Here is a 72089-nt window from a genome sequence, read left to right as displayed (position 1 = left end):
ATACTGTGCTATGCTATACTATACTATGCCTACTTTTCCCTAGAATTGCAGTCTCACAAAACATGATCTTAAATCTTATCTTAGACAAATTTGTCTAGGTCATTGGCTCTTACTAAATACTAAATACTGAATACTAAACTAATCATTCTTCTTGTTGTCTCATTTCATACATTACACTTCAGACAACGTCTATAAACTAGTCTGAAAACAGGGACAGATAAGCCACAAAAATGGGAGCTAATCAGTTCTATTCTTGAATCAATGACTGGTTTTGAGGAGGAATCATTTGACTTCTCTGGGTATTTATTCAACATCAATAAGTTGGGAAAAGTACTTCTCTTTCAGGAAAATTATGCTCTGAAATATATTGTGTGTCTAAATTGTCTGAAACTACCACATCTGCACCCACAAAAAAATGTCCAAGGAAAACCAAAAACAAGAGGACAAACTCAGGAAGCAGTGATTAATTTCCTTGCATTTATAACCAAGGAAATTGCAAACACCCCTCTGCCCTCCCCCTTCAATTTTTACTGGGAAAAAAAAAAAAAAAAAAAAGGAAAGCATCAAGACAAAGTTTTATATGAAAAAAAAGGGGATGTGCAGAACAATTTTTATCATACAAAATATTGAAGGGAAGATCACGGAATCACAGAATCAACTAGACTGAAAGAGATCTCTGAGGTCATTGAGTCCAACCTATGACTGAACACCACCACGTCAATAGACCATAGCATTGGGTGCCACATCCATTCATTTCTGATCATCTCCAGGGACCATGACTCCACCACCGCCCTGGGCAGCCCATCCCAGTGCCCATCCCAGTGCCCAGTTACCCTTTTTGTGAAGAAATTCCTCCTGATGTCCAGCCTAAACCTACCCTGATGCAGTTTAAGACTATGTCCTCCCATCCTACTGCTGGGTGCCTGGGTGGTGAGACTGACCCTCACACCCTCCTTTCAGATGTTTGTCAGAGTGATAAAATCTTTCACAGAAGCACAGTATGGAAGATGTACAAGAAAACTTTTAGTAGGCAAGAGCTGATGTCAAAGGATCTTTGGTTTGTTATCAACTTTTTTGAACCATTGATAACTACTGATAACTCCAGTAAGTTTTAGCTGTTGGTGGGCAGCATGTACAGATTTAACGCCTTTTCTGCCTCTCACCCCACCCCATCAGGGAGCAGGCTGGGGATGCACAAGGAGTTGGGAGGGGACATTTGGATGGCTGATCAGAGAGACATTTCAAGATATATGGTACCATGTTCAACATATAAAAACTGCTGAGAAGCAGAAAGAATGAGAGAATGTTCAGAGTAATAGAAATTGTCTTCCCAAGTTACTATTACACATGACATAGTCCAGCTTTCCTTGGGATGGTTGAATACTAACGTGCGCATGGAAAGCACTAAAGGAATTTTTTATTTTGCTTTGTTTGTGTGCACAGCTTTTGCTTTATCTATAAAATTTTCTTTATCTCAAGCCATGAGTTTTCTCAGTTTTACTCTCCTGGTTGTCTCCCATATCCCATCCTAGAGGAGTGAGCAAATGGTTCTGAGAGGTTCAGTTGTCAGCTGGGGTTAAACCATGATATGTGCTTGCTCATTTTCCTGTGCCAATACACAGGACTTATGGTCAAGCCTTCTGAAATTCCCTCCTTCAAATTAAAGTTAAGTGCGAGGAAGAAGAAGCATTCAGTTTTGAAAGCCCTTGATTTTTTTCTTTAATGCTAACTAGAACTACAAAGTTGTTAGCAGCATAACATGGTGCTATTTTTGTTTATTTAATTCAAAGAATAATAAAATTAATATAATAAAAATAACAATAAAAATGTAAAAAATAATTAATGAGAAAAAGGATATTTCAGTATCAGGCAACATTAACTGGATTTCAGAACAGATGGAATTTCATATATTGGGAGAACCATGAAGTTCTCTTAATGAAATGCCTAAGCAGTATAAGCTGGTGATATACAGGCAAGTAGAATTGAAAAAAGCTTTATCCTAAAGGATTAGTTTCTTCCCTCCTCCATGTGTTTTTTACTACCTGGCAATTTTTGAAGCTAAATGCTAGATGTGAAGCAGGAACAATCTGCATAATTTGTGTGAGAAAGCAGCATAACATCATTTATATGAAACTTTTAGAACCAGAGGGAAAAATAAGGTGCAAAACACACTCAAAACATGAAATAGAAATCACATTTCTTCATGTAATGCTTCAGGCTTTGATATGCCTCATGTTTTAATAGAACCATTTATCCCAGTGCAAGACTCTGGAAACACATTTAATCATAATTTTCACTTCAGTCCATCATAGTTTCTAATGAGGGAGTAAAAACTGGCCTAGCACTTCTCTGCTTCTCAGTGCTAGAAAGTATCTAAATTTCTGTATACAGTTATATGCCATTTGGAAATTGCAAATGAAAGAATGTGAATTAATTTCTCTTATCCAAACAATGAATCGCTCCCAGTTCCAAGAAATTAAAACTGAGCACCAGTGGTACAATTTGAAAGTGAGGAAGCCATTTTGGTTATTTGCACTCACTGAAATCAAGGAGTCTAATAATTTCACCTTGTCAATGCATTGAGTCCATACATAAGTGTATGTGTAATATTAAAAGAAAATGTCAATTAAAAGAAAATGCTCCGTGCAAAGAATTTCATGTGTTACACTTTATATTGGGCCATCATGACCTGTCAGAACTCCTTGCAGGATATCTCCTTACTGTTACCTGTAATATCCACATATGCAACTACTGACTAAGTTGACAAACAAGTATTTTTAATTCTCAAAGCCTTTGCATTCCAATTTTACTACGAATATCTTTGAAACACAAAATGATGTCTCAGTTCCTTTGTAACTAAACTTCTGTATAGGACAACATGGATTTAACTGGGTATGCCCTTTGTGAAAACTGTCATTTTTAACCAAAACTCACTTTGCTGTTTTCAATTCCTCAGGAACAGAACACATAATTACAGATGTAGCAAAGGATTTGTATAATTTGTGAGACATTGATAACTTCTACAGTCATTAAATTCCTCCTATAATTTTAGCCTTAAATTAGACCTAAACAAAACAGGGGAACACATAAATACTGGAAATATTAAGAGAGCAAATGCTTTATTTGGAGAAACAAAATCAGTAATGATAAAATATTTATTTTCTACAGCATTTCCTGAATAGTAAAAGCCTTCACATCCTGCACAAAGAATAAAAGGAAAGGGTAATATACCTAATTCCAGAGACTCTATAATCTCTATATTTTTACCTTTCTGAAATATGTTAGAAGAGCTGGAGTCAAAACCTAAATAAAGATAGTTCTCATTCATTTTTGCCCATGTGCCCATTTGCTTCTTTTAGCTCTTAGAATCTTGCATATATTACTTGGATTAGATCTGCAAAGGCAATGAAAAAAATAGTATGGGCACAGAAGATCAAAGTTCAGGATACACATGACGGAATTTCCTGTTAAAATGGATTAAACTTTACTTTCAGCTGCTTTCAAAGGTTGAAAAGTAGTGCAACTGAAATCTTAGTGTATTGCATTGCTTTCACATTGTACAATGTTATCCATGTCCAGAAATATTTTTTTAGTCATAAAATATGTTTGTAAACACCTCAGTTGAAGGGAACACTGATTTTGCTCTATAATACACATTTGCAGGGAAAGTTTTTTAAGGTTTTTCAATCAGTTGATAATTTTACTAAAGGGAGATTGAGGACAAAAGATGCTTTTGAGAAGAGATTACTATGACAGCTAATTCATATTGTAGGGAGGAGGTTGGTTTCTTTGCAAAGAAAAGATTTAAGAAGGTGTGATAGGATTTCTTAGAGGAAAAGTGGCTTTTTAAAACTTTCTGGAGAGAGAAGAGGTCTTAAACCTATAGATTATAAATGAACTGCAGTTCTTTAGTTATCCAAGAAAAGTCAGTGACTAGTCATTATTCATCTTGGGCATGGTACTTGTATTACTTTCCACAAATTGCTTTTTATTCTTTAATTCTCATCTTCATTTGCCTAATAGCTGAAGGATGAGTAACAATATGAGTTTCATGTAAAACTTCTTATGCAAATCTTTAATTTTTGGAACTATTTTATAAAATGTTCATAAATCTAATTCCAGAGAGTCTTATATAATCTCCATGCACAGAAAACATGTCAAACAAAAGGAATAAAGTTCATACAACAAACAACAAAATTTCAAGCATATATGAGGTATCATCCAAATTAAAAGAAGGAATATGTAAAAAACATGAAAACAAATGTTTGCCTACAGCAAGACTAGCTTTGTCTCATGTCCCAGGAAAGCATTTATTTGCAATTTGGCAGTCCCATGAGCCAATGCTGTGACTGTACAAGTGCCTGAAAATATTTCTTTAGTGGTTCACATGCTGTTTAAGAAAGTGGCACTCTGTGGAAACATAGCCTGGAAATCACATTAAATACTTCCTTTTTTCTACCTTTCAAAATTAAATTATGCAGCTAAACAAAGCAAAATCCCAAACAACAGACTATAGTTGTAAAATAAAAACTGGCACTAAAGACAATATTATTCATCTTTGAACATTACAATTGTGATAGATTCATTAACTGCAGGGTAGCTGGGCAAGGAGAAGCATACTTTTTATATGTCTTAGTAGTATATTTAACTTTTTTTCCCAATAATGAAGACTTTTTACTGGACAAATTTTATTTTTCTCCCTTTGCAGAATCATGAAAACCTACTGATATAATTTATTCCACCAAAATTTGATTTGAGCTATTCAAGAAGTCTGATATATACAAATGTAGATGGGATTACAGACTTCAGCCTCAGATGGATATTGCCTAACTATCCAGGGATTTTTTTCCTTTTACTTTTCTCTTCCTCCTCTACATATTTTTCCAATTTTTTTCTACATAAATTAAAGAGAAAGAAAGAAATCTTTGACTGGAAGAGTCACAAGTTTTGCAACCAGTGGTTTAGAGCCTAAGTGAGTTCTGAAAATAATTTAATAGATATTTGTGATGACACTGGGACAAGTTTCATCCATATTTTCCTTTCTAAGGAATGTTTATTGTCCAAATGCCGTTGGGTTGGGGGCTTTGGTGATTTTTGTTTGTTTGTGGGAGTTTTTTGGGTTTTTTTTTTTTTTTGGTTTTTAGTTTTTGGTTTTTGTGTTTTGTTTTTGGATTGGTTTAATTTGGTTTTCCAAGAAACTAGCCCCACTAATTTCTTCAATAAGTACCCTAGCTAGCAGTAGGGTAGGGATTTTTCATGAACAAAAAAAAAGAATTATGTCTGGTGAGGGTGGCAGTGATGGAAACAGCAAATATATATCTAGTAATGAACAAATTAAACCTATAAACAGTATAAAAAGATAAATTGGTATCAAAAAGTAATTATTCCTTAGCAGCTTTCACAAAACCAGCAGTGTTTCAGTGATTCTGTTTCTAATTCAGTTTCTCTCCTTAGTGTCAAGGAGGAGGAGATTTTGCAAAATATAAAATTAGAAAACCTATTTTGCAATTTTTTTCCTGGAGAAACTCTGAAAAAAAAAATCTATTATTCTCTTCAGTTTACAATGTCAAACCTTCCTATCTGAAGAATAGATGTTGTTGCTGAGCATCCTGTCCCTTAAAGTCTCATTAATAGATTTTTATTCTTTCTCCTCATGGTTATAAAAACCAGCTCTCATGGAGTCCTCCCTCTATCTTCCAGAGCAGAAAGAGCCAATAACAATAGCCTGTGCATTCTCCCTTGTATAATAAGGGAATGATGTCTTATGTGTTTTTCTTAATAAGGTCTGTTATTGTCTGTATTGAACTGGCAACAAAATATATAAATGCAGGTTTGGAACCTTATGATGTGTTCTTAAGTATGAAGAAGAATAATGCAATCCTACCCAAAGAATTCAGTGTCAGTGTTTGAAGCTGAAGGTATGTAAATTCCAAATTGAAGAAATATACTTAGGAATTTCATTTCAGGTTTTCAGACATCAAGGCTATCTTTCATAGACTGGGGGCTTAATTTAAACATGCAGACAGGACTGAAATCTCTGGGGCTTATGAGCTACCTAATTAAGATTTTAATGAAAAGTCTAATACTGTGTTAGCATTCGGTATAAAGCTGATAAACTACTTCCAGTAGGTGTGGGGACACTTAAGAGCCTTTGCATACATAGAAAGGGAATGATCATCATATCATCTTGCTTAAAGATGCACAAATATTCCTGAATGCCAGTGATGCGGCAAGTTATAGAAATCAGAGGTAAAAATAAATTTTTCCACTGTATGAAAAAATTCAGTGTTTTAAGAACATTATTTCTTTCAGAAGAAGAAATAATTTCTGTCAGAATGGTAATTCATTAATACAATCTCCTGTATCCAGTAGTAGGACTGCCTCCATGTACCTGGATAGATAGATTAAACATTTTGCTGGTAGTGATAAATTCTTTCCTGTGTCTTGAGATCTGGAAAATTTCTTCCAATGAGTTATCATCAGATAGGCTTCACTCTCCAGTGAGTGACTAATGCACATACAGTTTTGTGTGTGATATGTGTGTGTGTATATATATATATGCAGATAGATGAGGAGGGGGAATTTTCCTTAGGTATCTGTAGCACAATAACAACAAAGAAGTACATTGCATTTTTAAAACAAACTGACTGATATCTTGTTATTTTTAGAGCCTGTCACTCCAAATTCACCTATTTCTCTCCCTTGAACCATTGCTCTATTATGAATACACCTTATACTGTTTTCCCTAAAAAGCTTTGCTGCTATCATAAAGCTGCTTTCACTGTGCCATTTAATTACTTGAAAAATTCATTTATTCCTGCATATAGAATTCTTAACTATGAATATTGTCCTTTAATTGAAGCCAACAGCATCCAGTGTGTCAGCTGGCATATATCACGCCTTAGATTCACCAAATTCAGTAGACTTGAAATTTAAATTTTCAGTACCATCTAAAAATACATTCATGTCCCTGAAATTCACTCTGTTGGTGACTAAAGTTTTTTCAGGCAAAACTTCCTCTAATGTTGCTAATCCTAGAATCAATCCTTATGTCCAATATGGTGATTACAGTTTAATCTCTCTCTGAGGGAAGAATCCAACTGCCTTCTGTTCCAGAATCAAGGCGGATTCGGAATTGCATGTAGGTGAGAAGAAGGTCACACTGAACTGTAAAAATGATCTGATTTTTGTCCTAAATCATAGCACCAAGTCCCTTTTTTTTTTTTTTCTTGTGTGTTTGTTTTTTTGTGGGCTTTTTTAATTGGCTTTTTATCTCCTGAAACATCATTTAGTAGTTGACCTCATAGGTTAGAAAACTCCACACTGAAAATTGAGCTGAACTGAGCATGTTTCTCAGTTGCAAAATACCATAGAGTTCCCCTCCTTGCAAGGATTTCAACAGAGCCTGGCTGTGGTGTTCCTGCTTTTCTCCACTCTCCATTCCATCCTCCTTAGCAAGTGCTATGGCTGCAGATTGTGGATCTGGGGAATCATTGTGGAACTGGTTTTGAGCGGCCAACTTGCATGCAGAGAGCAAAAATTGCATTTTTTTTACCCTATAATTTCCGTACTATTATAATCTCTATTCGTATGTGAATACAACTCCTCAGTTTCTTCTGATTTTACCCCCAGTCATCTTTCCACGTCCACCATACTGGTTCACAATATTTTGCCTCCAATAACAGTATTATCAATTTAAAATGTGAGCTGTGAAGTTATGTAGTGGCTGCAGGAGTTGCAACAGGGAACTCCTGGAACTAAAATTCTAGCAGCAAAGTTGGGTCAGTTTATTTTCAACTGCAGGAAGACTTTTTTATCCCAGACTGCAGCTATACACAGATAAATTTTCAGAGCAAGCAGACAAAACTGCAAAATCTTCACAAGGACAGAAGGCATTCAAAGTTTTTTTTCCTTTATTCAGTGCAGTATAACAACATCCAGATCAGCTGATTGCATAAGTTCACGCTGAAATTTCTTCAGAAATACACAAGTTGTGGCAAAATGCTCATCATTTTTCTTCTAAAAATGCTGGGTCTCTATAAATCATTGGTACAACCCTAAATACCAGAGATACAATTTAAGTCATACTAATTACTATATAATAACTACACAAAGATAATTAGCAGACAAATTTCTACTACTAACAGATTATGCATATTGTTTCCAGAACATACTGAATGCTGATGTTCATTATATTCATGATATTCATATACCTGAAAATGTATTTCTCCAGGTATTTAGAATCCATACATAGTATTCTCACAGCAAATTATTAGCAACCTTCTCCTTCTACTCACATTCTGATGTGCATTCCAATAATTTTTTTATATATCTAAATCTGATGTGATATTTTCCTTGTTGTAAGAAAATGCTCCTTATATTCATGCTAAAATTAGAGATTTATGTGTGATTTAAGGGTTCAAATCTTGCCTTTGGAGAAATTTATTATTAGACATTTATATTTGCATGTTTCTATTAATGTTTGCCCAGGAAATAATAGTAGTCATAAGAAGGAAAAGAGAAAAGATACAGGTTGTGTAAAGATGGTTATTTTTATTCAAAAGTATAATAATTGATTCACTGTTTTATTGCTTCATCTCAAAGATCATATTAAGCCTTATTCCTAATATGAATAGAGAGCTTTTCATGCCCCTTGAAGGAACTATAATTTTTACCATTAAAAAGTCACTGTTTCATTAGAGAGTTATGAGGATTCACCTAGAAATTACATATATGTTAATATATGTTATATGCAGTATAGTGTAATGAAACTGTTGGTAAAGTGCTAATGAGACTTCGAAGCATAATTCAAGGCAATAAGCCTGGCACATAAGGCAGAGTCAGGATCTCCATGTTATTCTGCCCATTCTCTGTGTCCTTTTATCTCTCTTTTTCCTAGACAGCATGTTTCTCTAAAATTGAATTACTTCTTCCAGCCTGAAAATACAACTTCCTGAAGTGATACTTATTGTTATACCATTGAAACTGGAGATTAGGAAGCGAATTTTCTCATGTATGTGCATTCCATCCTTCAGTCTCTGATTATAAACTGCTTAATATGACTTGGCCAGTGGAAAAGCTGGGGATGATTTTGTTCCTCTGTAACAGATGGGAAATTTTAGCAGTTTTGATTGACTGAGAACTATTGTGGTTTGTAACTATCCTTATATATTTACTCTCAAACTTCAGCAGTTCAACATCCATTTTTAGCAAATTTCAAATATAAATGAGTAGGGTCTTCTGAAAATATTGATGGACAAAGGCGTCACCAGACAAAGTAAACTCATAGTCTATTTAAACCCCAGTTTTCATCTGAAATATGTTGCTTCCTCTCCCTCAGTGTTAACAATTCCTTCTTTGTGAAATTTCAAGTGGAAGTTCTGATAACACGTATTGATTGTAGCCAGAAAGCTGACTTTCATTAAAAACAAACTGCCACACCATACAGTAGCATTTTACTGAGTTTGAAGTATCTGGCTTGTTAACTCTATTTAAGCAGCTGCTATCTCACTTCAGTCTGATCACAGGACCGTTTGAAATGAAAATAAAACCTGCTTTGTTTACAGGCTTCTTTTAACTGCTATGGATCAAGAATTGTTTGTTCTTTCTGACAGCTTTTACAGGCTTTTGTTATATTTTATTCTCACTGTGATAGATGCTGGTAATTTTCTACTGGTTTTTTCTAAGTCTTTTTTCTTCCAGCCACACCACAGGGAGCTTATCAGAAAAGACTGATCTTTCCTAATCTACTACCCCATACCATGTGCCCTTTGGAGCAGGTATGCTTTCATATCACAGTGTTCAATATCATATACTGTTTAATAAACAGCTTCTTTTTAGTTTGTGGGGTTTTTTACCTTTTTTTTTCTTCTTCAAAGTAAAATAAATCTTCTTTGCACATGTTTAGACAATTACATTTTCTATTACTGATGATGCCAGAAATACTGGTATCACCTCAAAGACTAATTTTAATTGGCCAAATAATCTTTTTTTGTGTAGTGTGACATTTTCTCAGACACTATGTCATCTTTTAACATTTCTGGTGTTGAATAAAGAAAATACAAACTATATTGACATTATGCTGAAGATTAATTAGGTTCTATTTCCTAATTTTAGGATTTTTATTTTGTTTTTGAGTGACACTTCAGATCAAATTTGCTGAAATAACTACCCATGAGAATATATCACTAAATCTAAGATTGAAATAAGGATACAATACAAACAAAGCTGATAAATTCATTAAATCTTAATTTTTATTTTAAAATACTGGGTTTTTTCTGCTTTATTAAAAATATAGCAATCAGATAAATGTTGATTTACTTAAAAAGATGAAATATTAGACTAACAAAAAATGAAAAGTGTCTGGGAAATACATCTTCCCTTAAAACAATCTATTTTCTTTCTTTTTCTCACAGACTTCTTCCAGATTCCTGCCAGAAGGTAAGATGAGGATTATGGACCATTTTTTTACTACTAGATTCATTATTTAACTACTATTTTACTAGGCATGCTACTAGGGCTATATGGCCCTAGTAAAATAGCTATTTGAAGTTCTTGTTCTTAAAAGAGTAAATTTCTTACCCTCATCAGAGTGCTTGCTTTTTTTTTTTTTGTCTTTGTCTTGCACCACACTTTATTTCAAAAAATTTGTCTCCACCATGACTGTATGTGGGCTACTGTAATGTGTTCAGATATTATACCTACAAGTACCATAGAAGACTCTGTGAGATAATCAATAAATCAGTGTTAAGTATAGCTTGAGTACTGTACAACAGATGAGGCATGGGTCAATACGTGAACTAAGAAAAGAGCATAAGCTGCTGAAGAAAAAGCACTCATGGAAATGAGAAAGACAATATTGTGCAAGATTGTTGTTTTTTGTTTTTTTTTTTTAAAGGAATGAAATGGATTTAGAAAGCAAGCTTAATTCTAGCATTCAGTGATTTTTGATAGCCTAACTTTGTAGCCCTCACCGTGTGCTTCAATACAGCATTTTGAGTGCAGCATATAATGTCTTTTGACATGTATAAACATTCTTATGATTAGTAGTCACAGGGTTTATTTATTGTCATGAATTGTGTCCAATCCAATTTGGTTTCATATTGTCCAATTTCCAAGTATCTTTCACTGCAAAGAGAATTTTGGAAATCTTTAAATGTTAGGGGCTCAGTTGAAATAGCCTGCCTTGGCAAACTCACTGAAACATATCTGTCAAGCACAGCAAAAGCCTTGTAAAATGCTCCACTGCTGTAGGCCATAGAAAGGAGCTATAATAAACTCTGACCCATAAAAAGTCATGTAAACATTATAACCTGTTTTTACTAGCCTTTTAAGTGCCAGGAGCAATTGATCTTATATGGCTTAGGTCTTTCCAGCTTCCCGGTCTCCATGAGCACCTAGGATCCTACATGGGTGTTCAAGTGCCTCTGGCTTTGGAAGCCTAAAATAGGATCAGATATCATGCTATCAGCTATTTAGTTATTCATTCCAGACAGATGTTTGATATCTCCAACAGAAAACATTTTAAAATGAAGCACCTATGGAAATCGACTGTTTCTATATTGTTAATCAAAATAAATGTCCATGCAATCTCTAGCTGTTTCCCTAGATTGCTGCATCTGTCATACTGGAAAGAATGACAGGAAGGAAAAAAAAAAAAAAAAGAAGGAAAAAGAGAAAAAAGAAAAAGGTTTTAAATTTAGATTAACAGTGTCCTTGCCTTAGGGCTCTCTGATCATGACAGCTTCCCTAAGGTTCTACGTTGCTGTTTGTTTTCATAAAAATGCTGCAAACCTTACTCCTCAGGGAAAACTGAAGTTCACTTCAATGCACTTGAATGGGATTTTTGCCTGAGTAATAGCTGAAGGATTTAGCTCACTGCTAGCTTCAGGAACAAACAACGTGAATTTTACAGCTTTTGATTTCTGCCAAATTCTTTCCGCATTAAATTGCTGTGGGAAATCAGCCATACAATTAAAACCTATTTTATGCCTTCAATAACGTTAATGAAGCAATTGTGGATTTCAGAATTTTATATACGTGCGTGTGTATATATGTGTGCATTTTGTCATCACTGCAGCAGCTGCTGTTGGCCTCAAACATCTCTTAAATACATAGACTTAGCAATGGAGGTGTACGTGACTCTGTTGGTTATTAAACCTCATTAAAAAAGCCTAAAAGCCCTTCTCTATACAGATGGTTGCCATAACATGTAAAAATTTGCTACTTATTAATATGTGCACTCTATTCCTTCCATTCTAGTTAAAGAGAATTAAAAATATAGATGTAATGAGGAGCTGGTGTTTGAAATTTGAAGCTGGTTCCCAGACAGTTTATCTTTCCCGACAGGGTATTTTTTGAGGCTACATCTGAAGGTAGCATAATTTTATATGCTAGTGTCTGGACCTTGATAGAAACATAAAACCTCAGACCTGTTATTTGTTTCAGTGCATTTTTCGCTTTTGAATCCTTATAGCAGAAGTCCCTCTAGATCATTAAATTTTCTTACTTCAGTAGCAACTCTTATGGGGATAGCTGGAAAAAACGTCTCCTCTAAAATTATAAAATTTCTCCCCTTCTGTAAAGTGTATGTCATAATGGAAAACTCTTTTTAATTCTAGTATTGATTCTTCACAGAATGATACAGTCAGGATTTTGGCCAAATATTTTGATTCTGCGAAGCAAGTACAGACAGGCGCAAAGTTCAGAATTATGTTCTGGGATGTAATACTCACTTTTCTGTGTATTTTCCTTGAAGACACAAGTATAGAAAGAATGGCCTGAACTTCAGAAGAAAGGAATATGCTTTTTTACCTAGAGCCAGAGTTTCAGTGCTCCCTCAGGGTCACAAGACTCATCTTTGGAGCATTTACACTTTCACTGCTGTGCCACTGGAAAGGGATCACAATCCTGAGTTGAGTGGCCATGAGGGAGAGTGCAAGGACATTTGAGATGAGAATTTGCAGTTAGTGGCATCCTGAACACAGAATGATATACGCCAGTAAATAGGAAATATATGAATAAGGAGTTACCTACCTACCTAGGATAGTCTCTCCACACAAGAAAAATGGGAAATAAACTTTCCTAAGAAGATCTGAAGGTCTTTCAAATTTTATGATTAATTAGATAAGTATTGCTCTTCAGTAAAAAAAAACAAAAAAACAAAAAAACCCAACAAAACCCCCACCAAAACAAACCATCCAAACAAACAAAAATAGAAAAACAAACAAACAAACAAAAATAAACAACAACAACAACAAAAAACCAAAAAAACCCCAAAAGCTCCTGGCATTATTCCTGGTCACATTTAGTAAGGGTTAAAATTTCGTTAGAGCCCAAATCCTAAGTCAGCTGCCCCCTCCCCAGGTAATTGATATAGAAGAATCATAATTTAGAGCATTTCAAAAAGCACTGGGCTTTCCAGCACTCCTGGTATTTCAGTGATTATGTGCATGACCTCCTCCAGTAACTTTGACCATAGAAATTTTCCACCAGAAATTTAGGAACAGGGGTGACTGTCAGCGGTATCTAAAAATATTTAGAGTAAGAGGAAACATTCATTCATGCAAATCTTACTCTCCAGTATCTAACTATTAGTTCTAAAACTTTATTTTGTATTTATAAACGCCTGTATTTCTATCAGATATATGTTGACAGGGTTCTCTCATTGCCTTTTTACAGAAGTGCAATTCTGCAATACTGCTTGCATATGGGAAGTATCAACACCGCAAAATAAATTATGATGTCCTTTTTTCCACCCTTTTAACCAGCTCATGTAGTATTTGCAGAGTCAGACAGTCTGAATAATTTTCTTCTCAGAGAGCATGTACAAAGTTGCTGTGTTTTCACTTTGTGGAAATAGTTTCCCTAGTGCAGATACAGAAGTGCTGCTACACTCCTGCTAATATTTAGCTGTTCTCAAAAACAGAGCTTGATATTAAAATCCAAACATTATGCTGGCTTCTTGGGCTGGCTGGTGTAAAATTTAATTTCTGCTGTTAAGCCTCAGAAGCCTGGGGAAAACATGAGATGAACAATAGCCATTGAACACCAGTTTTACAATATCCTTCAGAAATGAAACAAAGACTCCCAGCCTCATAGACTCAATGTCTCTTCAAGAGCCACAAATACAGGTGCTATGCCTGAATACTGGATTTGACCTTTGGATTTTTTTCACTGCCCGTGGCAGGGGGATTTGAACTAGATGACATTTAGAAAGCAAGCTTAATTCTAACATCTCTTTCAATGGATGGGCTTTAATTTTTTAATTTCTGAGCCTTCCAATAGACAGACACAGTGTTTAGCAACAGAACAGAGCAGTAAAGAACTTTATCTTGGCCTCAGCAGGTATGTTTGTAAACCTCCATATTTCTTTTTCTTCCACCAACCTCGTCCTTGTGATGTAAAAAAAAAACCACACAATTTTTTTTTTTTAATTCTCAGATTTCTTATCCTACACCTATATTTATAAAATTGCCCAAAACAAATAAATACTTTCCCCACAGTGAACATTGTAAAATTATTAATAAATACATACATTCAAGAAAATAGTTCTCAAGAGGCATTCATAATGTCAAACAAGTTTGAACTAATTAAAACAGCTTCTAAACAGAGACCTAGTCAAGTACCTCTGAAAAATTAGCACCAGAGGGAAGAATGGCATTCAACCAGTTTTTGCCAACAAATCTCTATGCCAGCACTTCTGAAGGCATCAGTTGTTTGTTCCTTTGTGCTAGCTCAGTGCAGCTCTCCAATGTGCCCTCAGCTTCAGAACATCAGAGAACTTGTAGAGCCAAAATAAACACATTTTTTCTGTCAACACACTTCAGTTTTCCCCCCATAGCAATGTAGTAACTTTCAAGTTAAAGATTCTGAAGTCTTGTGTGGGTGAGCTGAAAAGCAAGTTCATCATATGAAGAAATAAACTCACCATGGAATCTCCTGGGATTTTTTTTTACTTTCCTTGCTATTCAGTTAACATTAATCACCCCCAGCTGCTTAATTCAAATCAATAGGTCAGGGCTGGGAAAAGCCTGTCATTTCCTAGCTATTTTAGCTGCATGTACGTGATATTTTTACATTTGAATAAGGAGTTAACCTGAATGTCCTGAAAATTTTTGACAAAAGCATCATGATGCTGAACACTGATTTCAGTTCCAAAATCAGTTCACCTGCCAGACAGAAGACTGAATGGCTGTGACAAAACAACAAGGTTACTGGCAGTGTGACTAGACAGTATTGCCAGGAGGTCAAACAGTATCAGCCTGTTCCAGCTGAGAACAACAATTTGGGAGTGTGATGTGACAATATTGAGCTTTGTTTCCTACCCACACAGTATCCTATCTTATTTCAACCAGACCATTTCCCCAATAGCTAATCATTGTATTCATAATTTTATTTATTTATTTTAGAAATATCACACTGTTTCAGGCCTTGATTTACAAATTACTCTAGTTAGAACCACAGATGTTTATATCTTGTTTGTTATTTGGATTCATCATATTTTAATTATTTCTATAATTATCCTTCAGTCTGCATGCTCCTCTGCAGACTTACACTAGTACAGCAGAATACACCTCCATCCTTATACTTTATGCTGTGCATGAAATTTAATTCACAGGAATTTCACTTCTGTGAAATTTCCTGAACTCCTTGGACTTTCAGTGATCAACATTGTGTTCAGAATTCTCCCTTCCCTCACATTTTCCCCATTTTCTCTTAAAGCAAGTGCCTTTCCTAACAGCTATGTTGAAAATTCTGCTGGAATTCTGCCCCTGTCTTTGAACCAACTTGCTCTTCCATTATAAAGATATTCTAAGAAATCATTTATACTAAAGACTTTTGTAATAATGCAAGTTACAATCCCTATAGGTTTTTTTTTCTTATCAGAGATTGGTTTATACCCCTTATTACCTTTAATTTTGATGTCTGATTATTATCAGAAGAGCTTAAAGATTTTGTTCAGTTATCATATTTAATTTCAATTTTAGTACAAATAAAATATCTCCAGTCTGCTTTAGAAAGTTGTTGACAGAGAATTTTTGAAGTAAGCAAAACTCACAAATTTTTAAGGAACAAATCTTACATTTCAGAGAAGGATAAGTTTCATTCTAGTAAGTTTAGTACAACCTTCCTAGTCTGACTATGGAGGTGAGTCAGCAGAAATAACATTTCATCTCTGGAAATGGTCCCAGAACTTGGTAACTCCTCATAGATGTGTTAATCAGTGGTTGACTATAACAATCTTATTATTGGCAACACGTATGGAGAGAACTTATTTTTGGTTGTGACTGCAGTTATATTACTTTCCAATACTTTTCTAAGTAATAAAAGCCCTCAGGCAAACCACTTGATTTGGGTCCTACTAGATTCCACCTGTCCTTAAGCATGTGAAAATCTGCAATAATTTTGATGGTAGTTATGATTTTCAAGATAGAGAAGAAAACTTTCTTTCAGGGCACATAATTAGTATTTATGGTAATTAACAGCAGAGTATTTGTAGGCTTTGCAGGCAAATAAACTACTGTTTCTTTTAGCATAAAAATAGTAACTCTAATGGTGTGATTGGATACCACACGCTGATCTGATCGCTATTTTGAAATTTTCATTTGAAAAAAATATCATGATTTTTGTCTCTGTGGTTTCTTCTCATAGATAATTCTCAATAACTTTCCATAAAAAGATGCCCTGCGGTGTCTTTGCATAAAGCATTTTTATAGTTTTAAATTTTGCACTTCTCTTTTAGTTTAGTATAAACAGCACTAATACACAAAAAAATGGAACATCTTGTGGCAGAGCTATTTTAAACTAAGTACAACTAAATTATATTGCAACCAAGACACAATATGGTCAATGTCAAACAGTTCAAATATATGCCTTACTTCAAAAAAAAATCCAAGAAAATTCTTTTTTTAAATATAATTGCCCTAAATTTTCCAATAGCATGAATAGCCTCTTCATAGTCACCATTCCTACTTCCTCATTTCCATCTCTTTTTGAACAAACTTTCCATGTGAGTGTGCTGGGTAGGCCTACATTATAGATCTAACTGCACTCTGTTACTTATGTATGGATTAGAAACGTGAATTTATAACATTAGGTTTTGTTTACGCTGTCAGTATTGATTTTGTACAAGCAAATGCTCTATAGTTATATGCATATATAAAAATACTGCTGTGATATGAAATACACTGCATTATCAAACCAAATGCTTACCTGGGGAAGGCATGTATGCATGTGTATACACATGTATGTATACATTTATCTCTATCTGTGTATCTCTCTGTGTCTATACATCTATATACAACTGAAGTTCATGTGCTTAAACATTTCGGAAGCAAAATACTTCTTACACTTTATAAGGCTATAATGTGCTTTTTTTCTTTTAAGGAGTTCTGTAGCCAGACACAGTACTTGCATGTGGCCTGAAAATGCTCCATATAATGTTTGAAAATAACTTGAATTCTATTTCTGTTTACACATACTTTCACCTGAGGCTAGCTGAAGCTTTAGAGCCAGGCCATTCAAACTGCTTAGGGACATTTCTGTAATAAACAGAGCAGAGCAATAGAGAGCCATTAGTAATTTCCAAAGTACAGATTAAGTTGCCTTTCATGCAGACCACATTATACTGCATAAATAATGATACTGACAACCTAATTTAAAATTGTATTTTTGTACTAATTTTTCTTACAGTATACCTCACTAAATTTATAGCTTTCTTATGAATAAGGTCTTTACTATTTGATATATTCATGTTACTTAAATTATCAGGGTCATGACCTAAAAATGTTGGGCTAAAAATAGTAAGGGTGATTAATTAATGATTAATCTATATTTTTTGCAAAAATTCTTTTTTTTTATCATTGATCAGTCTCATACAATGCAAAAGCATAGGTTTCAGCCTTCAGTTGCCACATTTTTTCATCTGGAATTAAGTTATTCTCATTCAAGCCTATATGTAAGTGTTTCATTCATACACCTAATGCTCTAAAATCTGTTGTAATTTTAAATATCTAAAAAAGCGTGAACCTGAATCACTTCTTTTAGGGAAAGCTAAGTCACACTGAATTTCTATTTCTTATGTTGGCTCCCTACAGTACTGCACACACTGACACTCAGAGGCCATTCACAGGTTTTTGAATTATTTAACTATTCCTGCATGTGCATGCAAATTAATTTTTTCTATTGTTTACAGCTGAGCTCTCCAGCTGTCTGTACTGAAGGAGATCTGCACAGATGCCTTCCATCATCTTATCAAAATCAACAGACTAAAACATAGCATATTGTCTTAAATACCAGCTTTCTACTAATAGATAGTGTAGTCTTCAAGGGGCAGACTAAAATTAAGTACCATTCTCTCAAAAGCTACAGGCATTTTCAGAGGAAAACAATTCCTTCTAGGTACAATTTTTAGTTATTTTTTTGTTGTTTTACATGTTCTTCCTGGCATTTTTCTGTATCTGCCAAAATACAGGTTGCAATACTTCATGCTTTAATGAAGCTATAGTTTGTATGTACTAAAACTAGTATAGGTTTCTGGGTTTTTTTAATCTGATACTTTATTTCCAAGGAGTTGTTTTTGTTAGGTATTGTTAGTATAGTTGTTATTGTTAGGTATTCACATGTTGCTATGATACTTTAATGCAGTTTCTCTTAGAGTTTAAGATAAATACTTATTTAATGTGGATAGATGATCTGAAGTGAGCTGCTTGAATATTGATGATGCTGAGAACTGCATAATATGCTTACCTTTGGATGAAGTTCTATGCTGTAAGGTTTGTACTTTTTTTCCTTAAATACAGTGGATGTTAAATTTGCAATTGAGGTTTTGGCTGTTGTGATATCTGACTTTTCTGAAGAACAGACATTCTGTGGGGATTTGAGAATCCCTGAGAGCCCAGTTCACTTCCATTTAGTTAAATGAACAAAATTCTATTAATTTCAAAGTTGCAGTATCAACCCCCAGATAAACAGCAACGTTGAAGCAAGTCTTGCAATGCTAATTCCTGGTACTTAAAAATCCTGCTTTTAGTTTTTATTTTGAAAGAACACTAAGCCAGTTTATTCAGTACTGACAGCATTCTGTCTTCAAAACTCCTTTAAAAACAGCTCACTTGCAAATTGAGCTGAAAGGACCAATGTTCCTCTTTTTTTCTTACCCCCAAACTTAACTGCAGGTGGTCAGTGGAGCCCATAACTAAAAGTGTTCACTGAAGGACTCATCCTCTTACTGATCAGCAGAATGATATGGATTCCCTCTGAGTAATTTTTATTAGAAGATAGTCCAAAAGTCCCATTTTCAAAGTAAGAAAAGTGGGATTTCCCCCTCCTAGCCATATCACAGTACATATCTTTACTATAAAGCAAACTAGAAGCTAACTAGCTAAATTAGAGATAGCCATAACATGCTACAGCTTGATTCTAGTTGACGAATGCCATTTAGGTTCAGCCTCAAAACTGTACCCAGTATTTCTAACCCAACTCAGAAGTCTGAGGCTCTTGTTTCTAGAATGCAATTTGTATTCTTTCTAATCCCCTTTTTTGGTCTCTCTTTCTACCCACTCCACTACTCCATGGCCATTTTATTCTTTCTTTATTATAGCAGTTAAACTTCTGCATTTTAAGGGGAAAACAGTGGCACAAAACTCATCATTCATACTTACTACCTTCTGAATTTTCTGCCTCATTCAGACTTGTAACTCAGCTGCCTCATTTGCAATCTTTTAACAAATATTTGTGAATGGCAGCAAACTAAAATCACAGGAATATTCTTAACTTTGATTTTTATTAACTACTGGTAATAAACTTAAAAACCAATTGCTAGACTAGATTTTAGTCCTCATGCCTCACATCTCCAGTTCTCATGTCTGATGCCATGCTTACTGTTAGGCTCTCCTGGATACTGCATTACCAGGTACTTTATTATAGTTTTGAATGGAGACTTAACTGGGAATCATCACCCTGATAGTTATTGCCCAAGGGGGGAAAAAAGGGATCTTTAAAAGTAGGAAATTAATTTTCATGCATGAGAAATTAAAAAAATTAAGATTTGTTTTTAGTCTGCACTGAGGTAAAACTTTGACAGCGTGAAATGCAAAGCCATTAAAGTCACACTGCTCTTATTCACTTAAAAATGACCCATAGCAAAGGGCATTTGGCTGGTGTGTGGGCAACAAGTCTTCCTTTCCATTAATCCAGAGTAGAGATCTGAACAAGGATCCTTTGTATCTCAGACAACATCTCTCATGGATTGGCTGTTGAAGGGACATCCCCCTATTCTTCCTGATGGAACTATTTCACTATGCAAAAATGCAGGTCAAGCAGAGTGATTGCTTGGAAAGTTACTGCAAGACCTAAACTGTGGGTTTGATTTGGTCACCACATCTATGAGGAAGTATCTATGACTTTCCAGGCAGGTACTCTTCCTGCCCTATTATACTGGGGTATGTTAGTGTTTATTATTTTAACCAAGGAATCTATTCTTCTCAAAACCCATAGGTTCTTATGAGAATGCTTATATCATTTGATTTTTTTTTCCTTCCCCCAGAGAAAGAAGAAATGCATATTTGGCTATGCAGTGTGCAATCATTTTTAAGAATAGGTGTTAATCTGATCAGTGTGTGCCATTAGAGAAACACTATCATAAGTACCAGGCCGTCATTTATATGAGTCATTATACATCTTGCATCAGAAATGTTAGTCTCAAGTGTCTGGCATATTGACACTCAAGTTCTGAAAGCTATTTTATAATGAACCACAGCACACAAATGTAGAGCAAATTCCACCATTCTTTTTTTGCCTGGAATGATTAAATAGTTTCTTTAATTTCAGCAGTAGAGACTGAAATTTACCTACAACTGATCCCTACTGATGACCCCATAAGCTGTGTGTAAATAGCCATGATTTGTTACACTTGGCCTCTGACTAAAGGTGAAGTTTTTGGAATGTCTAAAAAAAATCCCTTGAGCTATATTTTAATTTAGTTCACATGGAAGGGGAAAAGTATAGACATTAAAATAAATATATAATCAATAAATGAGGGAACCATCTCTTTAAAATCCAGATCCTCCACAAACTGATTGGAAATACAGTTTTAAAAAGAAGCTTTGAAGATTTCACTTGCTCATAACATTCAGTGAATGTCAGTGGCATAATTTATATTGCCAGAAAACACAAAGCACGTGTGTAAAACCATTTCTAAAGGTGTACATATTAATTATGTATTTTTAGCACTCCATTCTTCAGTGACAAGTAAAAATTGGTTATGAGAATTGCATAGACAGCATCAAGGAACATCTGTTACAGGTTCTCCATCACCACCTGATCTAGAGCAATATTTTACAGAAAAAATGAAATTTTTGCTCTTCCTAAAAATTAAAGAACTGCAGTTCCTTCTATTTTTATTCATCAAAATAATTTTAAAAATTATTAATGTAATATGTAAAAATCATTCACTGATAGCACTACTGATAGCTCAGCTGTGTAGAGTTGAGATCCTTCTTCCTCTTTCACAAACATTGAGTCTGAAAAAAACCTGAGAGGGTTAAATCAGATATCTTAATTTAAACACCCTACTTGCCCAGGTACACTTGAGTCACCCATAAAGCAATATTTCAACTTCCCTCTAAAGGAAATGGGGATATATTTAGTGATTTTGAAGGCATCAAAATCTTATCTGCTTATATCTACATGCATATATAAGAGATTTAATATATCCTAATACATCCTAATACCTGCTGACAACTGTATAAGTGAAGTACCTGAGGAAGAGACCCTCAGTAGTCATTTGGTTAGATATCTGCATTTAGCACCCTGGTCTGAGATATATTTACCTGGATCTTGAAATTTCCTTTTTCCCATGACAGCAGCTTGAAATAATGAGAAACTAGTCAGCTCCCTACTGATATTGCCATTGTTTACCACAAGCAAAGGTGTATACTATCCATGTGAGAGAGGGGGATATATATTGCCTTTGAAAACATTGGTTTCATTTTGGTTTATGTTTTGGTTTTGCCTTTTTCCCCTACAAAGACTCCAGACTAGTTTATGCACTCATCTTAAAACTACAAAATCAGTTTAAATAGTAAAAAAGGAAGATGAGAACTACTTATAAAACCGCGAAGACCTTAAATATGGGCTAGGTGACTCCTTGTCAAAAGAACTTTGTGGAGGCTGAAAATTTGCCTTCAAACAATCATTGTAAAAGTTCACATCAGAAGAATTAATGTTTTCTAACTACTAAATCTCTAACTCAAAAGTTCGCTGTGTAGCAAATGTTGAAAGCTGGGAGACTATTCAAAAAGAGATCATTGCCTGCTTGCTCTGTCTATGACTTGCCCCTAAGAATCCACTTTTTGAGAATGGATGCTACAACATCTTGTCATCTTTGAAAAGTATTAATTAGTATACAGTATTATAAAGTTTCCCTAAATATCAAACTACACTGTTTTACTGTTGTGGCTTTACTGAAGTAAATAATAACTTTGTGCACAGAACTTCTGTATCATTCTGATTGCAACTGCTGCATCTGTAATCCTCATGCGTCTCTAGAGCAGTTTTTTATGCTTTCCCATAGAAGCGGTAGTTTGGAAAAGCATACCATTATCCTCTTCTTAGACTTGAAAAAAAAATCCTGTCTCTCCTGCACTCATTTTTGAGGAACTGATCTTCATGGAACACTATAAATCCTGTCCATGGCTGCAAATGTATGCTGTACTTGAATTTTCTATCAAAAAAAAAAAAAAAACCCAAACAAATATAAACACTAAAAAACACACCACAAAAAAACCTGGTTTTAGGAAGACAGGATAAAAATTGAAAGGAAAATTAAATTTAGTGAGATAATTCAATGTGCATATATAAAAGACATATTCATTCTCTTTTGTATAACCTTCCTTGCTTTTCTAAAATTTACCTAAAAGTTTTAGTCTAAAAAAGGCAATTTCTATTTACAGGAGTAGCTGAAGGAATTTAAATAAGTTGGGCTTAAAATAAATATGTGAGATTTCATATATCTCACTGGAACACATGTTAAAATACATCCTTTAAAGAGTGAGAGATGAACTTGCTTTAAAATTAATCCAAAACGTAAGAATTTCTCCATTTTATAGGTGTAGATTTTAAATGTTAAAGGTCTGAGCCTGCACCACTTGTATGTTTAAAGCTCCTCATGACCTCTGAGTACAGTAAAAATGATTTACTCAATTTTTTCTTGGTTACTTCATGTTGCCAAAGGATTTTATAATTACTGACCCATTTACAGGGAGGCAAACAGAATCCTTATAATCTTCAGTTCAAACCATGTCCTTTCTATATGGTCCTGTCTCCTTTTCAATAGGAAACCTCTAAGTAACCAGAAGACTAGACCACTTGGAAGGTACTCTACATTTTGCACTGCTAATAAAATTACATCTTTGACATTTTCTAAATATATCACAGGTAATCACTGCATCAAAGAAATACATTCTTCTTGATGTGTTTCGAAAGCTTCATCAGATTCACAAAATCCCTGTTCTTTGTACATCTGGAAACAACTGCAACCAGAAGCCACGTTACCCAAACAGCCACCTTAAGGAACCAGGACATATTTAAGGTCATCTGTTTAAAAATACCCAGTTATTAATCCTAGCAATATTAGTTCTTTATTTCTATTCCTCACTCAATTCATGAGTGACTAATAGATTGAAATGAAGCAGAATTTAAAATTCAGCTGATGTTGTCTGTGTTTTTATATGTAAGACTCTCTCTAATGCTTATTATACAATTATATATGCTTAGTTCTGGGAAAAACACTGCAAAAATATTTGTGATTCCCAAAGTACAGCTACAGGGAATGTGTAGGAGTGCTAATCGTGTGACATGAAGGGAAAAATTACGTAAATTCATGAAGTTCTCTATTTTGCACTGCTTACACTTTGAAGTCAAGGCAGATACACAAACATGAACAAATCTAGCACTTACTCTGACACTGGCAGAGTCCCAGCCAACTCCCTCACATATAAGAGCAGTTCATGTATCAGTAATGGCTGAATCAACAAGTGACAGATTTCTTCTTACAGCTAAGAGAAGGGTGTTTTCACCTCAAAGAGTACATTTACATTCACCTCATGTTCCACCATATCTCCTAAAACCAAACTGTCTTGAACTTGGAATGAAGAAAAAACATCTTTATGGCCACCATGATCTGTTTAGGGTTCTAGAAGTCCTACTATTTGTTTTGCCTTGCTGAGGTTGAAAGCCTTTGCCTAACATCCAGAATAATATTTTCTGAAATGAAAGAGGAGAAAAGGAAACAAACAAAACAAAACAAAACCCAAAAAAAACCAAAAAAAACCCAAGCAAAAAAAGTGTGGGTGCAGTATCAGAAGACTGCTTTAAAAAGTATATGAATTACACTGCACATCACAGTTAAACATATTCTGCTCAGAGTATCATGCAGTATAGAGGCAGGCTAAACTATGTGTCACAGGACAGGAGGAATATATTGGTCATTCTTAGTTTTGAGGGGGGAAAACAATGAAATTAGTCAGCAGATTGATCTTTAATCCAGTAGAGTTTCAATCACAAAAGAGATTGATCATTATTTACTGTTGCTGAGGACACTGTGTATTCATGATGTACATGTGTTTAAGGACAAGGGATTCTTTTGTACTGATTCAAATTCAGAAATACAGATCAGTGGTTTGTTGTACTGGTTTCAGTGCCTGCATTTGATTGAAAAGCTGTGTAACAAGTATTGTATAAAATGCACCAAAAAGCCTTCACAGTGAATTCTGTCTTTTTTCTTTATCAGTGACAGCTCATCTTGGTTGTCTCTGTTAAGCAATGTCCAACAGAGTGATGAAAACCTACCTGCATAATACTGAGATGATATGGTACGGTAAGCATTCATGTTACCCAAAATCTACATATTCTGAAAGTTTTTATTTTGGACTTTTTTATATTACTAACATGCGTATCTGGGCCTGATCATCTTTCATTTTTCCTGCTGTAATGAACCCACTTGTTAAGGAAAATCACTCCAGATTTGACACAGGTGGAGGTAGTTAACAAGATGTTGACCTAATTGTACATTTGAGTCAAAGCAACACAAAGGCAGGAAAATGTTTTGCTAATCAAAACATTATCTATAGCTAAGGGTCATTATAGCTGAGGTGGCTAATATCCTGAATTGTTTGTATAATCCTATTATTTCCTTTGTAATACAGACCATTGTGTCTTCTGATTAGCCAATAGAGTTACAGTAAAAGGGAATGTTGTTTTACTTTGGTTTAAGAGTATAGACACTTTAGCTTCTGAGTGTGGCTCTATAAAAGCATGTAGCATTGAGGGTTTGTATAAGCACGTTTATTAAGAAAAAAGAGGAAAACATTACCAATTCATCTACGCCTAGCATGATGGACCACTGATTTACACCTAATTGTATAATATAAAATAACCACTGATCTTTCATCATGGCACCTATATTCTGCAAGAGAGAGGGTACTTTGAGAATATTAGGCTGTATTATCTAAATCTGCTAGCTTTCCTCCAGGGCTTTTTTTATGAAATTTTGATACTACTGTATACCTCAATATTTCAGTCATAAAGATTTCTTTAAGACAGGTATTTGTAGGTACAGAGAGCCTTACTGTGACAAGATCTCTAAATCATCAGCACTGAAAAGGGACTTTTAAAATGTTTCAAAGGCAGATTAAGTATTTCCTGTTGGTAATAAAATAAACAGGCAGTCATCAAGATTCCACTACCACAGCAGTTGTCAGCATTTTTGTTTATTTATTTAGGACTCCAAGATTAAATTAAGGAAAATCATATCCTACATGAATTAAGGAAACTCAGGGAACTCACATATCTAAAGAATAGATGAAATTGAGATTACACTTACAAAACCACAATGTAATCAATTAAAAGGCTTTGTAAAACTTCCGAAACAAGATTGAGACCAAATACCTATTGTAACCAAGATGAAAAAGTTTCCAGGGGAGAATTTTCTTTCTTTTTCTCTTCTGCAATTTACCCTTTCCATTTGATACTCCAATCCCAATTTAAACTCTACTGGTTGTCTCTCTCCCATACCCACCATAACCTTATTCACAAAGGTCGGACTCAGATCACCCTTACTGGTTGTCTCTCTCCCATACCCACCATAACCTTATTCACAAAGGTCGGACTCAGATCACCCTTAGCCAACAACCTTCAACTTTGTACCAAAAAAAAAAGTATCTCAAAGGGAAACTCTTCCATCAGTATACTCCTTCCTTTGGCAGACACTTTGCAGTCCTGCATGAAGGATCTGTTTTGGAGCCCTTCAAATGATGTTCCAGGATTTGTCTTTTTTTCAAATTCATCTCTAAATGACAAGCTTTTGGCCTTGTTTGAGCCTTAGGAAGGGACCCTCACAAATGACATGGAGAAAATAGTTTTCATGAGAGAAACCTCTCAGTAGTACTCAGTACTAGCCACTGAGAGGTTTCTGTCTTTTCCTTTGTAGTCCCTCCTCATCTGGATCTTCACTCTTTTTCAACCCTAAGCCTGAATGTCACTTTAGCCCTCGAACTGATCACTAGCCAGGGACTCAGCCATGGCCCAGTTAAAAACCCTTTGGGGAGAAACCTATCTTCAGGGTAACTGTCTGCTTCTTTGACACCCACCTCCCACTGAAGGTCTGATTTTTATCTCTAACCATATTCCCAGTTTTAGTCTTGGCCTTGGATTTAGTCTCAGCTAAGGCCTCCCTGCAAGGGCACACTATTCAGGAAAGAAGAGGTCTTTTTGTCACCTTGCCTTGTTTTAGCAACTTCTTGACAGCACAAATAAAACTGGAACACACCTTAGTCATTAACATATATTTTGATTCTGTCTTTGCCAAGGACCTACAGACATGGCCCAGACTACAATGTGGCCCAGAAAAACATCACACAGCTCACCCTTTCCTTTGGTTCTCCCTATTCAACTGCACACTTTGTCTCTCCCCCACATCTAGCCCAAACTAAACTCATATTGCAAGCTGGGGCCCAGTTAAAGACCTGCAGCCATGACCCAAACTAGCAGCCTAATCCATCCCTTTAAATGATCTTTGCAATTGTTTATGGGTTCAGACAAAACCCGGACAGCTTCTGCCTTGGCAGAAAAGGAACTTTTCCTCAGAAAGGTTTCCATTAGCTTGCCCAAGGAAACCTATTTTCAAACTGAGCTCAATTTAGAATGAAAAGCTATTTTCCACCATGAGGAAACTAAATCTCCCTCTGGAATGTACCCCTAGCCAAAGGTAGGGCAAATGGATTATTTTTGTAATGATCCAAGAATCAGTGAAACATACACATGGGTGACTGAACATCAGACACACGTCTGAAAAAGCTGCATTTAATTTTGCACTAAAAAAGTCTCTTTCCTCAAATGTATTGCAGAATGTGCTTGCTCCCATTTTTCAGTGAGAAAAGTAAGAAAATAATTTTTTTCTTTTTTTTTTATTGTTAGGAAGGATCCAGAGGACCCTCCTGCCTAGACTCTCCAGGGTTCCTCCCTGCCCTGATCCCAAGGCTCCAATTCAAACTAGTGCCATTACCACTACTTCAGCAACGCCCTAGTGCCATTCAGCAATGCCAGCCTCCAGACTCCACATCTGTCTCTTCCTGAAGGGTCCTTGCTGCATGGACCCTGCCCTGGCTCATTGCCCTCTAAAAATGTCAGGGCTGTTGATGGTCTTGCTGCTGGCCCTTAGCTCTGTCCCCTGCGCTCAGACCCGGCAGGATGGTGGCTGTCTGGGTGGGCATCACCAGCCCTAGTGCCCTCCCAGCACCCAGCTTCCCAGACCAAAGTGGCCGCTGGCTCTCACTGCCTCCTGAGGATTAATTTTTTTATTGATATATTTCCTTTGCATGTAATCCTTACAGTCCTTCACGAGCACTTTGTGTAACATTGGACATCCTTATTTAACAGGAATTTTAGACAGACCGTGAAGTAAGAATCAAATTTTCTTTATGTAAGTTGTGAATTCCTGTCATTATATAACTTTAAATAGTAAATCAGTCTATGTAGTGAAATGCAAGATAACCAAACCAATAAAATAAATTATGAAATTGATTAGTCCTTGTTCAATGGGTTGCTAGCGGCTGCCTCACAGCTGAGCTCCGCACAGTAAATATGAGAATTATCCGAATATTTAGCTGTTTGTATAGATCAAAAGAAAACATGGTATAGCTTAATTTACAAGAAAAGGTGATGAAAGAAAAGATCAGAAACATCCAAGTGCAAGAAAATTGAGCAGTTTAACCAATTCTGTGGCTCTGCCACAGAAACATAGTGAACCTTCTGCCAAAAGAGGCAGACATACCTTCTTGTAATGATAATTAAGGCTACAAAATAATCATAATAACCGTTAATTAATAAAAAAAAAAAAAAAACAACTAAACTGACAAACTAAAGTCTTTATTCATTTAGAAATCTTGAATCCTATAAAATCTTCTAAAAAACAACAGCAAGGTAATTTCACACAACTATTTAACATGGAAGTGTATGCAAAATTGCATCACATCTACAATCTTACCCTGGAATTTAGTATCATTTGTCCAAATAACTGCATATTCTCATCTGCTTTTATCTTGGAAGGGACAGAAGATTTCTGCTTTTAACAGTGAATTAGTTTGCTTGAAATTGCATATACACACTATTGTATGTATGCACTCTGGCAGCAGCTTTTCCAACCACTCAGTCATTGATTTAAGAGAAGATTTGGGAAGTTAAGAGTGCTACAACCCCTGATCTTATACTGCATATTTTGTGATGCAGCTGTGGTTGATAGCACTTTTTTCAGTTAAGAGCTGTGCTTGGCTTAGGGGTTGATTTCAGAGACAGGAACAGAGTCCATAAGTAGATGACAGACTCAAAATTGTGCAGAAAATCCATTATAAGAAGTGAAAATCAATCTCTAGAGTGTTGTAGAACTAGCAGATTATTTTCCTATTCTGATAGATATTCAAGTTTGTACACCTTCATCCTCATTAGAAAGGATGGGAAAATAATTAATAATTTTTCCTAAGTATTAAAAGGTAAACTTATAGTGTTGATATCTCCAAAACTTCTTCCCATTTAACGCCACTAACTATGTAATATATCCAAATAAATCAGAGAAAGTCTTCAGTATGTTTTAGTGTCTGAAAACAAATTCTGTTTTAAACAGAAAATAAATACAGTGAAGAGAGAGATCATTTCCAAGTCAGTTCAGGCACTTCTGTGCCTGGAGCTCTGACACTTTGGAGATAAACAGGGAACAAGTAGTTCTGAGGAAGGACATTTAAATAAAATTATTTACTGCCCACAATAATAGATGTGATTTTACAAATGTGTTTTCTTTTCACTTCCTGAAAAACCTTTTCAGAAACCAGCTTCCAAAACAGCAACACAGGAAAAAGCACCAGCAATTTTTCATCTTGATGGAGTCTGCATTTTCATATGATCATTTTCTGATGATGTGATTTTTACACACGCTGACTACCCAGCAATTACAGTCACAGGACAGCATTAGCTGTATCATCCAGCCCTTTCTTCAATTCCCTGTGTTGTTCCTCTGACAGATAAAAGGGTGGCCTTACAGGCTCGGTGAGGGCACTCAAATGCTGTCAGCCAGAAGCAGGCCCTGCACACAACTTCCTGTGTCTATAGTTTACAAAAGTTTAAGCGTTGTCGATCCTGTGGATTAAAAATAAAGGGTGAGCTCAATTTTCCAAACCCACTCTCAAAAAAAACACTTATCACTTAATTTCCACAGTAGAAAAAAAATCAGCAAAACCAACATTTTCTTCATTTCTTCAGGGTTTTTTTTTAAAAACATTAACTCTTTAGCTCACTTTAACTGTCAAAAGTTTAGGTGGGTATAGTTTCCAAAATTTAGTGCAGAAACTAAGGTTCAGCTGGCAGTTGATTCTGCAAAAGCTGTTTTACCTTCTTTGAAATTCTCTAATGTTTTTTCCCTCTTGTACCTTTCCCATAATTCTAAAATGAGACTTAGCCCACCCTGCTAGAGCAGGTGGTAGGACTAACCTTATTAGATTCCTCACAACTGCAAGTGATATATTACATGGAAACCTCTAGCCCACTTTACAGCAAGGGGAGAAAAACTCCAATACATTTCTCCCTGACAAATTTTAAAATTATGTTTTACATTATTTGTGAGCTTTTGAATGTTGCAAATGATGCCTTACACAAATGTGACCAGTCAATGTGAGAGGATAGTGTTACTTGAGGGAACATTTTAGATAACTTTTTCAAGTACATTTGGATTTTGCATTTTTTTGAATTCTCCTAGTTTTGTAGACTTCAGCAACATCTCCTGTAACACCTCCTACTGTGGCATAGCGTAAAGAAATTTTAATAACAACTTTGAGGATGCAAAGCAGAGAACTAAGGATTGCTACCTTCAAGTACTGCTAGCACATTCCTCTATGTTCAATGAGTAAAAAATACAAGTTTATTCACTTTGCAGTCCTGAAAATCCTGAATTAAGAAATTTTGAATGTGTCTCAAGCTCCCCAAGAATCAAAAATTGTCTTTGCTAATTGGTGAGGAGGATTATGCACGCTAGGTTAAGTTGATGCTGGCCAACAGTCTCCTTTTTATATTTGCTCTGTAGATCTCCCATAGTTCATGACATTAATTGAAAACTGGGAGAAATATTCAAGCCGCTCTTTATGTTTTCCTGTGGTGCATCCATATTTGCATGCACGTGGTAGGTGGTGGGTTATCACACTGAGACACTTGGAAAGCCTGCTGTCAATCTTCATCTATTGACATTTCTGTGTGTTAAGGTCTTATTAAAAAAAAAATTAGTGATTTCCAAACAGTGACAGCAAATTAGGCATTTAAACAATTATCACATTCTACCCCAAGAACCATCACCTATCCACAAAGTTTGAGATTTCTTTGTTCTAGAAATACCAAAGCCCACAATCTACACAGCTTGATATTTATTTTGGCAACTTGCAGAACACATCAGTGTAACCACCCTTTCTTTGGCTGACGAGCAGAATGTCATTATACCAGTGTCTTTTGATGCTTTAACCATCTTCAAACACTCTCAGTTACAGTATGTAGACCTCTTAGCAGGAATTAATCCACTTTGCTTTGTAAATAGCCTTGCTACTTCCTCCACTGTAAATTTATCCTGGCTCCTTTAATCAATAGTGTAATTCTACAATACAGAGTCATACGTTCCTTAATGCGAGAGCCATTAAGATTTGTTCTTTTTGAAGAACAAGAAGCATAAGAAAAGGTATAACATGCTTACAGCTCTACGTTTACATATGAAAAGCAAAGGCAGCTGGCCAAATACACTTACAAAATGTTTAATTTTAAGAACTCCAGTCCAAAAAGTAATGATGGTATGAGATGTGAAGAAACAAAGTCAGATTCTAAAAGCATGTGCCTCACAATAACTGAAATTAAATCTAAAGTGCAACCCAGAAATGGTCATTGGAATACTGGAAATATGAGGTATGATGAGAAATACTGAAATTTATTTGCAGTACTAAAATAGTGTGCAGGAAATTGGAAGCCTTTCTTCTACTGTATTTTAAGTCAATGTACTTTAGTTAGAGAATGATTTATGCTGAAATCATTAATTACTCCATAGATTAAATATTTATTAACTTAACCCTTCTATTGTGTAAGTTAGTTGAGCTACACATTTATTTTCTTCTCAACAGTAATTTTATAGGCAAGGCCAAAATGAGAGAGTTGTTTGTTCCATAGTCTGCTGAAAATATATCTTTGTTTAAATTTATAACAAGCTTTAATATCAAAGCGTACTCACACAAGAAAAAAAAAAAAACTTCTTTTTTTATAGATGAGATCAGAGAAAACTGGCTGTGGATTTTTTGCTTTTGTTTGAGCCAAAGTAAACACAGAACAAAGCATACCCACTCCTGGAAAATGTTGTAAACCATGTATTTAGTGGTTCAGAGATTCAAACACATTTCAGTAATTAATATATGCAAAGTTACCTGAAACCTTACGTTTTCCTTTATATCCTCAGGCACTTAACCAGATGATCTTTATTCTAGTGTCTAATGGGTGGTATGTAACTGATGAGTGGTATGTAACTTAAATCCGTATTTACTTATTTTAGTGTAATGATAGGGTGGGGAAATTTTTCACTGAAATTGGAAAAGGTTTGGATATTTAAAGTATTATTCATAAGTGCTGGAGTGAATTTGATTCCCAGGGCTCTTTGCCTATCAGCATTAGGTTTTGATTACTCAGGGGAAAAAGGTTCTAACATCTATAGAGGACCATCCTTACATATCCTGGCAGAGGTGAATATTTTGTATGCCAGCTATAACAGTTCTCTGAACAATGTTTACTATGCTAGTAAAACTTCTAGCTGAAACTGATTATTTTAAAATGCTGATTTTTAGAAACTTAAATATATATCTTGGAAAGTCTTTGGGTTTCATTTTGTTTTTAAATAAGCCACTAAAAATGTTCACATTTTCTACAAATACTTTCTAGTGAAATAAAAATAGATCCCTTATGTTCGTCTTTATTAAGCTTATTTGTGCAGTCAAATTAAGGTAAATTACATTTAAATATAAAACTGTGGTAATATGAAAATGTATACTTTCAAAGTCTCCCAGTTTTGTTTTACAAATAATGTATACATGTTTACAACATGGCAGAAACTGCTGATTACTTGAAAAAAATTGTTAAAAAGAAAAAGAAACCCACTTGTTATCACTCTATCTTTAAGATTTTATGCCTATTCTAATCACCTGTTTAAGTGTGGGAAATTTCTGCTCCTAAGTTCTTCAGGCATCTTTGACACCTGCACTTGTTACATTTTTTTAAATAGCCCTTCTGCAATTATCTCCCAGAGGATAGGAGTTATGTGTGTTCCCTTTCCCCTACTGTTATTAGTCACCCACATATTAGAAAATTAGAAAAAATTAGGGTTTCTTCAGCAGTGAAGTAAAAATAAAATTAAAGGGAAGCTTTGACCTGGAGGTTTCTGCTTTCTCTAGATGTATCCCCTTTCTGCTTAGCCAGACCAAATCACCTACCATGGTGACTCCTTCAATGTTTTTTCATTACGCATTATAAATGATATATCTACCCTTTGCTTCCAAATTGGTATGCTAATTAGAGTAGACTGAGCTTACCAAGGCAGCAAACTCACTCAGGTCTCATTAACTTTGCGAAGGACACTGGAAATTTAGGCTTCTTTTTACTCAGGCCTATTTATAGACATATCATTGGCTTGAGTTAAACATGAAGACATAGGAAACCTGCCCAAGTGTTTATTTACAAAACCAGTAGCAGCAGATGTGGCGTTCAGAGTTGCAGGCCTACAGAGGAGCTAAAGACACAGGAGAAGCAGAAGGGAAGGAAATAAAAAAAAAAAAGTTAAAAAAAAGTAAAATAAAGGAAAAGATCTCCCTTGCCTCAATAAATAAAGCCCTCTCCAAGCTTCCAGCTTCAGAGTGGAATTTCATCGTCAGAACCTGAAGTGGTGACAAGTCAGTAAGTGAGCTCATTGCATGGGTAATAGACTGACACAGTTTTCCTTCTCATTGCATTTATTGAGCAGCTCTGGCAGCAGATCTAGAGGGAGATACTTACATTGCCCTCCCAGCTGGTGGCCATCTGCCTTAGTGACAACTGCCAGATGGAGGAAAAATGCATGAAATCAGGGATCAAACACTAAATAAAAGAAAATTACTTTGAAAGCAACTTTGTCATGTTATAAATAGACTGTTTTAAAATGTCTCACATGTTTTAATTAGAAGGGGAAAAGGGAGGTAATGAGGTAGATATAAACCTGTGAGAGAAAGATAGTGCAGCAATTTGCACAGTGCCTTACTCTGCTCTGAATGTGGATGACACTAATTTAGAGATACATTTTGATGTTCTTACATCAAAAAGTACCCATTAGATGAATGCAAGAATTACCAAATAAAGTTTCTTTCCCCTCATGGTTAGTGTGGTGGGAGCCTCCCACAAGTGCATTCCAGCTCCTGAGAGTGCTTTTCACAAGTGACTTGCTCTGACCCTCTGCACTGATTAATCTTCTGAAAGCAAACTCAGAGCAGGGATGGTGGGGACCGGTGTCACCAGACTGAAGCCTGCAACGATGAATCAGCCACTACAGACTGAAGAAAGACGAACAAGGAAATTGATGGTTCCCTTTTGCCCCTGCACACAAGCTTAATTATGTAAAGGATAAACAAACCCTCCTTAATTCACAAAGAGATTTAAACCAAAAAGCTAAAAGGCAAGAAAAAACAAAAAAAAAAAAAGCCCAACAACAACAACAACAAAAAAGTTCAAAAACCTCAAAGACCTTGCTTTTTCAAAGATAACTCATTAATTCCTGGGAAAGTAGGGTTAAACAATTTCTCCCACACACTACTAAAAGAGGATGTTGTGCATAGCTAGAAGGACGATGCAAAATACAAAGGCAGAAAGATTTACTGGGTGTGGAAGTTTATTGGCACTACTGTACCACTGGCAAACATTGTGTTAGTGAGCACTGGAAAACTCAATGCCTCCATTTATAAATATTAACATCTTTCACCTGTTTCTATTTCTAGTAAATTTGGATGAGGTAAATTTTTGTTTTTACCTGACAATAAAGGGACTTAAAAAAGAGTATATTTTTTCTCATCAATAAAATATATGGGAAAGACTTGTGAACAATTGCATAGCTGATTTTACTTGAATAAAGAGTTTTGAGTGAACAGTTTTGATTAGCCAAAATAATAGTCATTTGCAGAAGGCAAAGTGTTTTCTTTTCTTCCCTAGAATTTGAAGTGACCTTTTAGAAGACTCAGTTTATCACCTTTTCACTGTACTTCTAGATGTAAGTATGCATGGTAGTCACCATTTGTCTAAGACCAAAACCATTACTTCTCAAATGTAACCATCTCTTGTCATCCTGCACTCTGTGCTGAGAAAAGAAATGTGGAAATCCCTGCCAGGTCAGACAATACCATCAGACTAACACTGGTGTTCTTCAGGGGTAATACTTCCAATTCTTTAGTAATAGGAGGAGTGTATGTTGCCTGCATCTTTTTGTGAACCTCAAAGTGAGCCACCAAAGCAGTGCTGATGGCTCAAGTGACAGTTAGTCCTGCTTAGTCCTTGGATCAGGATTCTTGAAAAATATGGGATATATCAGGAAGACCATTGATCTTACTGAGCTCTCACCACTACAGAGTACGTACATGCACCTTGCGCCATATAAATGCATAAGGAGAGAACTACCATCATCTCCCTTAGCCATGCAATTATGTTTTCTATGTCAAACCTTAATATTGTAATATTTTTCTTTCCTAAATATTGATTTGACAATATATAAAAAAATAATTTAGCAGCAAACACCTATTATAAAGAAACTGTCAGTCAGATGTGTATATACTGTTCTGTCACTGAAATAAGAATGTTTACATGCCTCATGGTAGAAATACTCACCCTGTTATTGAAGATTTTGCAGCTTTATCCTAGAGATTCCTTCCAGTATCTGAAGGAAGCCTACAAGAAAATAGAAACTTTTTACAAGGTCATGTAGTGATAGGAAAAGGGGGAATAACTTCAAAATGAAAGAAGACAGGTTGAGATTAGATGTCAGAAAGAAGTTTTTTCTTGTGAGGATGGTGAGACACTGGAACAGGTTGGCCCAGAGAATCTGTGGATGTCCCATCCTTGGACATGGTCAAGATCAGGTTAGATGGGCTTTGAGCAACCTGGTCTAGAAGAAGGTGTCTCTGCAGGGGGATTGAAACTAGATAATCTTTAAGGTTCTTTCCATCCCGAGCCATTTTATGATTCTAAGACTCCCTAATTCCTTTCTGATCACCCAGGCAAGATGCATATATTTCAGAGTAAACAAGCAACACAGCAGGAAGATACAGACTTAGAAACAAAAGCAGCTCTTGACGAGTGTGAACTGTTTTGTGACCAGCCAAGTATTCCATGTGTATTACAGGATAAGGACTCCCAGGCCCTAACAATGAGGGAAAAAAGAAGAGAATACAAAATGAACAGTGTTATTCAGAGACCAACATAATGGAAATTTTTATTTTTATGCATAAATAAAAAAAATTATTTTCAATGCTTTTGCTTAGATCACAATTTATGTAGAAGGTGAGTAAATCATAATGAAGAAGACCAGGGTAGGATACATTCAAACCATTGCAAAAGTGATTATTGATGTATTCATGGAAATGTATAGTTACAGATACATACATTCCCTATGTCTGAGGATAACAGGATTTTACAGATACATTTCCAGTTGCAACTGTAATTTCTTGTTATCCTGTGGATTGGAAAGTGAGCTTGGTTCTAGGTGCCAAGTCATTAAGGTTCACATCTTTAGGTAATAACTGAGAATGATCTGAAAAGGTATCACTAAAGTTGTAGTATTGTACCTTTCCCTCTTCCGCATCTTTCTCCCACTGTGTCCATACTGTGCAGTTAAGGAAAGAGGGTGAAACAAAGTAATGTAGAAACACAATGGGCCAGCCTGGACCATCATCAAATTCCTAGTTTTTCCCTGTAACATGATTCTAGGCAGCACAACAATGTAAAACTTGTCATTATCTTTCACAATACCCATTATTTTGAAATATTGGACCTATCTGAACATGCACATAGGTGACAAAAATAACTTGTGAATGGATTGTACAGAGTCTCACAACTGCCTTTATGCAGCTCAGAGCTCAAGCACACCTTCAAGTGAGCAATAACTGTGAGCAATGAGGCATAAGACTGTTGAAAAAAAGTTCAAATATTTGGCCCCTGAACTTGCAAATTCAACATATTCCAGCCTTCCTCAACCATCTCTCTTTGACATCTTGCATTTCTAGAAAGCCTAACATAGACAGAGTTCTCATCAGAATGTACAAATACAAAAGAACTCCCTGTGATTCCTGAGCCATAGACCTCTGGTAGCTTGCAATTAAATGCATCTTCTCTCCACCCTTTAACTCCACACTGGGAAATAAATGGCAATCAGAGGATTTCAAACAAACAAAAAAAAATTCATGACCATCTATGTCTTTTTCTCCCTCTTGCCTGTTAGAAAAATCCATTTTTGACTAAAAATATAAACTAGAGGGAAATGTTTTTATATATTGCCTAAAGAAATTTGGAGAGAGACTTTCCCCAATTTTTGATAGATGGATGACAATTATAGACCTTTCCCTCAATTAAAGCTTGCTCATTAAATGTCCAATAGCAACACATGTAGCTTGCAGGAATAAACAGAACAATCTCTCCTAAATTACCAAGACTCCCCCAGCTTATGCACTTGTGTCCTACAACTTCATTCTCCAGAGTCTGATTGCTGTACAAGTCAGAGAAGTGGAGTTGATGACTGAATGCAAAAAGGGGGGGGGGGGGGGGGGCATGTAATACCTTATTAGGCATTCTGCAGACTACTCAAAAGGGGTTTATTTCTTGTAAGAATTTCAATTAGCTGCTAAAGAAGAGAAAGCCACTGAAGCTTCCATGAGAAAGCAGCTAAAGATGCAATTTTCATCTGGTCAACAGGTAAGAAGCAATTTTCATCCTATTATGATGTGTTCTGCAGGAGACAGATTGGACTAGTGTGCAAGAAAATGCTTTCCCCGCACTTTAGTAAAGACCCATCAGTGCCTAAAATTCAGGATTTTCTCTAAAAAGCTCAAAAGGAGATCTACAGTCCAGATAATGGGGATATCAGGCAGCTTAATCACAGTTGTATTGCCTGTTCAAGTCTGCAAATTTAAAAAAAAATTAAATATGAAATTGTATTAATTTAATTTAAAAATTAAATATTAAATAAATCAATTATGTACTGCTTGTGTGTTGGTTCTGAAGTCCAAAAAACTCCAAACCAGTGTGCTTTTGATGGTCAAGACTAGAAGATCTGTACACATATTTTATATATATATATTTATGGCAAGTATCAAAGACAGTATTCTGATATAATCAGTGCTGTCTTGCAAATATTTAATCCTTCATCCTGTAAAAAGAAATCTAGTTTTTGTCAAGAAACTTTTTGCCCATGCACTTCCATATATACTTGATCATAGCTTTCAATTCCCTGTATTCAGAGTCCACTGAAGAGGATCAGGAAACTGGTCTTTTCTTTCAATGGGAGAAAAACTATGTCCCAGAAATCTGTGTCTATTACTAGATATCCACATCAATTGAACGATGATAGCTCTGATTAACAGTGATGAGGGGCTGCTGGCTCTAACAGCAATGAAGATTTCTGACCTGAGATTGCCCATACAGCATGTAATCATTTTTGGCCTTTTATCTACTGATTTACAAAGTATTTTTAGAGAAAAGCATTCTACAGAGTGTTCCTGCCAATTTACTTCATCGCAATTTGTTTCTTCTTTACCTTGCTATTTTGTATTTTGCTTTTGAAAGCAGTCTATATTGTTTTTTTCCGCCCTCCCTATTCTAACCTACCATTGCTTGTCTTTGTAGTCCTACTCTTCATCCTGTCATTGTATCCCGTCTTGTCTCCTGAGGTAAAGCTCTCCTGACAGAGATTTTCCTTGCTGTTTTACCACTTAGAAAAGGTTCAAGCATAGCTTTTAGACATATCTTAGGTGTGGGTCATTTGATAGTTCCTGTGGGACTAGCCATCTATTTTTACAACATTGAACCAAGAACAATGGAATTAGGAAAAAAATCAGGAACTCACATCTTTCTCCTTCAACCACTGCCCTGAATGTGAGCAGTCCTCCAGTGTGAGCCCATTTGGTGTTGCTAAGAAACAGGGAACTCCTATTGTTTCAGAGAACATGTGCATAGCCAGTAAAAAATTAAGATCCTCCCCTGTTCTGACCTGGAGTTTTGTTGTCTATCCACACACATCAGTTTCCAGGTGACAGAACCGACTGCAATGCTGGCCTCCTGGAGCAGGGATGCTGAGTGTAGCCCAGGGACCAGACCTCACGTGTCACAAAAATTCATCCAAACTATGGCCCAGATTCCCCATTTTTCAGATAAAAGCAAGGAACAAAACAAAACTAAGGATGAACTTTGTAAAATTCACAAGTGTAATGTCTGTTTCTGAGAAGGGAAATGCATCCTATTATCTGAACTGTTTCTAAGCATCCCCTTTCATCTGGTAATGTGTATGTATGCATACATGTGTAGGTGTCTGCTGATGCAATCTGAGATCACTTTTTGTTTTTCATTTTCATCTTGCTCCTGCATCATATGATGAGAGAATGGTTTCAGTTTCATTTTAAAGGGATGCTTATTAACATGCATATCTTTCTGATCAGCCTGAGCTGGGTACATCAACATGTACTCTTACCATTTCATGGGGGATGCCTGAATTTGTGTCCTGTAGGGAATCCAGGCACACAATGAAGGAACAGATGATGTTAGGAATGATACCTAACTGAGAAGAGCCCCTAGAGTCTACCCAAAAAGCTGAGGGTGATCCACCCAGGGGCAGTCAAGCACTAGAAAACAAGGGAGAGAAGTGCAACTACTGAGTTCCCTCTCCCACTACATTGGCAGATCAGTGCAAGGCAGGGAGCCCTGCCTTTCACATGGTGATATCTGTCAGAGGCAGCCACAGGGGGAACTGCCAACTGAACTGGTTCCAAGTACCCTGAAAGGATCCTGTAAACCAAAAATTTTCAAGTCTACCACAATATGAGTGTCAGGCACTACACTTCAATAAAAAATAAACTTGAAAATATTTCTATAAGAACCATGGAGTAATCCAAATGTTTATATTATGACTGTCATAGACAGGAATTCATTTATTATTTTCATGTACATTCCTAAGTCTCACCTGCATTTTTCACTCTGTAAATATTGGATTAAATTACTTTAAAATGAAACCTCAAGTTTTAAACACATGTATAAGCTGTCCACTTACATTACTAAAGTAGAAGAGACACCATTTGAGTGGTTTAGCAGAGGAGAGTGAGTTCATTGGACAGATCTGTTCTTGAAGTTTTGCAGAGGGTTAGCAGGGCCAGCTGTGTTCCAAATAAATGTGCTGACCTAAGTGAACTTCCTATCAACAAAATTCTCACAGGCTCCCATTATTTTTCTTCAACAATTAATCAACAGCTGCTGAAAAGTTATGAGAGTGCTTGTAATTTTAAATGAAATTAATGGAAGTCCTATCTTCTGATATGTAGAAGGAGGTTTTTATTCCTAACCCTGGTGTGAATTTTCTGATTTATTTTTTTTAAATCAATTACCCTTCTGAACTCACATGTCTCCTCTGTTTGGAAGAAAGGATCACAGACTTTAACATGACAGGCATGAATAGCTTGCACAAATGCCTACAAATTCCATTTCCTACAGCAGTAAGACCTACTGTAAAAAGATGAGGGTGTTTGTTAGAATTCTGACATCATGGGGATACTCCTTTTGAATTCATGTAAACTTTTAGGTTTTCTGCTGGGATTTAGCATTATTTGGCATCTGTACTATTGGCAGTCAGGGATAGAGCCATGTTTGTGTAAGCACCCCTTACCCAGAGCAGGATAAGTTCTGTTGGGCAGAGCCCAGTGAGCAACATGGAGTCACCCTTGCTGGGCTCTCATTGCAGTGTTGGAGGCTAAATTCTATTGCCTCTTCTCTTCCTGTACCTATAGGAAGGTACTGTTTTATCCTCAAGGGTCAAACACAATGTAGTTACACACAAAAAAGCGATACCATATCAAAGCATGCTTGAGACCTGATGGCAATATTCATGAAACCATTTTTAGAACTTTAAAGCTTTGATGACCAGGACATTGCACCTTTTTATGTCACATCAAAGTGCTGGTTTTTGAGCAACTGAAGTAGGAAATAAAACATGCAGCAAGGAAATCACTGAGAACTCCACACATTTAGAATAAACCCTACCAGAAATTCTGGTTTGGGTTTTGGAGGAAGAGCAAGTTATTCTAGAGTTTCATGTGTGAAATAGAAAAAAAAAATAGAGTAATCACCAACAAATGGTGTCTCATTTGTCCAAACATTTGCAGGATCAGGCCCTGTGCAGTGTTTTTAATGCCTGAGGATTACATCATGTTCTTTTGATTTTCCTTCTGTTCAAAAAACGTGAAACACAATACATTTTTTGTGACTCAGGTCACCCTTTGTTTTCCCACGGAGCAAAAAAAAAACCTTCAACAAAATTGACTGATAAAAGATTTTTATCTTTCATGGGAAAGCAATGTTGTTTCTCTAAGTCATATGTAATGTATTAGTAATAATGGTATTCCACTTCAAACAAATTACAAACTAATGTTAGTGTTCTTAACAATGTTATACTAAATAATAACTCCCCACAGGCCAATTTGCATACAAAATGTAACATTTAAAGCCAAGTTACAATTAGCACTTTGTTATGGAAGTCTGTGGATTGCAATTTACTGAAACGAAGTTATAGTCGCTGCAAGGAATTTTAATTTATGAAAAATTACCCATTTAGAATTGCTGTCACAGTGGACCAACTTCTATTAAAATGATGGGTACCTAATAAATACATCTATTATTAATGTAATGAATGACAAAAATGAAACAAAGTAAATGCAGGATTAATGAATCCACTGCTTTGTAAATAAGAGATGCAAGCTGACAACTCTTTCCCACTTACTGATGCCACATAGAGCAGTATGAGTGTGAGAGGAGAAGGGAAAAAGAAGAATCTGAGGGAAAATAAAGATAAAGAAGGGAAAAAGTAAAAGGAAGGAGGAGTGCATAGACTAGAAAAAAACAGAGAAATGCATAGGATATTAATGAATTGAAAAAGAGTCAGAACAAACTTGAAAACTCTAGCTCAGCAAAGATAAATCACTCTAGTATTTCATTACCTTTGGATGAATGCTGTAAATCACCTGATAATGACAATGAAAGTTCTCAGTCCTGGAGACTTTATTTGAAGGGAAAAAACATTAGTTGTCAGACATGAGTACTTACAAAATTACAACATGTAAATACAAGTATTCTGATACCAAAAAAAAAAATTATTTTTTCCATTTACTCTCCTGAAATCATGCTTAAAAACTTAAGCCTTGCTGTTCATTTCAGTTAGAGGGGACTTGGCCTTCAGGAGTATCTGATGGATCTCCCATTTGAAAACAGAAGACCATAAGAGTATCTAAAATGTCAATCTGTTTGGCAAATACTGCTAAATACACTCTGTAAATACCAGCTGAATTTTTTTAGGGATTTCCTTTCATTTTATACATACATGCTTTTGCACTCCCTTCACAAACATCAGGCCTTTGTAATTTAGCAGATCCCAATGTACTGCCGCGTATCCCCAGAGCAGGAATTTGGTTTTTCTGTCAGCCAGACCTTGGGGAGGGTCACTGCTGGCTCCACATGGCTCACTGCAGAGGAATTGGACTCATTGCCTCTGTTTTCCTGGCAGGGGGAGGCCTTGCCAAGCCACCCTGCAGCTCTCCACCAGCTCCAGCTCTCCACACTGCCTGCAGTGCCACCACTGAGGATGGGAAGGAAAAGGGAGAGGCCAAATGTGCACAAATCATACAGGCTACAAGAGGCCACTTACAGATCCAGGATATTTACATGGCATATACTTCCAAGGAAGCTGTTTCAAAGCCCCTTGGGTAATCTGGTCTCTTCAGGCAACAGAGACATTCCCACATAATTTATGAGACAAACCATGATGACTACATGAGTTCAACCCTTTTTTATCTGAAGAAACATCACTGGGAACTCCACATGTGACATTTTACTGAGCTAAAAATTATGTGGAAAGCTATTTCCCCATGGATCTTCTGTGAGAAAAAAAAAGAGTTTAAACTTAAGATAAATATTTTTTGAGGTTATTTACCCATCTCTAGTGAAATCTGATAGATATATTAAGCTATATAAAACAAATTTTGATACTATAAACTCAAATGAAATCACAGCTTGCCTTTGCCAGGATGATATTTAGGCAGCACTGAGCAGCAATAGTTGATTGAAGAATGAAGAATGCGTAAGCAGTAAGCAACATAAATTCAGTCACATGGGAAAAAAACACATATACATTTCACACACGTGGCACAACCCCATTTATGGAGACCAGGGGGAATGGTGCCCTCAAGATTGTACCATATCACAAGAAGAGCTTGGAGGACCAAACTGAGCCTGGGAGAAAGCAGTCACCACTCCATTGTTCTCTCTGGTTGTACCCACAGACACCACCACAAAGCTTTGCTTTAGTTCTATGAATATCTTTCTCATAAGAATTGTTTCTTTCTTTTCCATAGACATTATATCATTATATGCTTCTACAAAACAACAATGACATGTTCCTATGATCAAGATTCTTCTATCAAGGCTTCAAACATTCTAATATTAGAACAAAATACTGTAAAAATAACTGGGAGGGACATGGAAAAAAATGACAAAATAGATCATATTTGTGAAATGGTGCTCTTTATTTTTAGCTTGCTTGCTTAGCTTCTTTGTAAACAGTCTTGTTGCTTTATAGGAGTGTTTTAACTCTTATGATTCAGATTCTGGGCCCAAACCAGTATGACTCCCTGTTTGCCTTTATACATAATGGATGTTCTCATGCAACTAGAAGCTGTTTCTAGAATATAAACACTGGGTTAAGTCCTCATGACAAACTAATTAAGAATTCTTATTACAGTATAAAAACCAAAACTATAGTGGTTCATCCATTCAGTATGTAGATGATGAAGATAATTCACTAAAAAGAAATATATTCTCATGTCTATTATGATATTTTCCTTAATTTTAATTTTAAGAATTGTCATTATACTCAAAAGTGTCCATCTTGGCAGTCAAACATAGGTATTGTGTTTCCTGGCATGATTTTGATTTTTAAGTTTTTCTAGTTTTGAAGATAATTTTGACAAGCATCTGTTCTGCTCCCTCAATCTGGAACCTGACAGACAAGGTGAGTTTTTTCTGGTCTGCCTGAAAACAACAGCAATGCATTTTCTGTCGGTCAAATGCTTTAGCTTCACCTGACGAGCTGCTATTGCTCTCAATATTCTTTTCCCTTTTCATGTTTGATATGTATTGCCATGATTTGCCCTCTGATTCATCTGATGATGAACAGCATTCCACTGAAGCCTATTTTCAAGTAGTCTCTGAGAGATTTTAAATATTCAAATTGCAAGGAGCAAAAAAAAATTAAATAAATTGAAATAAACACCTGATCTGTAGAACTTAATGATGGACTTTATACTTCTACCCCATCAAGTCTCCATTTACATTTAATTGGAAATTTCTTATTTTTATATTGTGGCAAATGAGGTAAAAATAAGGTGAAACTTATTTTTGAAGATAAAAATATGTTTTCTCAATTCCCTATTATAACCAATCACTAAAATGATGTGTTCATAAAATCTGTCAAGAAGTGACAGTGGCACCATCCCTTTCTGATGACTAATGCTTTATACCCAGGGGATTTTATTGAACTTATGGCCCTGCATGATCTAATATCAAAATGCCATAGATATAAATGGTTAGGAATGTTCTCTACACTGACCAAATCAATTTTCTCCAGCTTCACCCCTGAAACCAATACGAAACTAATAGACAAAAATTTCTTGGCAATTTCTGGAAAATAAATTTGTGGTTCAGGATCCTGCTAGAAAGACTAAAAGGCAGGGATGATATTTTACAACCTGAGGCTACTTGGAGATTTTTGAGGGGTATTATTCAATGAACACATACTGCCCCTTTATCAAGGAATGATTGTACATTGATTCTTTTATTCTCAGTCTCTAAAAGCTAGAAAGATTAAAGAAAATGAATAAAGCCTCATCTCAGCATTTCATCTGATGTGAATCAATGTAAGTGACTTCTACAAACCTGTGCTCAGTTAACCCAGCTGTGTATGACAGTTCTATCAAATGGAATGGCTGTGATGGAATTTAGTAAAACATGTTGAAAAGAGACATTTTCACAGAGCACAAAAAACAATAAAACCTTTTAAACCAAAATTGCAAAAAGGTTCATTTAACAACAGTTAATTGAGACCCTACTTCAGAGCAGTACTTATCCAGGTTTTAAATCCAAAGCCAATTATTATGGCTATGTTGGAGCTAAAGGGACTATTATACTGGGGGGTAGAATGGATAGAGAGCATTAATTCTAGTCAAATTCATTCAGTGGCATATGCTAAAATCCAAATTGCTAAATTTTAATACATACCCAGCTGATAAAAATGGTAAACTCTTAGCTTGCTTCAAACCGTTAAACCATATCCAAACTACAACTCTCTTTGTCAATACAATTACATTATTAAATGCAAACTAATACAATTTTGAAAAGTGGTCATTCTGGATCTTCATGTGATAGCAAGAGTGGAACATGAAGACTTCTGAAGCCATGTGTTATAGTAAAATATGTAAGTCATATAGTACACTGATGTTTTCTAGTTGAAAATTATGCATTCCTTCCTTTCAACAGTTTTAGTATGCATATAATTCAATTTTGTTTATAAACAAAATGAGTTTAATGGGTATATGTATACACTCAGAATATGTCAAGGGTTGGTCTTTTGCACCTGTGATTAATGGCTTCCTTCCCTTTGTTAATTTATGAAGTTTCTAAGAGAACATTTTTTTCACAGCCACAGATGTTACATCACAAGCAGGGAATTATGTTTCGTATTATAAATAGTTCAGGTGTAAAGAAAAATTTAGGAAAGAAATTTCCTGTTTATACACATTTATCTTGAGTAACTATCTTTGAAGAGAAACCTACAGGAAAAAAAAGCTGCTCATATAGGTAATACTGACATGTTTTAGTAATTTGTTTTTAAATGCTTGACCCAGACAAAAACTAATCTTTAATTTAATGTTACCTTTCTCCTCACAACTCTGTTAGATGCATATATCTAATTTGAAACAGATATGAATCTTTTCTGTTTAGACTTGATGTCCATCTCACATTGTAACTTTGCACAGTGTTGATCATACACATATGCTAAAGAAATATTCTCAGTATTTAAATTTTTTATCAAGAGGTGGTAGCTGAGATATCTGATAGTATCTTCCTGATACAAGATTTCATTAACTATTGCAAAATACTGTGAAATCATAGAATCATTTAGGCTGGAAAAAAGCTTTAAGATAATCGAGTCCAACCACCAGCTGAGAAGTCTACCACTAAACCATTTATCCAGGTGCTACATATACATGTCTTTAAATAGCTCCAGGGACAATGGCTCAGTCAGTTCCTTGCCAGTTTTTCCAAATGCCTGACAACCCCTGCCATAAAATAATTTTTCCTAATATCCAATCTAGATCTCCCCTAGAGCAACATGAGGGCATTTTCTCCCATGCTGTCACTTGTTGCTTGGGAGAAGGCACCTACCCCCACCTAGCTACACCCTCCTTATTTTCTTTTTTCTTGGTTCTTCCTCTTTTAAAAGTGATTTCATATCTAATACACTTCAGATAGAGTGTCAAGAATGCAAATAATATTCCAAAGAAATGAAGACTTAACTCTGAATAAAGACCCATCCTAAGGTTAAAAATGTACTGTAGCCCATTTTAGATAAATAATTTTAAAAATAAAAGAAAATCCTGATGGTTCAAGGAGAGTTTTTCTCTCTCCTTTTTAAATGTTGAGAATCCCAGTTGTTTTTGTAAGCTAAATTTCTAAGGACTACGTAGGAAAAATATATATAACTCTAATATTTGATGCCTGTAAGAACACATTGAATGATGCAATTTCCTTGGTAAACAGAGAAAGCCCTGCTCATGTAAAGCCTGTGCATTTTTAGCTTTGGCACTATGAGAATCCTCTTCTCTGTTTTGGGTTCTAGGCCTCATAGGAACAAAAAAAATAGTGTACATCTGTGTTTGCAAACAGGTTTTTGCATTGTGGCTCACATTTTCATCTTGGCTCACATTGTTACAAAGAGCATTTGCCATAGCCTTTAATGAGCCACAAAGATTCTCTCTTGGTAGTATTTCTCCAAAACTGTGTAATAGAACAGATCATTAGCTATTTCAACTGTAACTGAAGTACTTCAGCAACTCTTGGCTGTTTACCTACTTAGAAATTGCAGGTGACCACCAGGAGTTGTGGATGTTGAAGATCAAGGAGGAAAAATGAGACAGCGTTAAAGAAAAATTTTTAAAATGCATGAAAGTCTTGTCATTGATTCAATATGCCATTGATAAAGCTTGCCTGGGATGGCAGAGCTTCTGTGCAGAAACTGATTCCATGCCAGATTTAGAGTGGAACACACATCAAGCAATGACAGACATGTTAACATAGTGGTTTATCACTTTTGCCTCTACCTTCTTCAGAGCTATTTTGCTTACAACAAATACATGGACACACAGATATTCAGTAACTGTGAGTTATTTCACTATTAAGGGGTCATTAAATGAACCTTTCTAAATTCTAAAAATAAATTGTTTAATGTATCCACCCTTTGGAAAATACAGATAATCATAACTGGAAATTTCCCATTCTGCAAGACAGAAAAATTATAACTCAATCTCAAAGAAGATAGATGGTTCTTCAAAATGTTCATTTCTCATTTATAAATATTTCTCATGCTCAGAGGTAAGTCATATGTTGCAGTAATGCCTTTTTTCCAATTTGCACATGCAAATTTTTATCTGATTTTTTTTCCTAAAATATTGATGCAAACCAAAAATAATACAACAATAAATGTTGAGCAAATGTAATGTATAAAGGAAAAGTAGATTGTTGTTCACATATCTCTCAAATCACTTTTTCACCTGTCTGTGAAACATTTCAATAGAGCCTCTAATATGTATATAAACTGTTATGTGACAAAATAATTCTCAAATACAATCCATAGTGGGAAGAAGCTAATAAGTGGTAGCATGGAAGTTGTCTCATATGTTGGTGCATCAGTGCAGGGACGTAACCTGGAGGATTCGAACCAACTGCTGGAGTAGAGCCTTAGGAAAGCACAATAGTTAGCCTTGATGAGCTACTCCCTAAGTCTCATCTCTCATTTAAATGTACTTTTAAAAATTAATGATAACTAATTTTTATGGTACATGATGTGAAGTAGAGAGCATCAAGATGATGCTATAAAATAGTGTTTTCTACTTATTTTCTTTAATGCTTATAATTGAACTAGCTCAAAGACACTGATATATATGTGGGAAGTTGTGCCTACTTAAGCCTTAAATTGTGTTTGGGATCTGACTGCAAAGCTATTGTAAAAAGAATTCACTGAGAAAAAAAAATCGCTGCAACAAAATTTACATATCAACGTTTTAAACCTTGTCACAAAAACAGCTGAAGAAATTTTTTCATAACCTGCTTCCCTAATAACTACACTTTACCTCACAAAGTCTGAGTTGCTCATAAATGAATGAATAGACAAGGTCTGCTTCAGTGGCTGACGTATCATGTCCTTTGGTTCATGTTTCACAAGTTTGCTTAATATAAAGGAATTTCCTTTAATATAAAGGAGCAGCCAGTAAGTAAACTAGCCAAGGGGAAAAATCAAACAAAAACACATAAAAACTGTTGAAGGAAAATTATTTATTTACATCTTTGTACTCTAATGGCACTTTTGGAAAAAAAAAAAAAAAAAGGAAGAAAAAAGGCATTTGTTTCAGAGAAACAGTTTCAGCAACTGAAGAAATTGTTCTTGAATTTTACCCACCCTACATGGCAGCAAAACCATGAAATAGGATGATTTCTCTTTAGGAAAGTACGCCATAGGCAGCTACCAATGTCTCTACTTGCCATTGGTAATTTACATTAAGCTTTCAGCTTTCTTAAACAGAGAGGACAGCAATGTAATGAAAATAAATCTTGATTTTTTTTTTAACAAAACATTATGTATGAATGTAGTATGATAAATTATGCCAGGAACAAGGAACCTTCTGTTACTCTTGATGAGAACAGTAATTGTATGCTAAAATAAGGAAAAATAACAAAAGCATCACCAGTGTAATTCCATTTTTACACTAGAATATGCAAATTTCGTACTAGAAAATGCTTAAGAGTTTTTAAAGGAATTGTTTGTTATATAAGCACAAGCAATAAATAAATTTAATGAGAAAACAGTAATACAACTGTGGGAGAAGCAGCTGAACAAAATTTATAATTCCAGGGCTGCAATACTTAAAACTTGAGATATTAGGAAGAGATAATGGAAATTTTAAAAATGTGGCAAAATATGCTCAATGAATGAAAAAAGAACAAGAAACATTTGACAGAATGTACATGATACCTACTAGCTGGAAGGATCATCACTGGAGCTAAATCCTTACTTGATCAACAAACTTACCAACTCACATATATAAAATCAAATTCATCTGGATTTTAATTTCAATATCAGTATGGCTGCTACTGCTGCTCAGACAATTTGAGGATGCCTGTCTGTTAGACTGAATCTAATTCCACATTGGGTTAGTACAGAAGGTTTCTGTGACCAGCTCCATGGAGAAATAAACAAAGGAGAGAACATCCCTCAACAAATTAAATATATCATCATTATTATGTAAGAAAAAGAATCTAAAGCTGTTATTCAGCAATATAAGACTTCCTTTTGTCAGAGAATGACTGACAAAAAGCAGTCTCCACAGAAGACTCTACAGATTCACAGACTAAAGGAACTACCAGGGGAGTACTTTGCACGCTTGAACCAAATCATATGCAAAGAAAGACATTTTCACAGCTGGCCATATATAATCATCATATTACCTTTCATCTCTTAGTTGAAGTGCACATCTCTTTATCTCACCTTCAATAGGCACAGAAAAAGGAACAAAATTTTTAAATTAGATAATGCTTAGGAACATCAGACTTAGAAAAACTGAAAGTGATTTTATCCTACCCAACTCATCCCATTCCTCAGCTTCTGAAAATTTCCTATGTGTGACAAACTGATTTGGAAACTGTTTTTAAAATTCTCAAAAATAAAATTGGAAAAAAAAGAGTCTCAATGATTAAATATTATTAAATATTGTTGTTAATTAAAGAAAAACCCATTAAACATAATCTCAAAAGGCTGAAAAAAATACCTCTGCTTTTTTACTCACTGTTATCATTCCATGGCAGTAGCGAAAGGTGCATCTTTTGCCATCTTACTTAGAAATATATTGTTTTCCTCCCAGAACTCTTACAGAAACAGATCTGTGTTAAACTCTGCTGAGAAGGGCAGCCTTAACAAAGCCTCAGGCCTGCCAATGCCTCCGTATGCATTCCTCTGGCTTGTATTTTGAAAATGGAAATATGCCATCAGTTCTCAGCAGCATTTGTTAGGTTCAGACCATTTGGTGACCATTTGATTCATGGCTACACTTTTTATTTTTTCTTATCTTTCTCCACCATGCTTTCTGATGTGCTTTTCTCTCCACAATGAATACCTATGAAAATCACCATATATTCAATATAATATATATGAAGCAGTTAAGCAGGTACCAACATAAGAACAAGTTTCATTGGAAAATGCTAAAATACACATAAGTCTTGTTCTGACATTGTTCCTGGTACCTGCCACTCACCTTCAGCAAATTATAAACAAACAGGTAGAGAATGATTAATGCCAGAAACCCATTGAAAGCTTCCAAAAAGTGTGGGGTAGAGGAAGTCATTTTACAACATGACTGCAACCATACTGGCCTGTTTCTGACTTTCTGAATTTCTTTTTGAAGGAATGCTTCTGAATTTTGTATTTCAGACCCTAATGGCTTGTTTCTGAAAAAGAGAGTTTCTTGAATGCTTTGGAACTTCAAAATAAGCTGTTGTAAAAATTTCATGTGGGATCCCAGTTCATAAAAACGACATTAAAAAAAAAAAAAAACACCAAAACGCTCCCCCAACAGCGTTATACCTACCCAATTGGTCAAATTTCCTTACTGAACTTGTCAGTAAATATCAAGATATCCAATTTCTCTGGAAAAGATACAAATGCTGCATGAGTTGAGATCAAATGTATAGAGCTAAGGTAAACCTTCCACAATTTTTTCCTCCCTACAGACAATAGCTGGGTATATGCAGCTCTAGGCAAGGTTTTTTCTCATCTTGAGAAAAGCCTCTAATGCAGGTCATCTGAACCCCCTCCATTAGGTATATATTTTTGTATACTGATACAAACACAACATTTATGATTAACCCATATTTAGATCTTTGCCTTCTTCAGTTATGAAGACATGAATCTGACTCCATGTTATATTTTCAGATGTCCTGACATAGTCTGGAAAGAAAGTTGGAAACTGTTACTTATAACTGCAATTGACAGTATAAGTAAAGTGAAAATAATCTGTTCATATCCATTTAAAAGGAATTTAATGTTTTATTTTTATATGTGTTTTTATATTTCATTATTACAAAAAGAAGGAAAAAAAGAAAAAAAAAAGATGGAAGAAAGAAAGGATGAAGAATTCCCAGGTTTTTTCCACCACTGTGTATGTGTCTGATAGAATAGAGTTGATACTGGCTTTCAAAACTGAAAAAACACTCTAAATGTGGTGTATTATAACAGCTCTCAAAAAACACTATCCAGTCTGATACCTCCTCATTGTAAGAATTCTACTGAAATCCAAATAGAAATTTAAAAAGTTAAAAGTAAATTAGTTGTACTTTGAAAGTTATTTGCAAATATGATATTTATTTCATTACCACATAAATATTATTTTTTTATTCACCTTGATTCTAAATATTAGGGCAGAAGTATAATAAAACAAAAAAATGTTATATGAGTGTAGTTATAGATCCAAATTACACTGTAACACAGTGAGCCAAGAGAGTATATATCATTTTGCATGTAATATTTTTTGAATTCTACATATGCACTTCATTGATCTAAGCATTAATTAAAAATGTAAAATTACAATATGTTTAAAATTTGAATGCTAATGCACAATGCAAGGAAGGCTCAGGACTCTCTTGGTTTTGGTTTTTTATAATGGTTGAAGTGCTAAACTATTTGGTTTACCCTTCTCTTAGAGAATTCAGTATACATTCAGTAGATCATGTACAGGAAAGAGACTATCCAGCAGACAGAGGTAAGTTTTCATCTTGTCTTTACTTAATATTAGGTAACTTAAGATAGTAAAACAATACCTAAATTCAGACTACTTTACTTTGTAGTAACAGTTTGAATGGAAGGAGACCAAATGACCAATCTCGCAATTTTCATTTTCCTGGTTATTGCATGTGGCCTATGTAGATTATGATTGACAAGAGGTTCAGTGTTGCTTTCAAAATGTTTTCCCAAGGTGTTGGTGATGAGTCACACAGAGAGCTGCTGCATGTCTACACTATCTCTCATCTCATATAAGCTGCTAAAGACTTTTGCAGAGCAGACTGAAAGAAAGGCCCTTGTCTCCATAATGCTTCTTTGAAGTGAACAGCTACTGCTCATGTATTTCTGTAGCTGGGAGGAGTGATCTGAAGGAGTGCAGATCTCCTCAGCATCCAGACTTTCCCAGCAAGGGCGGCTTGTGCTTCTCACTGTCAGATGAGATCAAAAGGGAACAGACACACAATAGTTACATCATTAGTAATTACACTTTTGTACTTTTTTTTTCCAGAGGCTTCTTGAAATAAAGCAGAAACATTCCCCTTTGCCATACATTTGAGCAAATAGAAGTGGATAAAAGGATGTTTAAGAGTCATGGAGTTTTTGCTGGGAAATGATCAAGTTCCTACTTTCCATGCTGTGGATGGGCATAACACTAAAGAAAGGAGTGATGCTTCCCCAGAATAGAAGGAATGCTGTCGAAAGGGATGCTTGGCTCTCCCATCCTTCTTCCAAATATAGAAAATTTTTATGAGACAGGAGAGTTAGATTAACACTAGACCTGTCAGTCAGCCCATGAAGGGGCTGATGCCTGATGTCTTTGGAGCAGAAAGTTGAGCTGTCCCTTTGTATCAGATAAATCCTTGGAAACTTTTTGCTGAGCTGAGCTCTCTATCAGCTGATCAACCAATTTAGCAAAGAATCCCTACTCTTTTAAGGGAAGGGTGCAAGGGTGTCAGCTGTGGAACAGCTTGGGTGGTCTGAGGACAGTAACTGCTCTGTGAGAGGTGGGCAGGGCAAGCAGGAGCACAGCAGCAAGGTAAATTAATGGGGTTTGGGAAGCACTGGAGTGTGAAGATGCAGCAAACAGAGAAATAAAAGCTATTCATACTGTATCAAAGGGATGAGGATCATGAAGGAGATTTTCCTCTAATTTCGCCACTCAAGATAGAGCTCTTCTCTCTAATGGCCATTTAGTGATACCACTAGACCTAACAGCATTAATCTCACATGGTTTACTGTACAACTTAAGGGGAAAAAAAATAGGCTTTAGGCTCCTCTACTTCCATCTGGAACATAAGACACCTTGGTCCCTCCCTGCTTAAATCCCAAGATTCATGCTCTTCAAGATCACAGAGTGAAGCCGGACTTCCCCGAAGATCCCTTGAATGGCAATTAGGAGAAGTGCATTACTAATGTTTGCATTGCAGTTTTTAAGAGTCTGAAAGAGTTATTAATGGCTGTCTCCACTCACACATTGCATGCAGCAGTTCAAGCTTGCTGCACTTCATCACACACTTTGTTATCTTATTAGCCCTCTTCTTCATGCCATGAATAGAGCACTGGAAGTATATTCATAGCTAGGAAAACTTTCCTTCCTTTCTTTTTACTTTCTAAGTCACATCTTATATTGGGTTTGTGGTACTCTTGGTGCTGCTCAGATAAGAAGCAAAAAAACATGACTGCAAGGGAACTCTTTCCTTTAATTATTTTGCCAGTGGCACAATTCCTGACTGAAAAATACAGAGAACTGCTCATACTATGAGAAACATTGGATTTCCTTCCTTTGAATCTCCAGGGACTTAATAGCACTTGTCATTCACTTCTTTCTCCCTTTTCACATAGAACTCTCCCCAACCAAGGGCTCCATTTATATCCTTCATGAATTCTTCAGTGGAAGAATCCCACACAGGGCCACTGTAAGGGTGAGGTGGGACACTGACAAATAATTGTACAAGTACTGGAGCCCTCTGGTCCAAGAGGCTGCAGGTTGTTTCAGCACTAAGAGCAAGTTGCCAGGGTGTATGAGGGGAGAGAGGGGGATTCATGGAACAGAAGGGGAAAAGACAACAAGCCTGCAATCAAAGTGTCCAAAATATCTCATTATGGTTCTGGTATGGATATCAGATTTCCATTTTTTTTCTAACCTCTATTTCCCAGGCACTAAAGAGTGAAGCTTATACACATTATTATGAAATATTTAAATATATACCTATGAAATATATATATACACGCATACAGTTACATAACTATGCATATGTATGGCTACTGGTTCTCCTAAATTATTCTTATCACTTTCCTTTTTTTCCCCTTTAGCTATTCCCTCAAATGAAGTGTAGGCAGAAGACTTAGGGAAGAGAATTATTTTAAATCAATGAACAAGTAGAGTGGCACTTTGTGCTTTCCTATGTTTGCTATAATGAGTTATTCCCAATCTTCTAGGAGCTTAGAAGTTACTGAAAACATATAAGCAGCAGCTGGTGTGTGGTTTTATTTCGTTTGGAGAAGAAAAGTCTAGATTTGGGCTGATAAGGAAATGGATTTTCTTTCCCAGGAAAATTCAAAACTTGGCAAGGGTGGGAGTATGTTTGTTTGCTTTCTCTTTAATGTTTGGATGAACTCAAGACCTATCAATTTGACTTCTTTTTTTGGTTTATTTATCATATATGAAAATAATTAAAAGAAAATACTCTAATGCCCAAAGACCCTGGTGTTTATGTTACTTAGAGTCAAATCTTAACTCTGTAAATTAGAAAACATAATGGACCTGGACCATCTATTTCAAAGGGGAGGGTGGGGGTATGGGGTGGAGAAAGCCTTTAATTTTGCTCTACTTAAAGAGGAAATGGGTCTTATTTCCAAGATGTAACTTGACAGAAAGTGCTACCAGCTTGTCAAAAGATTTCTTAACAACAGTTTTTGATTGTTTGTTTCTATTAAAGCTGCTATGTTTCCATAAAATTTCTGTTTCTAACAGACTATCAGCTCTGAAATTAGGGAGAGAAAAGAAGGAAACTTCCAATCAGAGAGAGCCTATGAGAAAACAAATAAAATCTGAATGAGCATCTCAATATTTTTATGTTAACTCAACTAACTCACTGTCTTGGCCTTTAGAGACAGACTTACTAGTAAGTAAAAGACTGTCACTAGTTTAAAAAAAAAGTAAACAAAAAATTATTAAGGAAAACACAACTGAATTCTCCTAGGGTACTTTCCCCTCTAAACTAAATATTCTTTTATCTATGCCTTGCATTAATTTTGATAGCAAATGAGAACACTTTCCAGAAAATATATATTAAAACCAGCAACATTATAAAAAATCCCCCAAAGATTTACATTCAGGGTACAGCTTCATATAATCAATAACAAAAATAAAACTTATGCTAACGCTGACATTTTATGTTTCAATTTCTAACCACATTTCCTTTTCTTGCTTAAGCTTTAGAGCTCCTTTTCTTTGTTATCCATAAACATATAAGAATGGAATGAAAAGTAATATGATGAAAAAATAGCCTCTGTGGGCATGAGCCGAGCTTAAGAAAATTTCAGATTTGATTGCTAGATGTTAGGTTTCTACATTCAAGATCAATTTTTTGAAGTATTAAGCACCTGCAATTCTCCACTGGCCTCATTTTTTGAGTTTAAATCATTTTTATTGACATGGTTAAATATGGGTTTAGGAGCAAAATTTTTAAGTACTACAGTTTTGCTTGTTTCTGCCTTCCTCATTTCTTCTTTTTCTTCCTTTCTTCTTTTCCTGAACACACACACACACACACACACACACACAAAGAAGTGCATTCAAATTTATATCCAAGGTTTTAAAATCTAAGTAACAGCTCCAGTATGACCCAGCACTTTGTCCAATACTGCGAATTTCATCTAGGATAGGTAGACCTAGATATCAGTAGGATAAAATTCCAATTGGCAAAGGATAGAGTAACTATTACACTAGATGGACAACAGAATAAAGTTAAATTAACACTGATATTAATGCCTAGGACTGTTTTTTTCCTGTCTATCCTACCTAATGAATGATGAAGTTTTTAAAGATGCCAGGTTGTTCACTTTCTAAATGATGTAGAGGAAGTCACAGATGATAGCAAGAGAGAATTTCTCAATAAAAATAATGCAGTCTTTTGACTGCAATTTGCAAGACAGAGGTTGTGGGATGCCATTTTTCGCCTGCTGTCTGCACAACAGCAACACCCCAGAATAAAAACCAGAGTGAGAGTCTAGTTTCTTTTTAGTACAGGCTGTTTAAAGTATATTACTGATAGATAGTAGATAAGAATCATTATAAAGATAAGAAAAGGAAAAGAGTGAGGTTTGGTTTACAGATTAAAGTCACAAGAAAAAATTGTGCCTTGGACATAATATGTAACCAAAGCTTGCTTTATTCGCCTTCCCTTCCCTGAAAGGAAGCCATTCAGGAAAGTTCAAGCATTTTCTTCTGAACACTTACCTAATTTAATTCAGTAGAAAAACTCCAATTAACCTCAGGGCAACATGATCTGACCTCTTGTCTGGCCACTATGCTGAGCTTGTTTGTTTATTAATCTGGCAGATTTAAGATATTTCTGGATCTATTATATTAAGATAATTGTAATACTCACTTATATTAGAGAAAGGCAATTATACCTTATTTGATGGATGTCACCATCCTTTCAGGCTTTAGTTAGGAAGATTAAGCTGCTTCCTGTACAGCTATTTGCATGGCTACCTGCGCATGGTACTTCTATTGTGTGCATATCACACTTCTTAAGCTATCCATCACTTTTTCTGAGTACAAAATTATTTAAAATGCACCTATCAGTATCAATAAATGAAAGGAAGCAGATGTTTGATATGTCTCTCATGGCACTGACAGGCACCACACAGCGCTCAGACCCCTGCTGTGTTCTCCAGGAGCTCAGCTTTTGGGTGTCCATAAACACAGTTTGATGGAAGGCCATACAAAGGAGTGGCATGGCCTTTGGCCTTTTTACGATGTGCTGGTTTTAGAAGGCTTTGTCTGAGGTAAACCATTGTACGACAGCCTCTTGAGTTAACTGGCACAAGCCTAATTCCCCTGACATCAATACAGATTTCAGATAAATCTTTTCCAATTAGGTTGAATGAAATAGAATATTATTAAGGAGAGGGGCTTGGAATTTTTGGGGTTTTTTTCACGTTTTGTTTTTTTGTTTTTGTTTGAGTTTGGGGCTTTTTTTTTTTACATGCAATCAAAACAAGGTATCTGAAACAGATTCTGCCATTACTTAGACACTGCTAGAAATTGATTTGGGAATTCTCTCTATAGACAGCTGCACTTAGGAAGACTTGCTTTAAAATAATAATTCCTAAGAATATATTTTTTTTAATGTATGTTCTGAGAAAAAGATATTTCCTAAATACTGCCTACATAACACTTTCTGAATTATAGTATTATAGTAGCACTCTCCTTTTTTCTCTTTCTCATCCCTACTTAGAAAATAAATGCATCCACGCTGTGTTGGGCCAAGGATCATCTAATTCAGTATTCTTTCTCTGGCAATAGCTGTGAGCAAATACCTAAGGTGAAATACAAACAAAACAAGCACACATGATACTTCCAGAATTCTCTCAGCCTCCAAACATTTTCAGTTCATTTGATTTTCTGAACTGCCTCTGGTTGCCACATAATTAGTAACTTTAAATGACATTATCTTCCTCAGACTTTTTCCTCTCAAGTCTATATATGCTTGAGACAAAGAAGCTTTTAATTTCAAGGACATGCTCTGACAAAAAATTTCACAAGGCTTCTGGGGTTTTTCCTGTTTTTTGAGTTCTTCTAACTACATCAAAAGTTAATTCTTTTTTGAAAGAGCGACATAAATAATCTACCTTCTCCTTAACACTCACCATTTTGTAGACTTATTTTATATCTCCCCCAAATCAGTTATTTTCTGGGCTTGATAGCTACTGGTTTGTTTACTCATTCTCATAAAAAAGCTAATCTATATGCTAGCTAACTCTTCCTTGTCTTTTAAAATTTCCCTCCACCTATTTTCTGCAAGTCTTCCTGTTCAACTCACCTCCTCCTACAATGACTCACATCTCCATAATACCTGTTATTACACTTTCACCCCATATTTTTTCAGCTACCATTCTAAATATAGCATGCAATTCCCTGCTCTAGTTTTTGTTCACCTCTTTTTTTTCACAAAGACTCCCACTTTTCAGATTTTCTGCCATTACACTGCTGCCACACCCCTTCATCACATACTCATCTCACACTCCTACAAGCTGCCAGTACATTGCTTCCTACCTACTTCTTCTAGCATTTCTCCAATGTCTGGGGAAGGAGGGGTAGGAAATTGAAAGCTCTGTTCAGCTCAGAAAGTTCTTGACTGGAGCTGTAGGATCTGCAACTGCTGATATTTCTCTCTGCCATAAACTTGAAAAGGGTGCAGCAAGGGTAAGAGTATAGATAGTGGGATTAATTTCAGCAGACCTTGGGCTTCTATCCAGATATCTACCATGCAGAAGTAGTTATCTGGACTCAGTGTTTATAATCACTGCAGAGAAAATGTAGATAGTCTACTTAAAATCTGTCTTGTAGGCAGTTGTCTGTAAGATTTTCTCCACAGCGCATTAAAGGAAGGAGACCCTAATTTCCCCTAGTTTCTCTATCACATCAGCAAAATGTAAAGGCGCTACAATGGAGAGAATTAAAACTTTTTCTTACCTTGCTCAAGTAGGTTTCTGCACATAGGAAATAGCTTGTGGTTCAGTGTCTGTGTCTCCTTGCTTGTCAGTCCTGACTGTACGTCTGCCATAAAAGTCCAGTCTATGACACCTGATACCAGGATTTCTACCATAGCAGTTATCAGTTGCTGTTACAAGAAATAGCAGAACCAACAAAGGAAAGCTGTGAGGTTTTCCAGTTGAGGAACTAGGGAACATGGGCAGAAACTATCACAATTGTTCATCACAAGAGTAAACTTTTCTTCGTCTTCCAGCAACCACTTTTCTCTCTTTTTCCACGATATCTCATCATTAATTAATCACCAGTAGAATTCTCAGTTATTTATTTCCCAGGCGGCACATAAGGAAATATTAAGGAATTTCCAGAGAATTATACTGGAATTCACTGAAATTATATTATTGGGGGTTTTTTTGTTTCGATTTTTTTGGGTTTTTGTTGTTGTTGTTGTTGTTTGTTTGTTTTTTGCTTATTATACTACTAGCAGAGTGGTTTTGGAATTTAAGACTTCATAATTCTTTAAATCGGTAGTAAAAGTAGGTAGAATAAGATAGATAATTCTCTAGGGGGCCTGAAATGTCATTTTCTCTCCTATAGCATTAACAAAATTAGTAGGTAATTGTGATATTTCTTTCTACTAAAGCAAATGAAGCAATGGTTCAAGTAGAACAGAGGAAGTGATTATTCAGTTCAAATGCTGCTGCTTTATATTTCTGTACTAAAAATTCATTATCCATTCTTGCTAAAATGTTATTGCTTCATTAGCAGAAAAATCTGGAAGTGTACAAGTAATGTTTGCTTTTGAAATATGCATGTTCAAAACCAATTGCAATTAACTGGAACATGCAATATGTCCAGTTACACGATTATTGCTGAATATCTAGCTAATATTATGTACACTGTTACAAATAATTTATCATACTTATTAATTTAATTAATTTAAGTCCATCTTTTTGAGGAATTTGTGTAGTAATGGTATTAATGGTGTTAGGGCAGCTATGAAGGTCTTACAGATGAAAGCTTCGCTATTCCCAAAACTTTCTTGTGTTTTTGAACAGTACTAGTTGATCCATTAAAAAATATTCCTTTCTCTCCTGAAACCTTTTCTTTATGACTGTCCATAATATGCTGATTTCACAAAAAGATTTTAGTGCACGCTAGCTAAATTCAAAGTAACATAATATCAAAGGGGTACATGATCTACCTGAGAGAAGTGCATGGCTGAGCTATAGTGCCAGAATTTTTCCCTTCAGTTACAGATATTTAAAATTCTGCAGCAGTAATTTTCTAGAACTAGAGAGTGGTCATGACAGAATTATTGAACATTGAACACATTCTACCTCTCAGAATAAAAACCAAACTAAACCAAAAAAACAAACCCCAACTTCTTAAAAAGCACTGTCTAGGTTGTGGAAAAGTCCACAGTCACAAATGGCTTCTACTCGGTAGTCACTGACAGCCCTACTGAGATGCTGGAAAGAAAGCTGTATCTTTTTTCCTGTGCTCACATCAAGATACAACTGAGATACTACTGTGTGTGGGAATGAAAGTGGAGAGAAAGAAAACAAAAAATGTCAGTGAAGAGATAAGGTGGAAAATCCCCGCTGAGAAGCATGCCATGACAAACAAATGGAGGCAGACTGTGAAAGAAAAGTAACAGAACAGAATGCACCCTGAATTGTTTGGTGGAACTGCATTTCAGAAAGTCACAAAGCTATAACTGCTTTCTCACCTAACAAAAGCGATTTCTGAAAGACTAAGTGACTTATTTTCTCTGACCTCTCTTCTCTGTGCAAAAGACTACCATAAGGCAATAGCTATTAAAGTGAAGCTGGCAGGTAACAAAAAATTCAGCCCACAACCAATTGAAATGAATGCATAAATCCAAGGTTATCACACCTCATTACTACTGTAACTTATATATTCATCTCTATATTTTTCTCCTTGTATTTTACTGTTGTACTAAGTGAATTTTATGCTCCTCATCCAAGAACTGGATTTTTAAAAATCTAAATGATATCACCTAGAATATTTTGGCTATCTCCATGGTTGTTTCTAAATGTGTGACCCTGAATCCATCAATGATACATTGTCTATAATGCAAAAGTCTTAAGGACTTTTAGTACAGAAATTCCATAGATCCACACTAAATATTCATGAATTTAAGCAAATTGTCTTAGTACCTGTCATAGTCACTGGAGAGAAGCAGAAGTCTCTAATGTACTGATCATTTGACCTGCTTAGAGATGCATACAAGGATGAGATTATTTTGTGCTGTAGAAGGACTTATTACACTGCATTTAATTACAGGAAGCCTAACCAATTAGCCTTGCATGTAGACAAAAACAATGTGGTATAAACCCTACATTTTATGCTTTGTCATACAAGAAAAATACAAATACACTGCAGCCTCATCTGACAAAGAGCAGGCAACAGCATTAAGGGGCAGCCAGGAATATCCCTTCTGCTGGAGCAGCTTTGAAGGCAGTGCCACACCTCCCAGCCACAGATAATCAGGTCTGCATAAGCACATGCTGAAGAGAGCCACACACAAAAGACCCACTTGCCCCCAGCCATCTAGAAACTATCTCAGCCATCAGCCCAACCTAAACTCTTTGGATGGCACATAAACTTAGAACAAAATTGATGAAACCTCTTTCCATTTAAGTCAATTAGTATATTTCTCTTAAATTCACTCTTGTGACAGATTTGCATTCCATTCTCTTTTTTTTTCTTGCACTTCTTTCATACCTTTCACTGATTGATGTTTCACTACTTTCATTATACCGATGTTCGGAAGTTGGCTACAATAAGAATAAACTCTCACTATCACAATGAGAAATATATGTCAGCAAAGTTAGCAGTTAATTGCTGTTTGAAATCTCAGACATCTGTTTTCTTACAATTGTTTTACAATGCCATATGGGAACAAAAACCACAGGATGGAAATTACTTATCCAAAATGGCAGGTAAAGTTGCAGAATAGGGAGGGATGCAAAAATACTTGTATTTTAAATGGAGGTGTGTCACTGTCATGAAACCAGATGGAAAAATACCTTTTAGGATCAAATCTTGGGGTTGGCTGCGCATTCATGGCCCCATGAACCTACACAGGTTGCACTATGGGAGCATCATCTGTTTTGCATGCATAAAAAAATAACTAAACCAAAGAATTTGCAACATTCCATAGCTATGAAACAGTGCTGAGACAAAAGAGGTTGAAAAAATAATATTTCACAGATGTGCAAATACCAGCAATAAATTGCTGAGAAATCTATTGTTAGATTGAACATGGATTAAGAATAGCAACCATTCTCTTAACAGCATCTGAATCATTTGATGCTGGATAGATTCAAACAGCTTTCAATTTAAATGAAGCCTTTACAAGGTATGTCAAAGCTTCTTACTGTCCTTAGTAATTTTCCTGAATAAATAACTATAAGTGTAATCTACCAGTATCTATTATAGCTTTATTTATATCATTGAATCATAGAGGAAAATAAAGGCAGCAGAAATTCAGAATGGAGGATCTCTTAAACATATTTAGTGGAACCACTTTTCAAGAAAAAGGAGGAATATATACTTCTAAATATACATTTAAGCAAGGCAATAAGTTTGACAATTTCTACTTTTTATTAAATGAAGCATTCCTAGAAGTGTAGTTCTGATTTTAAGTATCCTTTCAGCTTTATCCTGTGCAATAGACATATGTTAAAGCATATGTAAGTGCATACGTGTCTTTAAAACTTGTCTCTGCAAAATTCACAAGCACTGTTTTCAGGCATGTATAACAATAATCTAAATTTTTCTACTCTTATTGTACAAACAAGGCAGACCCGATAAGAATTGTCTCTGTGGGGCTTCAAATCACAAAATCTGTTTAGAATAATGATTTCATAATACCATACGTCAATATATATTCACCCCTTTTGAGAACTTGGTATATGGGCTAAATAAGGAAGAAGGCTCATGGGGAAAGGGGAGGGGGAAACCAAAGTGGTTGGTTTATAGAAGTAGTTTGCTTTGGGAGCTAGAGACAGTTCTCTCATATACCTAGAGTGACAACAAGTCACTACATACTCATGACTTTGTAAGATGGCGAGCGAGCTGCCAGACATTGCCCTTGATACACAGCAGTAGCAATTAACATTCTCACTCCAAAGAGCTATACTGGAATCTTTCATTAAAAATAAGGGGAAAAAAAACCAGCAGCTGAACAGACTTACCTCACTGTGTCTCAATTGCAAAAGTGAGGATTAAGATGAATTAAATTAAATTGAATTTTGACTGATGTAAATGGCAACAAAATTTTATGCACTAGTAATCACCCAGTCTTGTCTACTTTTGGATTCCCTAATTTGTTTGAAGGTTTGCTACATATTGAATGAAGTTGCTTTATGCTGGGCTAAGTGAACCCTGAATGACTCTTCACAGGTTAGAATCTCACCCTGTACATCCAGATGATCCTGCCATATCTGCTAGAACCACAGAAGGGAAAAAACGCCTCGAAAGCATTAGCTGCATGAAATCCAGCTGTCAGCCTAATGGAGCTGAAGGGCCGGAAGGAGTTTGTTAGCAGCAATATGCCAATAACTAGTTAATAGAAGCACACAGTAAATTTCAGCTTTTGTTTAAGAAAAGAGAATAAGAGGGGGAAAAAATGAAGAAAATAAAAGTAAAAAGCATTACTTTTTGGGTAAATAAAAGCAAATACTGAAAATGTCCTGAACTTAGACTGCTTCTACAAAAAAAGTGTAGCCCTACAGCAGTTACTCTTTACTCTTCTGCTTATTGAAAGGCCCAGTTCTCTGACAGGAAAGGAAAAAGCAGACAATCATTTCTTGCACCGATGGAAAAAAGCATTGGACACAGAATGATATTACTTTTCTTGTTTATCTCATATCAAATCTGAGACAGCTCTTTCGGCTTCCTCAGCGGAAGAAGACAAATCAACCTCTGAAAAGATCTATATCTTCCCATTTACTGTATAAGGTACCTCTTCAGTTAGCTCAGATTTGACACATAAACATTTCAGAAGAAGATTTGGTTGATCTGTAGGTTGACCTGTTGGTCTTTGCTTTCCACAGTCAGCTGGGTGTCTGGGCTGTCAGCATAAAAATTGGCATCATATGCCAGAGCCTCAGGGAAAAGGGAGTGGTAATGGGAGCAGCTCACAGTGAGAAAGATATATGGGAACTGGTAGAGAGAACTAGAATTATTTTTAAAAAGACACAGCAGGAGTGAAGCAGAAAGAAACTTTTAGAAAAGCAGATTGTTTACTGTGTTAGAAATAGATATGGCTGCAATGAGGAGGCAAAGCTGTGCACAAAGTCTTCCCTCAGCACATCAAGTGTATGCTGAGAAATGGTAATATGCAAAAGGTACATTCCTCAACTTTCTAGTAAAAAAGCTCCATATGGTAATTTTTCATTATTTTGACTACTTCCTGGGTCCCTGGGTTATATTTCAACTTCAAATTCAAGTGCTGAAGGGAGTTTACTCTCTGTAAAGCCTCTTTAACCACTGACTAAAGACATCAGAAATTGCCTTCCAACATCACAGGGATACTGTCAGGTCATAAGGAAAGGAATTCCTCTTCAATAATGAAAATGAGTACTATTTCCTTGTGGATTTTCAAGAACCCTTTTAAGATACTTCTTCTTTAACTTGTAAAGTTACTTTCATGCGAAAAGAGCGGTGGATACAAAATATTTTATGTGAATGTTCCAAATAAGGAAGATGGGACAAACATGGGATAAATGACTTTTCTCAACTCATTAGTGACAGAGGAGCAAGCTTTTAGGCTTTATCCTCCTCTGTCAGGAATAATCCAGCTTTCACTTCAGAGAGAGAATCCTCTCTACTCCGAGAGGATTTCTAGAAAAGCCAGAATCAGCTATACCAATCATGATAGGATATGATATACATACAACAGTAGATAGTGAGCTGTAGTTCAGCCTTAGCATAACAGCAACCAGAACCACATAAAATTTAAATCAAATCCAAGGCAGATTTAAATTGTGCCCTATCCTATTCCTATTTCCCTTGCAGTTACATTTTTTACGCTACAGAAGTGGAAAGGCTCTTGAATTCTCCGAAGAACCTCTCAAGCTTGAGGCAGAAATCCACAAAGGTCTCCCTCCTGCCCTCCCTACTTTCTTGATGTCCTGGTAGAATATCTTGACCAGGGCTATTCTTGAGTCACTATGTGAAGCTAGAATATTGGCACAGGATACTTCAGATTTTCTGATGTCATTGACAGAAGAGAAGGATCATTAACAAAAGATGAGTTCTAGGAAAACTGAAACTGTTTCTAAACAAAACATTTTAAAAAGGAAAGATAATGGACACAATCCATGACAGTGCTAATGGCTGTAGTGATAGTGCTGACAGCAATGATTTAGGCAGATGGAGAATTAGTATTTCTGGAAGTTAAAAATATCCTTGGCAGGTGGAGATTTAGTAAAACCAGATATCTTGGATATAATTCTTCTTGGTGATGGCTATGTCCAGTCAATCTGTGACAAATGGATCATTATCAGTGACACTGGCACCTCCAAAAACACAGCAAAAAAAACATGTTGATTCAAGGCAGTGAGCAAATGCTAAATAAGCTGCATGCCATTTAGGAATGCCTATTTTTTTCCTATTGCTTCCTGCTATTTTATACCTATTATAACGTCAAGATTCTCTTCATCTACAGACAGTTATCATGAGATTTTGAAAGGAAGAAAAGAACAGCAGATTAATAAAATGTAATAAAACAAGAAATCAAGAAGCTTATGTGACACCGGTCTACAGTGTGAGGTTTCTCACTTATGTTATAAGCACTGGGACTTACTGAACAACACTACAGAATGTGTTCATTTACACCAGTTACACAGTGGCTAACAAAAAGTCCAACTCACTCCTAATTCCTCTAGAGTGGCTACAGGTTACATTTTAAACTATTTTTAGGCCTAAAATACAGACGGAATGTGCATGAAAATGAACCCAGTTTTATGGATCATCAAAGCATTACCTGGGAGGAAACACCAGGACTTCTGAGGCTTTCTCTACTGACTGTTCACATATTTTGTACTTAAGTTAAAACAGATTGTCAAGGTCAGAGTTTTGAAATACTCCTGTATTGTGCCTAAGTCCTATCTACAAAGCTAAGTTGCATTGTTGCTTTTAATCTGCCTCTTTTCATATACAATCACCACACTTGGGTACATGTCTAGGTTGGATGGGGCCCTGGGCAACTTGATACAGTGGGTGGTATCTCTGCCCATGGCAGGGGGATTGGAACTAGATGACTTTAAGGTCCTTTCCAACTCAAACCTTTCCATGATTCTCTGATAATAATTCTTAACTTGTTGGAATAATACACAAAACATCTGATCTGGTATTTGATATCTCCTTGGCAGCTGCTTCTGCTGAGGGGAAAAAAAAAGTTTCTAGATATAGATCCAACTTCAACTCAAGTGCTCTTCTAACCTGGGTTTGAGAACCATGTCAGAATCTCCCCATCTTTTCTGCCATAAATGAAAATATGACTACCTCAACCTTGCATTCCTTCATAACAGCAAAACAGGCGTTAACAATATGAACTGATTTAGTGGTGGGCTTGTGGTTGGACACTTGTACCAACAATATATTACAGTATTTTAAAATATCAGTTATTGAGGGGTGGTTTTTCGGGAGTCTCAGACATAATATGTTGATTTAAATATTGCCAAATTAGGGTCAAAACTGCTTTGAGAGTTTTTTTCAGTATCATATTTGCTCACTTCATAAATATAACATAATACAAAAAGTCTTTAGAAGGAAAAAATGTGAATGACATAAAAAGGAGTAATTCAATATCATGTTAACTCATTCTATATGATACCAGTTAATACCGCATCATGACAAAGACATGGTGTAAAGTATTCCCATATGATTTTATAACCATTAATACAAGAATTCCATATTTTATAATATCAACAAACCAGATGAACCTCATCCACTCAAAGTATGGAACAGTGAAAAGAACAAATGTCTTGTGAGGAGTGGAAATAAGAACAATGTGTCTGAGTTTAAACAGTGGAAACAAGTCGTGGACATTGTGCATGAAGTAATTATTTCTGCAGTGGGGTTCTGCTGTTCCTGCATTTAGTTTATAAGCATGTCAGGGCACACAGTCCAGGCATTTCAGGGGGAAAAATCTGATTTATTTGACATGTAGAGAAAGACAGATTTGAACACAAAGAATCCTTTTTAAAAAAAACCTTTTGAAAATGGAAGTTTTATTAGGAGACTAAAAGAGAGAAATATATTTCATTTAAAATATACAGTGTTTCTAGTCTCAAAGTATTCTGCCTGCAAGCCTCTGATGCCTTTCTCAAAACAGTGTGATATCTAAAATATATTCAAGAGAATACCAAACCTTTTGAGGACAAATAATTGTGCCAATATCCCAAATATTCTCCATATGTCAGCGATATTTTTTCCCCCACATGAATATCTATCTAAAATTGGCATTAGAACAGAAAGACAAAAAACATATTGGGATGGAAATGAAAATAAATAAGCCCATACTACATGAGAACAAAAGTAGAGGAAAAACCAAATGCACACATCCTTGTACCCAAGGTAGAAATCAAGACCCTGATAAAAGCACCAGCAATATTACAAGCAGAGGGGTAGGAGTTTACCTTATGTTCCAGAGCCTGGTCTTTTTTAAAACCTCAGTCAAGGTTGTCCTAAAGTTCAAAGAAAACCTAGATAAGGAATGTATATTTGGATGCTGAATGTAAACCACCAAAAAAGGGGAAAAAAGAAAAAAAGTTCGTAGTTAGCTTAAATTGAAGCTAATGACACATGTTGATAACATCTAAAATTTTGGGATCTCTCTGCATTGTTCTGCCATTTTCTTTAACATTTTGTTAAAGAAAAGACACATTTTACATCTTGCCCTGAGCTTTGGATCAAACGTCTCAAGTTTTATCAATACAAATGGACTCAGATACCTAAGGCAGGACATTGGTTAACTGCTAGTAGTTTCCAACTTCTCTACTACATCTTGTGAGTTGTATAAAGAGGTATGCTGCAAAGCACCACATTTCGATTTTAGAGTTCCACAGCTCTCCCCAGCCCTGTTTCTACCCTTTTGTGTCGGCTTGTGACAGGATCAAGATCCAGGTAGTAAGTGTTCTTCTTCCTAAATGTCCTGTAAGCTGTCAGTCTAAATGAGAAATTGCCCGACAAAATCCAGCACAAATCTATTGGAAATAGCCTTGCAAAATGCATCTACTTTCGGAGGTTAATTTATTTAGAAAGCAAGACCTGAGAAGGCTTTTGCCTCATACTTAGAACCCCTACTGAAAAAAATTGAATATTTAATACTCTGTCTATCATATGCTCATTTTATATCAGACAGCATTTGAATGAAAGCGGGGAACAATTTACAGAGCAGTCACCAGAGGATGTTGTGCTGCAGCCTGATATAACATCTTTTACTGTTCTCCTCTCGCTAAAATTGCAGGCTGTTAATCCTGAACAGAACAAATTCAACAAGAAATGTTGAGAGTGTGTCTTCCCTGATGTCTGTCCAGGTATTTATCTTAACCTACACTGGTGATGAGGGCACTTAGGGTTGGGAGGACAGTTACAGATTTCTGGATGGCCACTCTACACATACATAACAATCAGACTCTTTGATTGTGCGAGGATTAAGTGGATCTCCTTGAAGCTCTGAGCTACAAGTCATTGAAGGTTACTAAATATTTTAGAATCACTTCTGGAACAGTAAGTCCCTGAGTCAGAAATGCTTGGATGTTTAGATAAAATACATAGAAAATATCCCTGATTTATTCTTGCACTTTGCCCTAAGTTCACTTTTGGTCAGCATCAGATGCAAAATATAATATCAGTTGAATGATTTGTTTGGTCTTCCTTGTAGTATGATATACCACAGGCAAAATTTACAATTTATAATTTACAGTTCTCCCACAAATTAATTCATAGGTGCAAGATAACCAATTTTGGTCATATTGATGCCCTCCCAGGGGAGCTTTATTGTAAAGCTGTCAGAAAAATTGGGTTTTGATTGCCTCATTAGCTCTTGTAGCTGTTTGGTCAGTAATGAGAGATGTACCCAGGCTTGGCAGGGGTCTGCTCTTGGTCAGCTTGCAAAGCACAGTCACTCCTGCACTGGCTGAAATTCACAGCTGGTGGCAGCACCTCCACCGAGCGTGCCTCAGCAGGACAGCACCCGTTTCCCGTCGGAAAACACGACTGGAGTTGTGCACCATGGAAGGAAGGATGGCAGGGCTGAAATGCCTGAGCCCTGCAGGGCATAAATTTCAGATGTGTTTGCCTCATGCAATTGCCAGGTGTGGCTGAAACTGCACATAACTCCACCAAGACTGGTAGGACACCCTTGTGAATGTTGGAGGTGTTGGCATCAAGCAGTGTTTACTCTGAATTCCACATAAGTGCCTAACAGCACAGGTGGGTATTTTGACACCCTAAATTTGGGTGCCAGTGTTCCAGGTGATAATACATCTCTGCAAAACTGGGACCTGCAAGTCAAGGTTTCATTAACACTTCCTACCCTGAGTTCATCAGTCAAAATTAAGAGGTTTAAAAGGCAGCAGTCCAGGATAAATAGGCAGCCTCACAGTGAAGGCTTGCATGAACAGGACCTTTCTAGAGCACACAGAATTAGTGGTGATACAGTGTTGAATTCACTTTGGGTTGATGCACACAGCCTTAATGAGGACCTCTGCTATAGAGAATCTGGATTTCTCTACACTCTGCTCTCTTCCCAGAACTACATCAATTGCATTTGGTGACTTGCATGGCAGCGACACACTTTCAGAAAACCATTGACACAGTAAAGAAGGAAAATAATCCCATTCTGAAGCTCATCTCTCAAATAGGCACACAGAAGAACAGAACATTCACACACGTATTTCAGGGATATTTAGAGAGAAACCTGATTTAATTTTAATTTTAGTTTTAATCCAGCTCAAATTAAAAGTGGATTAATATTTGCAGAAAAATTACCCTTCAGATCACTGTCTGGAGTTTATGAGTGCATTGACCTGGACTGACAGGCTCCAGAATTGTGGGGTTTTTTTTAATATAGTTATTTACTGGCTGTAACATACTTCCAGAAAAAGAAAGAATTCATTTCACCCATTTTCACCATTTTCAATATTTCAAATTCAGTTATATCTCTCTCTCTGACTATCAAGTTATATTCCCCAAGAGAATTCCAATTTCCCTATTATTTTTTCTGAAATTTTGTTACAACAACGTCAAAGTGAGAAAAACTAATGGGATTAACAAAAGAACCTTTACCTGAAAGTCAGTAGATTGTTAGGTTTGCTTCCTCACTCAGCTGTAAGGGAACAAAGATGAACAAAGATCTCTTGGTCAGAGTCCTAGACCACTCTAGACATTTTCTACTAATACTAAATTTTTTAAAAAGTAAAAACAAAAACCCCAAACCAACCAATCAAAAAAACAAAACCTAAACCAAGAAATGTCCAAAACAGGGACTGGCACTACAATACAAGGGGAAGTTTTAAAGCAATCATGAAGACTGTTTAGTATTCAGATGGGTGCACTACCTTCACTGTTTGACAGAAGCTCATTTATTAGGGTTTCTTTTATATTATCATTTCAGCTTAAAGCATGCACATTCTCCCCAAGTCCTTTCTTTTAGAAGATCAGTCCTTTATTCCTTCAACATTCATTTTCTATATCCTATATTGCAGTTAACTAAACTTCTTGGGAACTTCCTTTGTGGCACACTGGTAAGGCCCATATCCATGCTGCAAATTTTTCCTTTGTTTTCCTGTTTTTATTCAACCTTACTACAGATCTTCTGAAAACCTTCAGGAATTATGGGGGAGTGTGGTGGGGGAGTGTGGCCACTGAAGGGGTTCAGAAACTGCTGGAAACCTCTCTAACCACATAACAATGCAGGGACTTGACTGCTGATGCCCAGGCAACATTCCTCAAAATTGTTCAAACAATTAATGTGGTTTCTTTAACCAGAAATATGTTGCAATTGAGAAAATATCTTTCAAGTACTGGCAACAACAATCCAAGATATATCACCTTGCACATTAAGAAGCTTTAAATGTGACGAGTATAACCTAAAAACAATTCAGTGTAACTTGAGAGCCTTCGTGCATAGCACAGGTCCTTTTCAAGATGTCACCTTTCTTTGAATGTGAAAGTACAACAGTGGGGTTCCCCACTTTGCACCCACAAATACATGTGTTTTTTCCTCTCCACTAACCTTGATACATTTTGGTACATTCCTTATCATAATACTAGTAAATTTTTGCAGCTGTTTGGAGTTTCACCCAGTTCTGACTTAACTTTCAGTTCCCACAGCAATGGAAAATTGATTTCCTCAGAAGCATTGCATTTCTCTTCCTCAAAATCCTTGATTTCCCATACTCAACTTGCTAGCCCCAAACCCTGGTAGTCATCCCTAACTGTCCTTACCTGAGTACAAACAAATTTCCCTCTTCCCACTGACACTACAACTGAGCTTTATGCTATCCTTGGTTGCATACATCTGGTTTTTTGATTAAGCTTTCCAAGAGTAAAGAAAATTCTCACCAATTCAGGTCAAACTAGTTGTTGACTACACATCTCGAGTTACTGACCTGACCTGATGCTAACCTTCAGAAAAAAACCCAAAACAGTACTTTTGTTCTCACTCTCAGAAACCTCAATAAGGTGTAGATTGTTTATTTAAAGGGAGAATTAAATGTATGTGTTAACTTTATCCAACTTGTATTAATCTTTTACAGTCTTCTGGTATATTATGAAGAAAGTAGCAGTAAAAAAAATTCACACTAAAAAGAAATAGTAATTCTATATGTCTTCTACACAAATAAATAAATATTAGGAACTGCTTGTTAAAGTGATCCTTGGCCCTTTAGCTGTGATGTTTACTAAAGAAAAAAAAAGTATTGCAATCCAATTCAGGATATGGTGCCAAGGTTTTTGTAAAACTTTAACTTTTGTTGTTTCTTTTATAGCATGGTTTTAATTGCTTAGAACAAACATATAGTCCAAATAGGCTTCAGAGCTATACATATTTAATAAGTAATAGAAGAGTACATTACTGTATATAGCTTGACTATTAAAAAGGAGACTTCTCCTTATAAAATGAGAAAAGGATTTTTCCAACTAATTCTGAAGGAACAAAACTATACATATTGTAATATTCATATTTTTCCCATAGACAACATTAGATCTATCAGCCAAACCAATTTATTTTTTAAAGAGAAAGACACAAATATGCTTCTCAATTTTTTGTATGCTGCATTTAAGCTATTTTTTTACTACTAATAATGTGTAAACTTTCAAAAATGTATATAAACT

The 72089-nt window shown here is 35.8% G+C and overlaps 1 long non-coding RNA gene across 1 annotated transcript; it reads left to right on the top strand.

Moving 5' to 3' along the window:
• Nucleotides 1-18269: 18269 nt before the first annotated feature.
• On the top strand, nt 18270-28083 carry LOC135449768 (uncharacterized). Its single transcript, XR_010440844.1, has 3 exons — nt 18270-18402; nt 24794-24875; nt 27478-28083. It is a non-coding gene; the product is annotated as an uncharacterized LOC135449768 (long non-coding RNA).
• Nucleotides 28084-72089: the final 44006 nt, after the last annotated feature.

Source organism: Zonotrichia leucophrys, chromosome 1, assembly GCF_028769735.1.
Source record: "Zonotrichia leucophrys gambelii isolate GWCS_2022_RI chromosome 1, RI_Zleu_2.0, whole genome shotgun sequence".
NCBI classification, from domain to species: Eukaryota; Metazoa; Chordata; class Aves; order Passeriformes; family Passerellidae; genus Zonotrichia; species Zonotrichia leucophrys.
This window is presented reverse-complemented; position numbering and strand designations above follow the sequence as displayed.